The sequence below is a fragment of the Synchiropus splendidus genome, chromosome 12 (assembly GCF_027744825.2).
Source record: "Synchiropus splendidus isolate RoL2022-P1 chromosome 12, RoL_Sspl_1.0, whole genome shotgun sequence".
Taxonomy (NCBI): domain Eukaryota; kingdom Metazoa; phylum Chordata; class Actinopteri; order Syngnathiformes; family Callionymidae; genus Synchiropus; species Synchiropus splendidus.
Genome location: NC_071345.1, coordinates 14,771,538 through 14,831,030, shown reverse-complemented (window position 1 = coordinate 14,831,030; position 59,493 = coordinate 14,771,538). Strand labels below are relative to the sequence as shown.

At 40.8% G+C, this 59,493-nt stretch overlaps 4 protein-coding genes and 1 long non-coding RNA gene across 7 annotated transcripts; 4 read left to right on the top strand and 1 right to left on the bottom strand.

The window, feature by feature from the left end:
- The first annotated feature begins 2,174 nt into the window (after positions 1 to 2,174).
- On the top strand, positions 2,175 to 4,748 carry sult2st3 (sulfotransferase family 2, cytosolic sulfotransferase 3). Its single transcript, XM_053881314.1, has 6 exons — positions 2,175 to 2,323; positions 3,008 to 3,216; positions 3,278 to 3,404; positions 3,521 to 3,615; positions 3,965 to 4,145; positions 4,229 to 4,748. The coding sequence occupies exons 1-6, from the start codon at positions 2,188 to 2,190 to the stop codon at positions 4,342 to 4,344; spliced, it is 864 nt and encodes a 287-aa protein (XP_053737289.1). The 5' UTR covers positions 2,175 to 2,187; the 3' UTR covers positions 4,345 to 4,748.
- Positions 4,749 to 16,492: 11,744 nt separating this feature from the next.
- ncam3 (neural cell adhesion molecule 3) lies at positions 16,493 to 23,612 on the top strand. Its single transcript, XM_053881254.1, has 16 exons — positions 16,493 to 16,645; positions 16,776 to 16,847; positions 16,924 to 17,118; positions 17,182 to 17,319; positions 18,525 to 18,668; positions 18,747 to 18,864; positions 19,199 to 19,353; positions 19,423 to 19,556; positions 19,921 to 20,056; positions 20,135 to 20,302; positions 20,555 to 20,674; positions 20,888 to 21,015; positions 21,187 to 21,355; positions 22,113 to 22,305; positions 22,385 to 22,504; positions 22,604 to 23,612. The coding sequence occupies exons 1-16, from the start codon at positions 16,591 to 16,593 to the stop codon at positions 22,644 to 22,646; spliced, it is 2,088 nt and encodes a 695-aa protein (XP_053737229.1). The 5' UTR covers positions 16,493 to 16,590; the 3' UTR covers positions 22,647 to 23,612.
- A 1,025-nt stretch (positions 23,613 to 24,637) lies between these two features.
- Positions 24,638 to 43,041, top strand: mroh1 (maestro heat-like repeat family member 1). Of its 3 annotated transcripts, XM_053881673.1 has the most exons (46): positions 24,638 to 24,787; positions 25,467 to 25,555; positions 25,660 to 25,805; positions 26,471 to 26,602; positions 26,700 to 26,862; positions 26,931 to 27,029; positions 27,343 to 27,494; positions 28,094 to 28,234; positions 28,581 to 28,673; positions 29,320 to 29,398; positions 29,812 to 29,925; positions 30,020 to 30,093; positions 30,158 to 30,280; positions 30,507 to 30,614; positions 31,055 to 31,199; positions 31,318 to 31,358; positions 31,705 to 31,846; positions 31,996 to 32,048; positions 32,736 to 32,843; positions 33,025 to 33,144; positions 33,538 to 33,660; positions 33,728 to 33,874; positions 34,344 to 34,370; positions 35,090 to 35,212; positions 35,289 to 35,368; positions 35,849 to 35,990; positions 36,065 to 36,160; positions 36,228 to 36,332; positions 36,393 to 36,528; positions 36,608 to 36,720; positions 37,089 to 37,241; positions 37,357 to 37,413; positions 37,528 to 37,625; positions 37,700 to 37,859; positions 38,242 to 38,411; positions 38,508 to 38,645; positions 38,713 to 38,827; positions 39,075 to 39,221; positions 39,297 to 39,363; positions 39,439 to 39,560; positions 39,990 to 40,139; positions 40,210 to 40,344; positions 40,526 to 40,628; positions 40,722 to 40,787; positions 42,563 to 42,640; positions 42,699 to 43,041. In XM_053881673.1, exons 2-46 carry the CDS (start codon positions 25,534 to 25,536, stop codon positions 42,761 to 42,763), a joined length of 4,971 nt encoding a protein of 1,656 aa, XP_053737648.1. In that variant the 5' UTR covers positions 24,638 to 24,787; positions 25,467 to 25,533; the 3' UTR covers positions 42,764 to 43,041. The 3 variants fall into 3 exon arrangements, with proteins under 3 accessions (XP_053737648.1, XP_053737649.1, XP_053737650.1); XM_053881674.1 differs by lacking the exon at positions 34,344 to 34,370; XM_053881675.1 differs by lacking the exons at positions 42,563 to 42,640; positions 42,699 to 43,041 and adding an exon at positions 40,874 to 42,406.
- Positions 43,042 to 46,647: 3,606 nt separating this feature from the next.
- On the bottom strand, positions 46,648 to 49,662 carry LOC128768741 (cholecystokinin-like). The gene is made up of 4 exons (XM_053881825.1): positions 49,608 to 49,662; positions 48,317 to 48,396; positions 48,017 to 48,203; positions 46,648 to 47,656 (listed from the first exon to the last, which is right to left on the bottom strand). The coding sequence occupies exons 2-4, from the start codon at positions 48,392 to 48,394 to the stop codon at positions 47,529 to 47,531; spliced, it is 393 nt and encodes a 130-aa protein (XP_053737800.1). The 5' UTR covers positions 48,395 to 48,396; positions 49,608 to 49,662; the 3' UTR covers positions 46,648 to 47,528.
- Positions 49,663 to 52,131: 2,469 nt separating this feature from the next.
- LOC128768742 (uncharacterized) lies at positions 52,132 to 53,208 on the top strand. The gene is made up of 3 exons (XR_008416271.1): positions 52,132 to 52,336; positions 52,732 to 52,790; positions 52,939 to 53,208. It is a non-coding gene; the product is annotated as an uncharacterized LOC128768742 (long non-coding RNA).
- The last annotated feature ends 6,285 nt before the right edge of the window (positions 53,209 to 59,493 follow it).

Here is a 59,493-nt window from a genome sequence, read left to right as displayed (position 1 = left end):
TAAAAAAAGTTTGTCGACCCGATTTATTGACGCTGTTTAGCAATCTTTCATCCATTTGATTTATTGGTTCATTAGGGTTCACCTTTCTTTCTTGACACCAGATGATCTGATTTATACGGAAGAGGATTAGGGCCAGTGGAAAAAAAAAATATGGAAAATATGTGGTTTGTGTCGAAGAAAGAACCAGTCAGAGATAAAAGTCTTTCATCTTAGATTAAAAGTTAAACTTAAAAACTTAAAATTTTGACTTTAAAAAGAGAATTCTTAAAGAATTCTCTCTTTAAGGTCAGAATTCTGCCTTTTTTCCCCCCTTCACTGGCCCTGATTCTCTTCCGTGGATTTTAGTGTTCACATTAACCTTTAACATCATGGTGGACGAGCTCCAGTGTTGAGTGAAGTCGTTTTTTGTGCTTCAATTTTAACTTAAATTTTCCATCCGTCGCTGCCGGAACATTTAGTCTCCTTCTTTATGGGTGTTGTGGTCATGGCGTCACATTGCAGCTTGAATTGGTGATCTGGTGAAGAAAGAAAGAGTGCAGCTAATGTGTGTGTTATTTGGACCTGTAATTAATGATTTGAAATGAATCTCCTCGATTCTCTGCCCTGGTCTGAATGATGTTTGACTGAGAAATTTGCCTCCATCATTCAGTTCAACTCTTGTTTAATACATGCTATTTACACATGCCCGAGTCCAGTGACAGACTAAGTCCTTCTCTTTTTATCATATCACTTGTTTTGGATCTATTAAAAAGGCATCGCTGGATAAAGCCCAGATGAAATACAGCCTGTGAATGACCTACCATGAACAGCAAGAGAAATCTGAGCCAGGTTTCTGTCTGTGTCGCCACAAGAGGCGAGCCAGTTGAGAGAAGAGCTTCACTGGCTGTTTTGACAGGAGTCACATTGTAGCAAGCGTGCTGGCTGCCAGTGAGAGTCTCATCTGTCCGAGTGACACCACACCTCAGTTCCCCCTGTACCTCATGTCTCTGGGTCAGGACTATAGTAGCAGCATTCTCCTCTCAGCTGGGACGCCGCCACTCAACAAAGCGCCCGTTATTTGACTGCCACTACGGTCATCAAACACATTTCAATGCGTTTCTGTGTGCATTTCTCCACCAAAGCAACAATTCATGGAAACCATTTGTGTGCCAATAATAATAGTATCTGTTACTGAGAGAGCGGAAATAACAACCATGTTAAACATTAGAATAAAAAAATACGTGGTTTGCTTGTCAATGAAATAAGTTTAGAGCATCTTTAGCTGGGATATCAATTGCAGAGGTGGAATCAACAGAATAAAGTGCAATATTTAGTACATTATCTTGAACAAGCCTTGCTTTAAATACAATAATAGTTCCACGGTTACAGTGCATCATGGGATGTGTAGTGTCTGGTTTTTACACCTTGGATTTGAACTGGGGAAAAAAAAAAAAAAAAAAAAAAAAAAAAAAAATATATATATATATATATATATATATATATATATATATATATATATATTTTATATGTTTAGGGATTCCTCCATGTTTGTTGTTATCATCCTGGCTGCCACGTGTCTTGTGCTTCAGTGTGTATATATATATATATATATATATATATATATATATATATATATATATATATATATATAGTGTGTGAGAGGATATTGCAAGTTATTAAGAGGTGCTGAATATTTGCTTGAGCATCAAACCTGGGCTGTTGTTTGTAGCGACGACTGCTTGTTCAAACAAGATGTTTCTAAAAGATAAAAGAATAATATTCGGTGGTCAAGAAAACTCTGTTGGCTCCTCTCTTACTGACTCTTGGATTCCACACAAGCAAAAATAGGTGAAATGTTGTAAGGCTGTTCTGCCTCCAGGGCTGTTTCCTCTGTAGGAATTTTCGGGTCATTGTGAACTACATTTTCTTTTGTTGACCATTCTACGCACACACACTGCTGCCCTGCCCAGAATTAATCTGTTGAAACAAATGTCTGCCACCACAATGATGAGTGTGCCAACCGCACGGAAACTCCTATTGAAACATTAGTACAAGGTAAGATGCTTGAGTTTACACTCTCACCCTCTGTGAGAGAGAGAGAGGGAGGCAGGGACGGTGGGGGCAGGCGGGGAGGGGCATGGGACTGGCAGCAACAGTAGACTTGCTGTCCTCTGCAACACTTCTGAGCTGACCACAGCCTGCGGCAACATGTCTGTCACTAAATACATGGACTACCATGGCGTGCCTCTCTCCCCACACATCCACAAGAAGGAACATCTGGATTACGCCCAGAACTTCTCGGTGCAGGACACAGACGTCTTCGCCGTGACTTACCCCAAATCAGGTACGTGTCTTTAGGTTACCCTGGGATGAATGTCAGTTGTGCCAAAGTTATGAACATCATGGTGAAGAATACAGGTGTGAGGCCACCAAGTTGAACTTCACAGAACCTGAAACTCACCAGTGAAACACAGTTGCTTTTCCTCAGCTTTTTCTTGTGTTTGGAAAGTATGTTTTTAAAATAATGATTTATTCCATGAATGTTTGTGTCCTGTTGTGATGAATCCCATGGCTGTTGTCAGGTCTGTATGCAGTGTGGAAAGAGCAGAGGCTTATGAGGAAGCTACTGGAGTCAGTGGCGGATTGACTCAGTCTTCTGTTAGAAGCTGTTGTTGAGGGGAGGCTCTGTTTTGAATAACCTCATCCTGCTGCGCGACGGGAAGAGTCAAAACATATGGTTTGACCGGCAAGACACAGCAGGTCTGTTCGTGTTGCTGAAGACATCATGCAAGGTGATGTCAGTGGGGGGGGGCCGCGGACACGCAGGCATGCTGACATGGAGTTTCCTCAGCTCATGCTGGAAGTGCTGATTCCTCACGCAAGCCGCAGAAACTGTTGATCAGTTCTTTATGTGTGGTGAGGAGGAGAGGAAGTGTTGCGTGAGTGGCTTGTGTTTCCAGATGATTTACACCCTCTGTATTCTCATCACAAGGGAGACCCATGTTTACTCTGTGCTCTTGGGCCCCAGGGACTGTTTGGATGCAGCAGATCCTCCCACTGGTGCTCAACGGCGGAGACTTGACGCCAATTCAAACAATCCCAAACTGGGACAGAGCTCCCTGGCTGGAGGACGGACGACTGAGGGTGGTGGTGGATCAACTTCCCTGTCCCAGATTGATGGTGACTCATTTCCACTACAAGATGATGCCTCCGTCCTTCTTCACCTCCAAAGCGAAGGTCTGTGCCTTTGAGGGATCAGACAGGGAGGACCTTTCATTTCCTGACATGTCTCCCACAGGTGGTGTATGTGATGAGGAATCCCAAAGACATTGTGGTGTCGTCCTTCCACTTCCATAAGATCGCTGCTTTCTTGGAAGATCCTGGAACCTTTGAGGATTTTTTGGACAAATTCCTGGATGGAAAAGGTCAGAAGGAAAATCCTAAATAAACAAATACATATTAATACATAGATATACATATAAATACATACATATACAAATAAATACAGCTGAATGTGTTCTTAGTTTGTGTTTCATCGCAGTTCTGTTTGGGAAATGGACCGAGCACATTAAGAGCTGGAAACACACTGACCTCGGTGACCGGATCATGTTCATCACTTACGAGGAAATGATTGAGGTAATAGTTAGCGCTGAAAACGATGGATTTCTACTACATTTTCAGGAAATTTTCACATACTGGTCAAAGAAGCGCTGATGATATTTCAGTGGTGTTTTAACTAAAGAAAGTTTATCTCACTGCCACCTGCTGCCCCATTGATGACATTACTGTCAATGAGATTTCACATGATAAAAGTGCGATATGGTTCAAATAAGTGCAGGGAGGCAATATTGGGCGGTTGCTTCCAAGTCCCTCTACACCTGAATGTGCAGTTAGTTTCAAGATTTAACTGACATTTAGTAAGTTATTTTTTCCAATTAAGATGTTGGTTTTTGGATCCCTTTCCATCTGGTTTCGTCTCCTTTAGGATCTTCCTGCAGCCATAAGGAAATTATCCAAGTTCCTGGGTAAGAATCTGAGCGAGGATGTCGTTCAAAAAATTGCGGAAAATTGCTCATTCCAGTCCATGAAGGACAACAACATGTCGAACCTAAGTCTGGTCCCAAAATCCTACATCAACCAAGAGGAGACTTCCTTCCTGAGGAAGGGTGAGATCTGGGGCTGAATATTTTTAAAAGAATAATATAAGGAATTCTGGGGAAATGATCTTCGTGTTCCTATGATTTAACAGGAATCACAGGCGACTGGAAAAACCACTTCAACAGTGAGCAACTGGCTCGGTTCTCTTCGGTCATCAACAAAGAGATGGAAGGGGAGAGCTTCTCTCTTCCATGGAAAATGGGCTGACCACCTGACGGAACCCTGAGTCACCGCCTCAGTCGGATTGTGGTGCTGCTGAGATGGACTCACCTAAAATTATATTTGCTATTGTTTCGTCGCAAAGTTATACAGACAGAAAGCGTATGCATGTTAGCAAGTTGTGGTTAGTTCTTACTGTGGCTTTCAGCATTTTCTATGTATTTTATTATCCTATTCACTGTGATTTATTAAAGAGCCAGTGATGTATCCTCCTCATTCCTCACCCAGACCTCATTATTTCGATGAGCTTTCCCTCCTTTCCTTCCTCCTCGCGCTTCCACGTCAAAGAAAACATTCTGGTCTTGTAATGTTATGATAAGATGGCACAACAGAATACATAAGTGCAATCTCAAAGAATATGAGGAGTGAGGCCACCCAACCATTCTCAAGGTCCCAGTTGGTCAGGATGAGGCTCCGCGTGAACATAGATTTTCTTGTGTCCTGTATAATAGTTTTACTTACATAAATGCAATAAATAAATAAATAAACCTCAGCTGTAATTTAATTGTAGTTTAGTGTTGTTTTAGGGACTTCCATCGAGACACATTGGAAATAGGCAGAGAATAGAAAAAAAAAATAAAGATAATATAAATAGACAAATAAAAAGATAAAATAATAAAAGGTAAAAGATAAATAAAAATAAGATAAAATATAAGTAAAAAAAATATGAATAAAAAATAAAAGAGGTATAAATATTTATAAGATTAAAGGAGAAATACACCAGCAGCCACATTATAAAAAGTCTGTTCTTTAGTTATCGAACAAATTATAATTAAGCAGCTATTAATATTTGTAAAATGAAAATTTTAAGGTAAAACAAAAATGATTTTTGAAGAAAATAAACGATTTAATGACCATCAAATAAAGAACTGACCATGAACTGGAAAGGCTAGAAAAATATATTGTTTTTTTTCCTGGAGCGACCTAAAAATGATCTGCTGAGAAACCCGCGAACGGAGGGTTTATTTTGGCATAGTTTTGTTTATTTGGCCTGTAGAGGGCAGACTCGTACGCCACTGGGATTCCTGGGCCGGTTACATCTCCTTCCTTCATGATGAAGAGTCCAGTGAAAGATGAGAACATTATGAAACAAGACGAAAAATGATTGAGGCAAACAAAACTACAATATCTTAATGCAGTTGGTATCGACCTCTTGGTCTTTCAGGACTGCAGTCGTGAACTTGTGTTAATGTAGGGCCACATAGTTCCGCACCACAGAGGTGTTATGAATACATCCACAAGGTCATCGCTGGAGGAAAACATCTGCTGAAGGCTGCGTCAACTGTCTATTTAATGTGACACAGTTGAATTTACTGCCCTCAACTCACGCAGAGACGTTTGTGAAGTGATCTATCCTATAGAGGGCAGGCGCGAGTCAGGTGCGACCAACACACTATTTTAAGACGCGTACTGAAGAGTGAATTTGAGGCAAAAATCTTTGTGACAAAAACTTTGTGAGTTTTGCAAATGATAATGTCAGAGAGATAGTATAAATATGTAATTGATTTTAAACACAGCAAAATAACATTGTTTATTGTGTGATCTGTGGTTTACAAAGGGAAGAAAAGTCACTCTATTTTACATTTCAAAGCCTTAAATAACACTTGCGTCTTACAATTTAGCCAGTTGAGCAAGGAGAAGTGTATATTTTGTCATTCTGGGATTCAACAGAAGCACCTTAAATGTGTGTATCCCTTGAGTTCTGACACAATTTGGCCTTTTGTGCCGGAGAAAAGGGAAGCGTGCGTGCATGTGCGGGCAGACGCCTTGGCTCCTGCTGGAGGACACCCACCTCGCTGCCGCCTCCAGCCCGCTGGTCCTGCCCTGGGCTGCCCACAGGATGCCAGCCTGCTTTGATGCCCTCTTCTCATCAATTACGAGCACACACACTTGAGATAGCCAGTGACTCCTTAGAAGATCCTGTAAACATGTTTGCCACGTTCACTGAGCCAAGTCTTCTTAAGGCCGCTGACTTCCTCTGTCCTGAGCTGCACTTATATAGAGTTCAGCCAGGGCCAACAGATGGAAATATTCTTTATATAAAGCTTTACGTTCTTTTGCCTTTGATATTTTGCTTCAACACTTTGTTTGGAGCTTGAAGTGCTCTACAAAAATGTATTTAAAGTGATGTTACGATAAAAACATATGTTTAACTCAAGTTCCTTGCCCCTTCTGAGAGCTCCTCAAGGATCCATACCGGCGCTCAGTTGTGTCCCCAGCCTCTCCCTCTCATTCAGCCAGCTAAATCGTCCGTGCCTGATCTCATAGATAGATAGATACACGTCGCTCTCGTGGGTCATATAGCTGCTGTATACACCCCAGACTTGAGCGATAACTTAAATCTCCACATCATCTCCACCCTTTGGTTGTGCTGAATGAGCACACATCACTTAACTTTACCGCTGTGCAGCGTCTCTCATAACTGACGCCACAAAACAGTGATAATTTGTACATGACGTAAGCCGTCCCCGTCTCTTGCCCCAAGTTACTGAGATAGGCTGCGACCTGGCACCACCCCTTTAAAGAAAGATCTCAATCAACTCCCTCCCTGCTCAAAAGCAGCAAAGCATTGAGGGTTTCATTGGTCATATTTAAAATGGACCTTCATTCACCCTCCAACATTTGTTTTATGAAATATTTTTTGGGTTCTTTCCTTGTATTGTGCACTAATGTTGCTCTATTTCTAGTGTGTGGTAGCAGTAACACCAGGTCTCTTTACACAGCAGGTGATGGAGATCAACTGCAGGAACGGAACTATCAACGGAGGAAGATCACAGCTGGACAGGAAACCTTCATCCAACATGAGCTCAGACAGCCTTGAGGCCACTGGGTCTTCCTGTAAAAGCAGTTCTCAGCACCCATTCACAGTGGGCTCCTACTGTGAGCAGCCCTGTCTATGGCACCCCAGTCCTAGTCGGACAGTACCTCACCCACAACCCCTACTCTACCCTCAGTCATCAAGCAGCCTGCTTTTTCTCAGAACTCCTCCTGTTTTCTTAGAATGTAACAAGGGAGTTGTGGGTTCAAATCTCAATGTGGTAAACACTGAAGACTCTTACTCAAGGGCCTTGGTGCAAGTATTTGAAATGTTATGGGTAAACTTCAGTTTCAGTATTAAATACTGTACTTCTATTCCTTACTATTAAAGATTAATTTTCTATTCAGTTTTTTTATATAAATGAAGGTTCAATAAGATGCACAAGATGGGCCTGGTTTGACCACTATGACTAGAGGTGTAAACCTCACTCTCAGACGAGGCTAAAATGAAAAAAATAAAAAAATAAACATTTTAGAACAGAATTAAGGTCTATGAGATGTTCTGACTAACATTTAGAAGAGTGTTGCAGTGCATTCCAACTTGTCTTGTGGATGGCAAAATTGTTCTCTGCGTACATTAGAGGTCGGACATGGAAGCAAGTTAGAAACGCAAGGAATTACTGACCCATATAGAAATGTTTTATTCTCAAAACGTTGCCAGAAATGTTATCAGCAGGAAGCTACATTGTGGTTCCCAGAATGATCTTAGATTACAATGCTCTACAAACATTCTAAAAATGTTTGGCGATGACCTTGGTGGAACATTATGCCCTGCATGTTCTCAAGAAGGCACAGAGCTCTCCCCAGAACGAGCCTGGACAATGTTGTGAGTGAGTACTTTCATCTTCCGCGGCTGCAGTAATTCTCTCACGGTGTCACCAGCTTATCACCGGGCACACAAAGACAAACACCCATTCCCACACAGCGCTTGCTGACCTGAACCATTTTGTAAGGCAAAATAGATAGAACACTTTACCTCACCAAAGGTTGCCTCCTCAATGTCTTCTCTTTTATATCACACAACATTGTGGGGACCTTTCATAAAACTTCATCCCCTCATGTCTAAATCTTTCCATGATCTTCGAGTTAACATCACAGGAACATTTTTCAGTACAGTCCTAAAAGAGGTCCCCAAGGTCTCCACACACTCACAGGGAATGTTGTGGGACTGTTCCTTGCAAGCTAACCTCCTCAGTTCTCGGTGTGCTCCAGTTTGTACCTTTTATTGAAACACTTCCAAAGGTCTCCGCTGGCGACTCCTCTACTGGCTCCGGACCTCGCGAATGACCCACATTGGTCACCTCTGAGGACTTTCAATCTCCATCTTCAGCTTCGAGGTAATTGTTTTGTGATTAATTCCACCAAGGGTGGATAACCTACATTTCTGCCCCACGCACACCGACACATGCGGTCTTCAGTCACGCCCCACCCAGGGTGTCTGCAGAGTTCCGGGCCTTCAGGCAATTAGCCGTAATGGCAGGAAGCTAGTTAGCCTTATCTGCTGCCATGGCGGACTCCGCTGGCACTGATGAACCCAGGACCCGTCACGTAGGAAGACAGTCGGCCAGACAGACGGCTTGGACCGGCGGCGGGGGGCACATGGCCGCGGAGGATATTTAGATTGTGCACTTGCCTGAGAGTGGACGGAAATAAGATCCTTTAGCTTTTCTCTATTTACGTATGCATTTTGAAAATGTGAGAAAGATCTATGTAAAGATCTTGACGCCAGTGTAGCCAGTCCTGAATTCCTACGGCGTGGTAACATGTATTTATTTACAGAATTGTCAAAACATCCTCGCCGTGTGTCTCCGCTTGGTCTGCAGAAAGACTCCTGGCTGCAGGGACGATTCCCCATTGTTCTAGCCTCTGTACGCAAGGCACCTCACGTCTCGCCCGGGTAAAGATCAGGAGGATGTGATCAGGGACACTGAATAAAAAAGAAAACAAACAGAAGAAATCCTGAGTGAGACTGAGACTCAACAGTCACGTAGATATGCCAGTAAAGAGCCACTTAACACCCATGTCCAATTCTAAATCCAAAAGTGTCAAAAAGTTGCTTATCATAGTTGATATAAAATGCAGTCTTGATGTTGACCAGAGTAAATAATTCAAAATAATAAACAAAATAATTCTGCTGGTATATAAAAAAAGAAAAATAATCAATTATTTTCTTTTCTTTTTATATAACGTTTTCACTCTTGCACACTTCATTCATTGAAGTAATGGCGAGGCGCAGCACCAAAGGGACCTCAGGCAAAGCAAAATTGTGCTGTAGAAACTCAGATACGTTGGTTTTGCTGAAACAAATTGCAGAAAATCTATTTGTTTAGAAATGTCTCCAGAAAGTGGTGGGCAATATGCCAAAAATTATTTATTATTGTTTATTCTTTTTTTTTTTTAAAGACTGTTTTGATTGTGTTACAAACTCTTTTGCATGATGTAGAGGAATCTCCACACAAATCTTTAACTTTTTCAACTGCCTCAGCTTCTTAACTACAATGACTCTTCATCTCTTTACACATTGGAGCACATTTATTTGGTTCTGTATTTAGTTTTCATCCAATTTTTTTATACATGGATTCTCCTAATGCATGATGACCATTTTAACAGTTTGTCCCACAAAAATTGTTATTATTTTAGCGTAATTTTAAAAACAGCGCCTTATATCATGTTGTTTTAGTTTGCTAGAGATTCACCATCTTCCAATATCCAACGTATATAATGAGAATCTTTAAACAAAATATATTTCTAGCATGTAACGTCATGCCGTGATTATACTTTCCCATTTCGCAGGACTGAAGTCACACATTTAAGCTACAATGCAATTGAATATTCCTTTCCCTTTCCTTTTCTCTTTTCTGTCTTTTGACTCAGAGTATTCAATCGCCCTGTTGTCTAATACTATATACAGTATATTTGCTTATTTGTTAAATGAAATGCCAAAGATTCAAATAACCCAACAAAAGCCATGACATCTAAATGCAGACTGACAAATACTTTTCGAATATATATATATATATATATATATATATATATATATATATATATATATATATATATATATATATATATATATATATATATATATATATATATATATATATATTTCTGTGAATCTATTTCTGACGGAGCCAATGAATTGCATGCTGCTGTATGCTTCAACAAGCTGTGAAGGGGATTCAGATCCTCAAACTTGACCAGTGACTCAGCGACACCGCGTACGTGTTAGACTAACACAACCGTTCTCCTCTGCCAGTTCGTATGATGTTTGCTAAATGAGAGGTTTCATGTGTTTGGAGGAAAACATCCTCGGAGGAAACAAGTGAAACGCCAACTTCTGGTGAAGCCTGGAGCTTGTTTGGACTTTATTCACTCATGTGAAGGCATCCGAAATAAATGGTTAAACAAACAGCTCCATTCCAGTAAAGACTTTGTTTGTTTTCACATGGCGAAGCCAACCAACCGCGGGCATCCCGTGCTGAAGAGCGGAGCGTGTTTGGCTACACCTTTGCCAAAGGGATTGATCCCCTGCCAACAGAATCCAAACTTTACTACCAACAAATTCAGATGAAGACATCTGAGGTCAGTGACGCAGTAGCGGTCAGACAAGGACAAAAATAAATCCTTCTATTCCTGCCAAGTATCTTTGATGGTCTGATTGGGTTGGAGGAAAAAAAAAGGCCCATTTGTCTTCCTACCATTGTCACTGGTGATTGTGTGTTTTTACTGTCCTATTGACATTGAATCAAAAATAGAACATTTAAATGACGGTGTAATCAGGCTGCATCATTAGAGTAACTCACAGTCTGAGTTCTGAAGTTTAGATGAGTAAAGTAGATGAGGGTGGCAGCGAGAACACAGGTCAAAAACTCAAAATGTATCTGGAAGAGTTAACTATTTGAGTATTTCAAATTACAACTTATTATAAAAACTGAACCTACAAACAGAAAAAAGCAATAAAACAAATAAACAACCTCTGTCGCCACAAAAAATGTGACCTTCCACTTCCAGTTCTTCTGTCTTCATCTTCATCCTCTGGCTGTCCGTGTGACATTATGCCACTTTTTTGTACTGTAAATATTGAGATTTGAGTGTTGAGCTGCAGGAGAGAATGCTAAATATTCATTCACTCACCGTCCTGCCACAAGTTTATTACAAACTACAGCGGTTGGACAAAATAATGGAAACACCTTAAAGCCAAAAAAACTTTAAGCTGTTACCATTATTTTGTCCAACCCTTGTATTTGAACCAGATATTTGAAGACATTTAAAGCAGTTATGTAATATATAAATTTATCCATTCCCCCCCTAGTCAATTACCAAAGATAGTCATCTTGTATGTAACTGTTCTTTAAATAATAGAAATGATTTAAAGGGAGCCTACAGTCCATTTTTTTCTCTTCAAGTATCAAATCTCACACAGTCATGGAGTAATTTCTCATGAAAATAATAACTAAAAACTTTGTATTTGCTAAATTATTATAGTTAAAGTTTATAAAATAACTTCTACTGCAAGTGCAGTAGAAAAGCAGATCCAACAGGTCCACTGATGCAGCGGTGTAGGTGCTTATTCATCAACTATGTGGTAGGAATCCACCAAACATTTGGTGACTGAATACATTCGTCCAAATAGTGCATAAAAGGCAACAATAGTGGCGTGATCAACCATGCACATTTTTGTATATCTCTTCAATGTTTGGCAATAGTTTACACAGACAATAGACTTGACATAAAAAATAAAATCCAAGTCAAAGAGGCCTTTCTGCTAATATTTGTAATGTTGAAAAACTCACATTCATTTATGTCATGATGTGCTATTTCGGGCGTTGTATTCCTTATTGTGGCCTTGTTTTTAAATAGCTCCGTTCAGTCTGTCTACTATTTTACTAGTGGTAATAAACAAAAATACAACCCTCGGTCATGATCTGAATAAAGCTGGTTTTGCTGGCTCCTCAGAACTGCAGCATAAATAATGTGGACCCTTTGGTGCTGTAACTGTGACCCTTGTATAAAGAATGGCTAATGGTAGAGATGGAACCTTGTGCAGGATCTGGATGCGCAAACAAAGATCTGAGAGACCTAATGGCGGCCTGCAGCATTGTTTAGACTGCAGAAGAGTTTGATGAGAGATGTGTTGGCCAGACCAGGTGGTTCTTCATTTGTGGGGGTGAGGAGATGCGGCAGGAGCAGCTCTGGAGCGGTGATGGACCGCAGCTGTGGTGCACTGGCGGCAGTGTTTGGTTGTTGGCTGTTTATACAACGACAATGGCCGACGTAAACAGAAGTTTAGATGACCTCAGGGCGTCGCTCCTACTGCACTCTCTGTGTATAAGATGAATAAATATAGCAAGCAGATGCGTTTCTGTTAATTTAGCACAGGAACAATACAGCCAGCGAGGCAGAGCGGAAGTATTCATTTTGTTTGGATTCCAAAATGGATGCTGGTCGGGTTTCACGGATGATGCCGCCGCCACTGCTGCACACCACAGCCTTGTGCTCACGCCACCCATATATAAACTGTTGGGAGTTTGAGCAGAGCTTCTAGCAGCTTTTCAATGAATGAGTGAATGTTGATAAAGAATGAATTGTTATTTAAATTCTAATCAGTTCAGCACTGACACAAGTAGGCACACATACACGTACCAGATTTGTAGAACAAAACGCATACTACTATGAGCTAGGCCCGAAAACTCATCTATCCCACACTGTCTTTCCACCTTGGATACTACAAACCTCACAATGCACTGCAATAATTGAAGCTATTGTAACAGCCTATGTCACAAGAGCCAGAAGTTTAAATGAAATTTAACAATATTGTATATGTAAATTAGGGCTCCATAAGCAATTGGCTCGATTTGATATTTTACCGATCACAATTCTGGTTTGTATTGCAATTCAATTTATATCGCGGTTGTCATTCATTTATTTGAAAATAAATAATAATAAAAATGCACATCATAGTTTCCCACAGACATTTGGTGAAAATGGTGACCGTGGTTCTTTTTGTGTACACATAATGAGTATTATTCTCCATTTATAAATATACAGAGCACTTCAGCATCTCGCTGCTGCAATAATATGTGAAAAAAATTACTCTGGGCAGAAATATTTTTTTAAAAGATGTGACAAATATGAGGATCGATTTTTTTCCCCTAGCCCCTATATAAATGTTGCCCTGATGATGGGGATATTAAAGTCCTGATATAATAATAACTGAATAATTACACAATGCTGCTATGCTATGCTACAAAAGAAACATTTATATCGACAAAGAGAATAGTCTTGAGAATGAACTTGGCCTGGGATGTATGTCTGGTCGTGCTGGTCGATGCTGTCATGCGATTTAGGTTCATAGCTGTCATTACAGTGCAGTCAAGAAAAATTTACCTGTGCAAGTCGATGCATCATTTATACATCCCTGGACTGATATAAATTTAATTTATTGATACCAAAAGTGTAACCATAGAAAAAGAAGAAAGACAAAAAGTGAGATTTGACACTGCTGGATTCAGCGTCAGATGTCAGATGACTCGTAGATGAAGGTTCAAAGTCGTATTGGTGAACTGCTCGTCAGATATTTCATATTATATAATGTGTTACGTCAATGTAACTGTGATAACTAATTCTTGACCAAAGTGATTCTCCCATTTTAAAAGGACGACAGATCTGTTCTCAAAAGTGACAAACTGAAGTTCTTTACAGTTCAGTACAGCATGGGTGTTGGGTCTTCATGTGTTTTAACGTGATTTTTTTTAAGGTGAAGAGAGGACGTCTCCCTCGGATTATCAGCAGCAACGTTTGATGCGGCGCACTGGGACTTCATCCATCTTATCTTGCTTGAGGACACAAGCGCGTCACTCTGTGGTCACACGCTCGGGGTGTGTCTTGTCCAGGCACGAGAGTCTGTCCCTGTCGCTCCATCCTCTTCCTGTCGTCTCGCCCTCACGTCTTCAGCAGTCCTGTCATTGTTATGGTGTGTCTGTGCCGTAGGAGCAGCTGTGCTCGTATATAGACGCAGGTTGTGTATTTTTACGCATACACAGAGTCATGAAATATCGAACTAATATTTGGATACACAAGTTACACTGCTTATTGTCAGTGGGGCTGAAAATAGAAGTCATCGTGTACGGAATGTAAACGGTTTGCAGGCATCCATCCTGCTGATATTCTGGCTGCTCGCTTACAATGATAAACAGATTTTCGATGAACTGCATTGTTATTGACTGCCACTTGGTTATAAGGCAGACCTTGGAAAATTGCGGCCCACGGGCCATATACGTCCCTTTGCCTGTGTTATTATGGCCCTCATGAGGTCAGACTGAAACTATACAACTGATAAGTAGTCATTTTTGTGACTCTTTTTTTGACTCTTGTTTCTTTCTTTGCATTACTATTTCAACAGTAATTATAACATGTTCAGGAGTAAAATTTCTTTTTGGTGAGTATTTTTTGTTTCTAAAAATCCATATATATATTTTGAAAGTAATTTCCTTTTAATATTTCATAGATATTTGTGCTATAGTTTCATTATTATTTACATTCAAATTAAACTGCATATTAAATGGAATATCTTTATAGGTTTCACGCCATATTTGCACTTCTTAATATCCGTGTTTCCATTGAATCTTTAATGGTTCATTCTGTTCTCGTTTACTTAAGACTTTTTTTCTTAGTTTTTTAGTCCTCGCTGCCTTTCTTTTGGCATGGTGGCCCCTCACAACAGTCACAGTTTATAATGTGTCCCTTGTGGAAGTTTAACAGCCCACCTCTGTTATAAGGGATCCCGCTCGCCTCAGTCTAAACTTTTTTTTAAGTTCCTTAAGAGATCAAGTAAAGGTAAGGGCAGACAGGCCGGTGATAGCGTGGTCTGCGCCCACCCTTGTTCATGGCATGCCCACACTTATTATGAGCACACTCCACTCTAAAGAGCCATAATAGCACCTCCTGATAGCCATGTAACAGATGGCTCCTGGGATTCACTGCTCTGTAATTTGCTTTTCAGATGGTGGCTCGCCAACACCAGCGGGCCACTGGTTGGGAGATGGGAGCGGCCGACTGGCTGCGGGCCAATGAAAGTTGTTGGACCCACAGGACCATGGCAGTAGGCTCTAAGAGATAAACGCGCGTATGATCTTCAAAGGTTATTTAAAACCTGAAAATCTGACTTGCTATCTGCAATAGTTTATTTGGCAAATCCATCTGACTGTTTGAATGTCCTTTATTATGATTATCAAATTTCAAACCACTTTTCAAACCAAAGAATGCGATGTCCTTGGGAATACGAAGCTTCATGATACAGTGTCCTCATCTTCAGAGCCCACTAGATGGCACTCTTTGCTCATAAATCTTTGGATTTGAACAACCATTTCAAAGAAACCTCACTCTATTTACAAACCAAGAGCGCCACCTCCTGAGCACTGAGAATGAGGGCACTGTTTCACAAAGCCTCTTCTGCTCATCACCAGGAATAGTAGCCTGACGTCTTGGGCACCTGTTAACTTATAAGTAGCAACGAACTGTCATTGAAAACAGTGTAGAAAGAAACATGATCTTGAAAGTACTGAAAGTTGAGAAACGCTCAACTGGGAAGTGAAACAAAAAATAAATATTCAGAGCAAACAGAGCAAAAAAAAAATGCTAGATTTGTCGCTACACACTTTTCACAAGAAAAGTTGCCAGGAGAGATTGGAAAGTTGCCAGATTTAGTGACAAAATCGCGAAGTTGGAGACATAGCAAGTGTGAAAATCATTGTCTACAAGTTGCAAGAGTGATACAGAGGACTGGCATGTTTAAAACATATTTTTTCACCTTGACAAACCTTTATGTGGGAGGCCTTCCTAACTTGATGAATGAGAGTCAGGATAACTAGGTGACACAAGTTATTGGGATGGTATCCACATATGTAAAAACAGTTACATTGTGTGTTCACAAATAATTACACTTTCACATTATATATTGCTAATAATGTGGCACAATTTCGCTCACTGGAATGAAAAAATAAAATAAAATTCTACTATACATGGCGTGTGACTTTGTTTTGTTTAAATCAGTTCTTGGTTGTGGCAATTCAGTTGGTTTAGTTAGCTAAATTTATGTTATTTATATATGTGTCCATTCAATATGTCTACATACATATTAAAAAATATTACAGATTTTTTAAAATAACAAAAACAGATCATCATTTGTCTGAGAAGCAGTTAAGAACTGGCAGTTAAAGCGCCCCATGTGCTCCTGTCCCCCGTACACACCCACCTCTGGCTTCCTCTGGTGCCCCTATATAACCTCTGACACAGCTTCTCTGTCAGGCACACACTCAGAAGGGGCCAGTGAGGTCACATTGCCTTCCACCGATTTTCATTAAGCAGTGTTTGAAATTAAATTTGCTCTTCCATAACAATTTGAAGCAGCAGTGTAGAATGATGAGGTCACCATTGATCCTGGCAATGGGCCTGATGCTGCTGAGAAGCTCAGGTAAGTTTGAACTTTCAAGCTGTGTTTAATGGTTTATGATCACGCGATAGGCATTGTAAAAAAACATCATTTTAGCTGAGTGAAGTTGGAGTTTAAAATGATCCTAGAATGTTATATTTTCATTCTGTAGATGCTAAGATGGATATTATTCCCAAAACACAAGATGTCCACCTGGGGGATGAGGTACTGCGTATGTGCAAAGGTGAGCAGTTTCAGCAAAATGGCTTGTTTGCCCACCCTTCATCCTGACTTTTTTTTAATCGACACCTGCTTCTCAGCCAATGGAGAGGGTGTAATAACATGGCAAAAGGATGGAGAAGACGTAGACGAGGAGCTGGTGTTTAAGTTAGACGAAACGTCTTCTAAACTGATCATCACGAAAGCAACCATGCAGGACACGGGCCGGTACACCTGCCTGTGTGAGTATGAGAGCGGCCACAAGGATGAAGTCCAGATGCAACTGTTTGTATATGGTAAGCAGGCATTATTATCAACAGTTTGATTTGGGTAATGAACAGCCTCTTACATTTGGGCAGAGGGTCCATCGTTCGGCAGCACCGCCGTCTACCATGAGTTCCTGGAAGGAACCAATGGTGTGGTGCCATGTCTGGTCTCTGGTCAGCCCGCGGTGGAAGTCTCCTGGTATAAGGATAAAGAGGAAATCCCTTTGAATGGTGAGAACACTGGCCTCAGGCATTCAAGTCATCGTAGCCAATGAACCAAAGAGTATTGCTCAGTATGGAGTGTTTCATGAATATTAATAGCAGTGGTAGGTTGTTATTAATAATAACGACTGTGATTCATTGTATTGATATTGGATGCAAAAAGAATAAGAAGAAGTGCTCCAGTGATGACAGAACCTTTCACTGTACACAGCGCCCAAGACGGCATTTTTGTGTTTCTATTTTTAAATTCAAATTTCAAGTCCAGCAGCACCAGCTTATTTAGTCTCCCTCATGAGTCATGTTAGGGTTATGACATCACATTGTGCGGCATAATGTGGCGCCCTTGGAATTGGTGCAATGAAAAATGTTCCCTGCGGATGAAGGTTTATTTTGCATTGATAGAAACTATTGGGGGAAAGTCTCATCCCTGATGAATAGATAAGATTAAAAACATAATACAAGGGATCTTCTCCAGTCAGACAGCGGGTAGGACCATCCAAAAGCTTGAGACACTTCAGCGTGTTATTTGTCATTATCTTTGTCATTACAGGTTTATTATAGTTCCTATCCTAAATGCAGATTATTTAAAATCTAGACTCGCAGTTATAGCATTTTTGGGAAATGTGGTTCTTAATTACTTGTTAAATTCGAGCTTAATATTGTGCTGTGTTGGCTCGTTTGTGAACAAAACAACGAGAAGACCACACTAACGTTTTGATGGGTTTCACGTTCATCCTTGGCTGTTGCGGTTTACGCTACTGCCACCTGTTGTCTGAGTGAGTTCATTACACGGGGAATGTTTTCTGGCTATGAGCGATGAAGTTACGTAGAATTTTTCAGTGAAGCCATCTGTGTGTGAATGACGGTAAAACTTGATGCTCAAATTAAATTATTTTTAAATAAAAGCAGATTGCTCATACAACGTGTTTAGTTTAAAGTTTGCTTTGATTATTTCCATGAAATGAAAACAATGAAATAATAATAATAATTATAGAATTAAAATAACTATGTGAATTTTACCATTTCCTTTCAACATTGTTAATTCATCACCCAAAATACTCTCATCCATACACTTAGCATTCTGTCATTGCTTTTCCACAGAACATCACTAAAAGCTAGAAATCTTAAATGCTAGAGATGACTTTTTTTCTTACGACAACAGTGTGTCTGTGTCTCCTACACGCACGGTGGTTCTCCTCCCTTCTTGATTCCAGAGAGGAAGCGTGTGCGCCGGATGCCAGATAACACACTCCTGATAGAAAAAGTCAAGCGGGAAGATGCTGGGACGTATCTGTGCGTCGCCCAGATCAAAGGAAGGCCCATCAGTCAGCAACTGCCTATCTCTGTTGTTGTCAATGGTAACTATCTCTCAAAGACAACCATTTGAACGGAAAAAAACACTATATACATTTATCGAAAACCTGGTTTCTCCACAGCTCCACCCACTGCACATCTGCGAGAAGAGGTCAAGAAAGTGATCGCTGGACCAGAAACCAATGTTTCCCTGCGCTGCTTAGTGGACGGTCTCCCCAAACCCAACATTACCTGGAACATGTAAAAACACCTCTACATTTTCACTGCAATCCGCATAAAAGGATATCACTGTTTTGCCTTGTGAATGTTGACATTACAGAAAGTAGCTGAGCATTTTAATGGGGCCTTTGTAATGATTCACAAAAAGTGGAGCAGGACAGTTTACAATGAAAAATTAGGTCATTTCCATGTTGTTATTTAGATGAGACTGTAATTATCCCTAATGTAGCGTGCAATCCTCTGTGTATGCGGGAGGGTGGCCCTCTGTAGGGAAAAGGAAAATCCAGATAACTCGCTCACTGTGCTTCTAATTTTAATCATTCGCACACCACAAGAATACGTTTTTCTCTTTCAGGCCGGTGCCTTTTGACTGGGCACATCATCATTTCAACTCAGATCGCAGTCAGCTGACCATCAAGTCTGTGGTCCGAGCCGATCTTGGGGAGTACGTCTGCACCGCCACCAACAAGATCGGGGAGAACAGCGCTACCTTCATGCTCCATGTCTGGGGTTGGTTCTGGTTCCAACTTCCTCTCGCCCTTTGTAGCTCCAGAGCTGACCTACTTGTTTGTCTCACAGAGACTCCTCAGGTGTCCTTGTCAACATACCAGCTGACTGTTCCCCTGGGTCAGCAAGTGTCTGTGTCCTGCAACGCCTCTGGATATCCAGAGCCTACGCTTCACTGGCTCAGCAAGTCCAACGGACGCACGCTTGTAAGTCCTTTTTTATCCTGATCTAACCCATTTCTCAATTACACAGCGATTACATTAAAGTTACCACTCACCCAAAAGACGGATTTGTACAAGAGAAATCTTCTCTGACTTCTGAAATTAAACACTCCTTGCCAGTCACCAACAGTCATGATGTGATAGAGCCCAAACTCATGTCCTGTTGAAACTTTACTGCACTTGTCAACCAACTACGACTTGAGACACTTGTTCTGGACAGAGAAATTAAAATGTTTCTGGTAAATGCACACATCCAGACAAAAAGTTTCAATCGAAAAAAGTACCTTAATCAGAAACAGACATCATTTCTGACAGAACTGGTTTGTGACCGGACGTTTGTCTCCCTCAGGTCTCCACATCTGGGCGAGTCCGGGTCATTGACAGTGTTTTAGAGATCGATGAAGTGGCGCCCTCTGATGGTGGGTTATATTCCTGCATGGCTGTCAGCACGGCTGGAAATGCATCAAGAGACGTTGCGATCCACAGTAAGATGAAGCATGCAGATAGTAATGTCCTCTCATCTTTCAAAGCTCATCAGAACTTTGAATTCTATTGCCCCCCAGCACAGCCTGGTGCACCGCTGTACCGCTCCATCACAACTGAATCAACATCAGTCTTCATCACCATCAGGGAACAGCCCAACAACGGCGGGACTCCAGTCACAAGCTTTGTGCTTCAATGGAGGCAGAGTGAGGCCGAGCCTTGGATGGAGATTAACGAGCCAGTGTCAAGTGAGTCTTAGGAAAAGGATATGGCTGAGATAATATTAATGTACTAAGCTCAAAGGAAATATTTCATCTTAAAGTAAACTTTTATACAAACATTTTTAAAACTTCACAATCCTTAGACGTGAACAATATTGACCTCAATGCTTGACCTGTTTTCATTGCTGCTAACATAACATGATACCCAACGTAATAATGAATTGATATTCACTTGAACTGAGCTGAATCTGACAACAATATGTGTTTATTGACCTCCAGAGAGCTTCACCATCGCCTCACTGAAGCCCTACGCTGCTTACGATGTGAGGTTAGCTGGCATGAATGCAGCAGGACTCGGGGAATTTTCTGACATCAAAACGGTTCGCACCAAAGGCATACGTAAGTTTCTGACACTTGAGACTTGCACATTCACGTATATTGAAATATGTCTTATTATGTTTGTCTTTATCTTTCATTTACTTGGGTCTGATCTTCTTGCCTTCCACATGACCACATTAATGCCTCTAGAAGGTAATTTGGGAATTTAAGATCTGCCTCTTAGTGTCGTGCATTTTTTTGTGTCACTGAAGTAACACTCTTTATCGTGTCTAGGTGAACCGGATGCTCCTGCTTTGTCCCTCGATGCGATGAAAGTCACAGGCAACTCTTTCGCCGTCCCTTTAAAGCCGAATGACGCCGGTCAGAGTCCTCTTCTCCACTACAACATGCGCTACACAAAAGTAAGGGAGTTGATAAATAGTCATGCAAGTTCATCATCAAATTGTTTTCACTTTGAAGTACATGCTGGGATATTTTCAAAAAAGGCAAATGTCCCATAGTCTCATACTCATCTCACCTCCTCTCTCTCCTCTTCTTTCCTCCTTTGTTTCTTCTGATGGTGTTTTAAACAGGATAAAGAGGGAGCTGAGTGGAAAGAGAATCAATTACCATCAAATTTAGACGCTATCGTTCTGAAAGACCTGACTTTTGGCTCGGAATATCAACTGGAGGTCACGGCCGTCAATTCCAACGGTTCCTCTATTCCGGCCACGCTTAACTTCACCATCGCTCAGCAGCCCGGTAAGCAAAAGTCAGTTTATGTTGATCCAATTTGTCATAGACGTTAGGACATGCTTTACAGTTGGCGGTTAGACCTTTGTTGTATGTAGTATTCAGTATTCAAAGGCTGTGCCACTGATACAAATACAAGATACTTGTAAGACCAAGTGGTTGTTTCACTAATGTCAAATAAATTAACATGTTTTTATGTTCAGTACCTATTAATTTGTGGCATCATTTGCATTATATCAACACTTATCACAAATAGAGAGAAGAAAAATAGATATTCTTTCATGCCCTTGATCCAAATGTTTCTTTTCATTGTTTTGAACACCCAAAAAAGGCCATTGGTTGTTGTACAAATGACATTTCAAAGTACATTTGCTGAATGAAAATCACTTCAGAACTTCTGGCAGTGAAGCTGTGCTAGTCACCCATGTAGCTGCACTTGTCCTTCCTTGCAAAAAAAATGAAGTCACAAGTTTTTCTCTTAAGTCAATGACCTTTTCTTTTTCAAATATTATCTTGGAAATGTTTTTTTTTTACCTCATGTTGCACAGTCATTGTAAATAAAATGTATAAATAATAAAACTATTTTTCTAAAAACTTGCTTTTGATTGAAGGATGTAATTTATTCTTTCATTGGTATGATGCAGTGTTGTGACCAGAATAGAGCACTGAAACATGGTTATTAATTTTAAAAGGCATAATTACAAAATCAGTGCATTTATAGTACACTGTAACCCATCAGGATTTCAATCGTCTCCTTGTCCCACAGCCAGCCAGAGCATGACCAAGGGCAGCATTGTGGGTGTTGTCCTGGTGATCTTCTTGGTGGTGTTCCTGGTGGTTGACGCTACATGCTGCTACACTAACCACTGTGGTCTCCTCATGACCATCGCTGTGAAAATCTTCGGAAAAAAGGTTCCGGGCCTTAAAATGCTGGAAGAAGGAGCTGCGACCACCAATGGGTAAGTACTCGTGACTGGGTGAATTGTTTAATAGAGAAGTTATAGCTGTTACAATCACTTTTGTGTTTGTCTGCCACAGAGAAGTGAAGCTGAACGGGCTGACCACACCCAGAGGCTCCTTGCAGCACACTGCAGTTCAGACCAGCACCAAGGACCTGAATGAGGTCACCTGTGATAGAGCACCTCTCACCAAACATGAGTATGTGCTGTCACTGCTATGACAAGCATTCAAATATAGCGGGCAGAGCCTAACCAGATGGCGCTGCTAGTTGTTCTGATTTCACCATTTTCATTGCAGGAAAACACAACCAGACAGGAACCAGACACCTGCAGAGGCGTGAGAAAAGCACACTAGTACAACTAGTGGTGCCTGACAACACGACACCATGCTCTTAGATGATCTGGAGCATAGCTGTATGTACGTGGCTGGAGAAGCTTTAAGACTGCAGACGTGTGCACCATCATTTCCGACAACACTCTTTACTGCTTTTATGCTGTCATCCTTCAAAGGTGAAGATACATTTATCCTGGTGCTTTTTCTTTTTCCGTCTGGCTGCACATCCAGTTTGGAGAAAACTCAAAACAGGGTCATTTTGATGTGTTCCACAGGGTAAAAATATTTGTGTATGTAATTTATTTTCCACTGTTTTCTTTAAAAAAAAACTCAACTCATATTTGTTTAATGTCTTAGATGCTTTGCTGATTGAAAGGTGGCAGCTGTGCCGATTTTAACTGTACATAAAGATTTTTCCTAATACCTAAAATATGTAGATTGACCTTAAATACATTTAAAATAATGATACTTTACAAAGTGAAATGAAAGCACCATTTTATTTTCACATACACACCTTGTACCTGAAATAATATTGATGGTGTATTGTACATAGCATTTTGCTTTTTGTCTCAAATTTTCGATTATATTCAGTCAAATCAATGCTTCACTATTTGTATTATATCAAAATGAAATCACCGTTGACAACAGAAACATGTAACCCCAACTGAAGCGTTTTAACTTCCTTGTTTTGTGAATAAAATAAACCCTTTGTGTAATATATTACAATGTATAATAAAATCTAACAGTCTAGTGTTTTGATACTAGTTTTCAGACAAGAAAAATGTGTTTTACCCCTTTACCCCTCATTTTTATTTCTTACATAGTTGACTGTTCATGATGTTCAATGACCTGTGAAACCCCGAAATGTTTAAACATCCAAATCCTGAGTTTGGTGAGTTGGGAAAAAAGTTCATACTGAATTCAAGATGCTGCAAGATGCTTTCTGTACATTTAAATGCAAAAATAAAATTACTTGCGATATTAGAAGACATGTGCCAGTGTTTTGTTTCTTCTTCCCAACCCTGTGAAACAAAACACAAAACAATGATTCGCTAAATTATCAAATAAGATGAGTTCCCGTTGACGTTTGAGTTTGTGCAGTATATCAACACCTATCACAAATAGAGAGAAGATAAAGACACATATTCTTTCATGCCCTTGATCCAAATGTTTCTGTTCATCGTTTTGAACACCCAAAAAAATGGCCATTGGTTGTTATACAAATGACAGATCAAAGTAAATTTGCTGAATGGAAATCACTTCAGAACTTCTTGTAATGACCCTACTAGCTGCACTTGTCCTTCCTTGCAAAAAAAATGAAGTCACAATTTAAGTTTTTCTCTGAAGTCAGAGAAATAATTACCTTTTTTTCCCCCAAATATCTTGGAAATGTTTTTTTTAACCTTACGTTGCACGGTAAATAAAATAAATAAAAACTTTTTTTTCTTCTAAAAACAAGCTTTTGATTGAAGGACGTCATTTATTCTTTCATTGGTATGATAGAAAAAACAAAACAAAACAAAAACAGCAGAATGGAGCACTGAAACGCAGTTATTATTTATACTGAATTCAAGATGTCGCAAGATGTTTTCCGTACAATTAAATGCAAAATAAACTCACTTGCAATATTAGAAGACATGTGCCAGTGTTTTTTTTTTTTTTTACTTTTCATGGATGTTGCCTTGGCGTATGTTCCGATTCTTCCCATCCATGTGAAACAAAACACAAAATGATTCGCTAAATTATTAAATAAGATGAGTTCCTGTTGACGTTTGAGTTGGTGCAGTATATCAGGTTTAAAACGTGGAATCAGGACGAAAACCAACGTCACACTGAGCAAGGGAGTACGTACAAAGACCTTCGGTAGTCCGGGAAGATAAATAGATGCGATCAAATCAAATAAAGCGTCAGATTTAGTTCAGTGTTTTCTGCAGTTTGGTTGACGCCCCTCACCCGCAGCGCGCCTCCTCTCTGATACGTTACTGCTGACCAGAAGCACATGACCGGGCGTGTTTACACCTGCGCTGACACAAAAGAGACGCAGCAGCAACACTCCGCTGCGTCTCTGAACACCGCTGCCGTCTCGCTGACATAAGAAGGAATATTGTCAGTGGAGGTCAGTGTGTAAGCGACACTCGCCTGGAGCTGGTGAGTTCTACTAACTATGCTGCTCAATGTCCACGAACACAACCGCTGTCACACGCTCTTCCGTAGCAGCGGTTAGCTTAGCATGCTCGCCAGCGTTATTAGCCTCAGCTAAGTTGCCCGGTATGTGGACTATACATGTTGACACTCTGTGCCAACTCAAGTGCCCTTGCTCCTGAAATGTGATTTTTATGCTGCCGTTTTATTACATTTAATTCGGGCGTGTGTAACAAGGTAACGTTTGTCACCTGGAGCCCATCCTTACCTGTGTTGGCTCGCCTGCGCTTGTCAAGTCGCTTTCCAATGTTGGAGCAACACGCCTGAATACAGTGTATAAATCCTGCCTGTTTACATCTACGACCTGATTATTAATGAAGAGTGTTTCACCAGTTATGGAAAACGGTTTTGGAAAACTGCTAATGGTTATTCTTTTAAATATGAAATGTCATCCTTAATAATAACAGTAATAACAGAAATACGCACGTGACTCGACACCATTCTCATAGACACCGCATCAAAAAAGTAAATACACCACACCCAAAAGGGAATAAACAAACGCTATTTTAAAATGTTGAAAATGTTCTTTTGGAATCTAGCAAGTCCAAATATTGTTTCCAATGTTTGTTGCAACAAATACTCACATGACTGACTGTTTTCTTTTATGTGATTATGCTATATTCAGATATTATCAGCAACCTCTCATAGAGTCCAGCGAAGGTCTGCAAACCCATAGTCCACTACATTCCAGGATGGAGGACTCAGATGTAGAGCGTAAGCCTTTTGGTTCCCTATATGACAATAGCAGCCTGTCACTGCAGGTGTTATCGTTTTGCATTGCTGCATGCCGTTTAGTCGTCTGTTTATTTGCGTTTCAGAGGTTTCGTTGGCTCTCTTGGATGCTGCCAATGATAAAGACCAGCAGGTCCAGGTTCAGGTCAGGAAGTCGATGTTGACGCTGGGAAAACAGCAGCCTGACCGAGTGTTAGCCATGTGCCAGGACTACCTTCTGAAACATCCCAAGGTGCCTCTTCTCATGATCAACAGCCTAACTTTCAAAAACCATGACAGAACGTGACCGTTTTAATTTGACCGTCCACTACTTTAGAAGCAGTCAAACAGTGTAATGTATTATGATTTTAATTTTGTCACACACAGTGACTTCAGCTGATGTTGTCATTCCATTGTTTGAAGGCACACCAAATACATGGCTTCAACAAGTTTCATGTTCCTTAAATGATGGCACATGATTGTCACTGCTCTTCAAAATAGTACTTCAACCACACAGTGGAGCAAGATTAGTCTTTATATTTTGTCCAATTTGGTATGGATTTTGATATTCACCAGTGGAGGTATTGTCTAGTTAATCTCACCTTGCAGTTTTTGAGAGAATCAACTGAAGATTGAAAGTGTAAAATTTTGTCTTTTAACTATTAATGAGATGAAATAAAGTAATGAGTGTTTGGGGTCAGTTTATGTTTGTTTAAATTATGTAATGATAAACTTGTGCTTTCTAGCAAGTGTGACCAAGGGCACACTAAAGTAAAGCAGTGTGTGACGACATTGTGATCAGTTGATGTTGACATTGATGTTGAATGTGAGGAAAGATCAGTGTTGAAATAAGGCACTGTGAGGCACTTTTATCTTTCCCTCCGAAATGATAACTCACATTGGTTTCTTCGTTTCTAGTTGGTTGTCAATCACCGCGTCGTAATCCTACGAACCATTGAATTGATTGTGGAGTGCAGGATAGAGTCTATTAGTTACGCCAGGATAAAGAACATCATCTCCCTGGCGTCAGATGAGATGACACGGTCCAAGGTAAGCAGTCACTTAAGGTGGAAATTTCAACAGCTTTTCATTTTGATTTCACTATGTAAATCACTTTCACTTCTCTGTACCTCTGTTGTTCAAACAGGAAGTGATCCCTGACTGGCAGCAAGCGGCCAGTAACATATTAGTTGCTGTTGGCAACAAGCACATCAATGACATCATGGAGGAGATACTGAGCAAGTTTCAACCTGGCATCTTGCCACACTTCTTTGTGGTCCAGACGCTTGCCAGTCTATCTGATTCAAATGGTACATTTTCATTTAAAAAGTGAATACTTATTTACATTTTGTTGATTTTTTTATTTTTCCCTCCCTAGTTTATGGCATGGTACCTTTCTTGAATGCTATTCTTGGTACCATGCTGCCCATGCTGAACATGGCCAAACAGGACAATCTGAAGTGGGTTTTTTCTTTTGGTAAGAAATAATTTTGCTCTGTGAACAGCTGGCATTTCTTCTTATAGTTTGATCCAAAATGTGGCACTATGTTATAGAGTGATAAAATAATTTAACATGGCAAATTGTGTACTAAATAGTATATTAAATGCATATTAAAGTAGTGTAAACATTTGAGATGTTGAAAGTATGACTCCATGTGCACTGAACACAGTTACCCAAAAACATTCTCCCAATCTTGAATACTGCTGTTACTGCTGCACATTTGACGACAGTAAATGAATGTCCATGTGTCCTGACTGAATGTTGCTGTCCTTTCTTTGCCGACTTGCAGCCTTATGTCGCTTCAGTGAGAGCATATTGGAGTATCTGGCCAACCTGGACAAGGCTCCTGATCCGACCGTCCGCAAAGACACGTTCTCTGGGGAATTCTGTGCAGCATTTGACATCCTTTTCAACAGCTGGTTGCAGAGCCGGGAGTCCAAGGTATGTCATACTTTACTTTAGGTTTGTAATAAACATGGCTTTGTTGTGCAACATTACACTCTCAATATAAACCTCCACAACTTTGCAACCGTAAAGATATCTGTCAGTAGTAGAGAGTTCAGAATATTCACATCAGTGGCTGTAAATTTCACGACTGTACAAAGTGCTGAGACTCACATGTTGCTGACTGCAAGTGGTTTATTATGGTCAAAGAGTGTGACACATTCATATTAGAGTCCTCTGTGCCTAACAGGAAACAAGAAAGCAAAGTGTGGATTTATGCGTTTAAGGAAAAAAAGTAGCAAACTGTATGGATTTTTACATTGTTTAGTATTGACACCCGTAGAGAAGCAGAAATACATACTTAAAGCTCCTTAAAGCATTGAAATGTGATCCTTAAAGTCAACCTATGATGGAGTTTCAAAAGAGATCCAGAATGTCTCCTAGGAAATCTGCAACAGAGAAATGTACAGTCATTTGACCATACATTATACTCTTGCCTGTAGAGTTTATTGTAGTTTGGTGTTTTCCCTGTTTTCTTCTACTCTCTATGTCCATATTTCTGCCCCCTGACTTCCTATCCTGTCTCTGCTGTCCAGTTGAGGCTGACGGTTGCTGAAGCTGTGGCCTCCATGTGCCATCTGATGGCTCATGATAAACTGGAAGAGCACATCCCAAAACTCCTGCCTGCCATCCTCTCTCTTTACAAGAAGAACAATGAGCACTATATCATCAGCAAGGTGTGTAGTGGCTGCAAAGTTCCTAAGATGCTGAAGAAAACTGGCAGAGAAATTGAGTATGGAAATTGTTTTATTGTAACTTTGTAGCTTTCATAATTTTGTGTTATGAAGTATATTGACAACAAAGTTGAGCATTTCATTTCTGCAGTTGACAACATGCCATAAAGATGTGTATGCTGAGCAGGTTATTTTGTCTGTAAAACCGGTTTTCCAGATCTGTAGAACACAATGGTTCCTTCTGCATGACACAATAGTACCTAACAGTTGTAGGCAATTTTTAAATAATATGTCAGTGTTGTGGACAGTGTTGTGCCTGTTTGCTTATAGTCCTCACATCTTTATTCAGAGTCTTTGCCAAGTTCTTGATGCGTCTGTCAACATGGGCAGCAGAGTATTGGAGACGCAACTGGACAGTCTGCTGTTTGTCCTGCACCAACAGGTACACGTGGTGATGTGCTGTCAGGCTGAGAGAGTTAGCTAGGTTTCTCTGTTTAAACTAACAGAATTAAACCAAATCTAATTACTGTAAAAAACCCCCCTTATTGTCGTGTATACATATGTTTTCCGTCATGATTGTCTGGATATATTATTTTTTCAACTTGTCAGCCCGGATTTGTCATGCAACATCACCTCAAACATGCGCTCATTTCTTCGTCACATATGCTTCACTTTTAAGTAAGCTGTCAAGTGATAGTCAGGCAGTTGTCACATGTGAGTCATAAGGCTTGATGCCAGTGGTTGCAAAATCAGCGGCGGAAAATGACTAGAACTAGAAAAAGCAGTTTATGGAAACATTACCCGTGATTATCGGCCAGTCAAGTTGGGTGCGAGTCATTCCAAAAGGCGTCAATTTTGAATGTGTAAATCATACCAAACAAACAAAAAGCAAAACTGGTTAAAGCCATGACATTGTATGCTTCTTTATGCAAAACCCCAAGTTCAGTTAGAAGTCTTGGTTCCTCATTTGAGTGCAGTGATTTATTGAAAAAAATCACTGCAGTGTAGTATTAGCTTGTCAATTAATTCATTAAAAAAATAAGCATACATGTGTATATATCTGTTTATTTTCCCATCATCTCTACCAGGTGTCTGCTACTGTGGACTATAGCAACCCTCCCACCATCAAGAACCACAACGAAGTGCTTCGCTGCTTCAGTCTTTTGGGTAACAAAACATGTTTCAGTTGCACTTTCAATCATCGAATCTTCATCAAAATTATATGAATAAGACCAAATGTTATTTAGTTATAATTTACCAAATAGTAGTTCAGTGATATGGAGAATTGAGTATTTTCTTTGCAAAGAAACAACACAAAATTTTGACTCCTAGTTAGCTACAAGGAAGTGGTAGAGTAAGTTGTTTGTGATATTCTTATGTTGCAACAAACTCTTTTTCACTCATGTCTCTGGGCGCCTGTAGTCACAAGACTGTAATGGAATCACCATTAACAGGTCAGGCTCTGTCGGCAAGGATAATTCAGTTAGCTGTCTACATTCCTCTTCATCTGTTCTTCTGTCCTATTGCATGTGTCTGTTTTAACTTCACGTTTTAATAATGCAGTGTTTATTTGATCGTAGCCAACGTCTTCCCAGACCGAGTGGTCATGTTTGTCCTCCAGAGGCTTGAGAACAGTAATGAACGCAGCAGGATGGGCTCCTTGGCTGTGCTGCGGCATCTCATCAACTCCACTCGTGAGTCCATAATGAAAGCAGGACAGAACGGATTAGATGGAACGATTCAGACAAACAATGAAGTGATTATTTATATTGCTCTTCTTCTGCGTAGCTTCTATGATGGAATGTAAAAAGTTGCTAATCCTTGCAAGCATCCGACAACCGATGGCGGACCATAGCAACAAGGTAAAAGACATTTTCTTCCCCCCAAAAATGAGCGACATTCGGTAATAAGCTGTGGGTCATGCAGGTCAAGAAGCGTCTGATCCAGGTGATCAGTGCAATGGCTCATCATGGTTACCTGGAGTTGGAAGGAGGAGAGCTCCTGGTCCGATTCATCGTTCAAAACTGTGCCCTGCCCGACACAAATCAGGTGTGGTTTTCTTTGATGCTCTGTATCTCCTCTGTGTTCTAAACCTTCTGTTATTGTTGTCTTACAAATAGAATGTAATGTTTCGAATTTGTCAAAGAATCTATTTGGCAACTCACAAATGAACTATGCGAACATCTTAGCTAGTTTTGGAATTGTGAAAATGAAGTGCTGTTCATGTAGTGCAGTGGAGCACAAACGTACATGGATGTTTTTTTTTTCCTCCCAGCGAGGCCAGAAGCCCACAGACCCTGAGGAAGTTACGAACGAGGCACTGAGGACGATGTGTGACAACACTCTTCACTTGCTCACCACAACTGTTGGACGTCTCGCTGATGTATGTTCCGTACACATCGACTGTCTCTCTTAGCAACACTCATCTCTGTCTTTGTGGCAAAGTAAATTTACATTGCTATTTACATTGGTATTTGTAAGTAGAGTCTTATCCTGTGGCTTTGCTTTGTTACTTTTTAAGAGTTTTAGAAACCTTTTAAGAAACTTGTTCCAATGGTTGTTGTTGTATGGTTGAGTTTCCCATGTATGTTGTTGGCTTCTTTTTAGGTTAACCTTGTCCAAGTCCAAGAAATCAGAATCAATCATTACATTCTTAGGTAGCTCCAACATTAGTGAATGTGGTTTAGTTGAATTTTTTTCTAAATGTATTCAATTTATTGTCCTAAAACCTTGTTTACAGTGGAATTGCTTTTTATTATCTTTGCTGACGTTATTTTTGTCAACAACACTATAACACAATAACTAACAAATTGTGTTTTGCAGGTATTATGGCCCAAGCTTCTGTACTATCTGACGCCCGCTCAGTACAGCAATGCCACCACACCTCTGTGCAAGAGCCTCATTGTGTTGGGCAGCAAGAAAAAAGAGAATCAGGATTCAAGTTTCAAAATAGACTTCTCTCAGGAAGGTGAGAGGGCTGAACATGGTTTTTTTTAAATCTGTATTTCTATATTTCAATGACTACAGAAAATCCTATCCATAATGTGACATGATTTTTAACTTGTCAACATTGTGTCTTCATTTAGTAAATCTGCCTTCGCCACAGACGCTCATGATCAGACTACTGGTACGTTTGACTGTAATGCATACAAGAATCAAATAAAACATTTACTGTACTGATCCCAGACTGGGTATCACGGTGTTGCTGCCGCAGGTAATGCAAACAGGAGAAAGAAAATGTCAAGAAGTGGTTATAATTTATAAAAATGAATGTTGTTTACCCAAACGATAACCCGCAGGAGTGTAGTTATATAACTATGACCAAGGATAATGTGTCGGAATGTGGGTGTTACTACTACTACTACTATTTTGTGTCACTGCATGCTATTTATCAGCTCATCATATTTTCTTAGTGTCTGCTTTTGATTTGCATGTTTTTATTGGTGGTTGGAATGAATGTTTTCCGTCTTTAGGTGAATGCAGCATTTCCATTCAACAGCCGATGCCATGGAGCACCATCCCTCTCACTGCTTCGTGTCCTCAGCGTCAATATTCATCACAATACAGAATCTCTCTGGGAAAAAGAAATTCCCACTCTTGTGTCGATGTTGGAAGGTATTTGTTTTTGGTTACGTTTCACAAATTTGTGGGTACGTGGTTGTCTGCCTCTGCCCTTTCATGGCTGGCCACCGTTCGAGGGGATCCCAGCCACTTGTCCCAAGGAATGAATAAATGAATAAACAAGCTTGTATTTTGGTCTCCAGATTCAAATGCAGAGAACTTTGACAAGAGGTGCTGGAATGAAAGTCTATTGAAGGTATGTGTTTGAATTGCTTGCTTTGATTCCTGCCCTGCCAGCTCTTACACTGACATGCATTGACTGTATTCGGTAAATGAAGATTGGTATCAATATCAAAAGTGGTGTGTTCATCCACTTGATCTAAAAAAAAAAAAAATATATATATATATATATATATATATATATATATAGATTCATCAGATGAACTTTACCATCAGGAAAGTTCCTGTCTCTCATCTTGATGTTGAACAGACCAAGCAACTGGCTTTCAGCTCCTTATTTGATGTTGACCGCGACTGTTTCCTGTTTCGGACTCAAAATACAGATACCAGTGTTTGCTCTGACATCACTCCAACTTGAAAACCATTTTCTAATGTGTGAGAATGTAAGGACCTTTGTCACACATGGTCTGTATCATCAACAGAAATACCTGTGAAGTTTCATTTCCTGTCCTGGAATGACATGTTCTCAGGGGAAAAAATGAACAAGAAACTAGATTTGCTTGTATTCTGTGCTGAGTGATGCTAAAATAAGTAACATTTCTCTTTGATAGTACTGGAAAAATACACTACTGGAGAGCTGTTATTCATTGAACATCTTCAATACTGATGCATACATATGTATGCTGACTTACCCGGGCGGCTCAATTCAATCGGGATGCTTCAGGAGTGATTAACTGCCATGTGGTGTGGTGATCTGTTGCAGTTCCTGTCCAAAACGGTGGCTTGTGTTGATGATGACAAATGGTCCTGTCATTTAGCAGCTGAGGCCACAAGATACCTCTCGACTTACAACAATGATTTGGAGGAGAAGGTATGTTTTTTCTAGTAACTCTCATAACCAGCCGCTGAGCAGAGGTGTGGGAATATGATTTCTCACCCAAACATGGAGCCCCAAAGCTGTGTAATAAAGCTTCATCAACATTCAGCCCTTGTGTAAAAACTGTTATTTACAAAACCTCTTTTTCTCCTCTCTGTTCCTCTTTCCATTGCAGAGTTTCCTGTATCAGTGTATAGGTGTGACTCTGCAGCAATGTTTTAATAAGGAGGTGGTGAAGAAACAGCTGCAGGACATTCTTCTTGCAGCTCGACACAATAATGCTGTCGAAAGAGAGGTACGCTGGCTGTGGCGCCTCGCCTTTTGACTTATTTGGGTGTAAAGTTGGATTATTGCTTTGAATATTAAGTTGGGTTATTGCTTTGACATTAACCTACAGCATTCGATTGAACGCTTAAATGGTCATAGTGAAGTTTATTGGTTCAAGATGTCTGTGTTTCAAGCTCAAATGAAATGTTTCTTAGAACCAGAGCATTTTCTATTTTCGTTTGTCATCTCATGTCAACTGATACAAATATGATTATTGGTTTTTCAATGTCTGACAGTTTTATTGTCTGCATTCTGATTTTAGTCAGTCCTCAAAAATCATATTCTTTTTTAGTCGTATACTTGAACAGTACAATGGTTAAACATATGAAAGTTAAAGATTTTGGTGTCCTCACTCGATCAGGGTGTTGCTCTGGGTATCGGACTTTGTGCCAACAGCCACTTGGAAGGCACGTTAGCCAAGCTGGATGAGTTTGGAAAATCTGATGCCTTCAAGAAGTCACAAAGCATCTTCAACCTGCTCAAGGTACATTCTTTGAGACTGAAATGTCATTTTGACCTTGCATTTTAATGCACATGTATTTGCCTTCCAGGATCGTAATGAGGTGGAAGTTGAAAAGGTGAAAAGCACTTTAATCCTTTGCTACGGTCAGGTGGCCCTGAACGCACCACCCGAGAAGATAATTCATCGCATTGATGAAGACATCCTGCGCTGCATTAGCAAACACTTCAACACTAAGGTGAACAAAATATCAAGGTTAATTCACAAATACTTTGTCCTTAATACTTCAGCAACCATTGGATTTTGTGACGAGTGAAACAATTTATGGGTCCAAGTACTTTGATGTAAAATTAGGAAATTTAACAGAATCAGCTGTCTTCACCATAATTCAATCTATTTTAGTGCAATTTAAACACTTCCTGCACTTCCCTGGGAAAAACAGTAGTCACGGATTTTGTCCCAAAGAAAGCCGTTGTTTCTTTCCTTACTCACACATTTATCTTGTAAATTATATTTGTATATTATATTTCTTTTAGTTGCGTGGGATTAAACGTTCTGTTAGACACCTAGTAACCCATATACAGCATTAAATCATGCACAATGAAAAGTTATTTTCAGACTACAAGCACCATATTTATTTCAGTCAAATCACCACCATTGTCTGTCTGTGTCTGAGCTTTTGACTTCATCACCTCTACTTTGCGCAGGTTCTGGGAATTAAAGTAGAGACTAAGGTATTGTCACATGAAGCGGGGTCCTTTTTTTTCCCCACTTCTGTACTGGTTTAAGAACTTTGACTACTTTTATTGTGTCTGCTTAATCGCCTAAATAGGTCTGTGCTGATTCTTCTCTCTTGCTCTTGCACATGTTTAAGCACTGGGGTAATCGGGTGATAAGGTCATGGTTACAGCTGCTTACTAATGATAATAATTTTTGGGGAAATTTCACAACTGAGAAACTGAAACATCCTTTTTGTTATTAAATGCATTAGATTCCTATGATGTGATGTGAAAGCTTTCTCTTCTCCTTTACAAATGAACTTGTGCAATAGAAGCATCTCTTCTGATCTGGATGTAGAAATTCTTTTTCTTTAGAGGCTTCAATCTGCTGTTGTTGGTTTGCTGTGCCATCTAAGCTTATCACTAATTTCAACTGTTTCCATGTGGGATCATGGAGGATCAATCTTAGCTGATAGATTGATTGTCTTCTGATTTTCTGCTCGACCGTTCTCCGGTTAATGGGTTTTGTGCATCAGTTTTGCTTCTGCCGTTTGCAAAATCAACCAAACCAGGCCTGGTGTCGCTTGTTAGTGGTTCTGTTAGTGGACTGTGCAACATTTTTGTCAAAATGATTCTGCTGATGTGTGAAACTCAACTGCTGCTTCTTTTCTCTGCTTTATTTATTTATTTTTTAAGTGGAGCTTCACTTTTTCTCCATGTGTTCTTGCTTGTAGGACCTGACCATGAAGCTCAGCTTGATCCAAAGTATTGGGTTCATTGCCAAAGCCATCAGCGAGTGCGTTAAAAAACAAGGATATATCTTCTCTCGGAAGCAGGAGCTCATCAATGTCATGCTGGTGAGCTGTGTGCACTTTTGGAAACTTGTCTCTTCTCTTAGCTACAACACTGAGATTTTTTTTCTCACCTGTTCAGGACTTCATCAAAGCAGAGCCTACAGATGTCCTGCGGACTCCGGTACGTCATCTTGTGATGGATACCTGTGCCAACCTCATGTATCCTTGTACTTTCTGCAGCCTTTGTGCATCGCTATGAATATGTAAAATCAATTAAGAATTTGTTCTGCCGTCTCTGCCTTATATCAGCTTAATAGCCGTCTCTGGATGAAGGGATCGTGAGTCTTACTAAAACACAAATCCACTTTCATTTGATTGAAACATGCACCGAGGTCCATCCATCTCACTGGTTTTGTGGCCCATCTTTTCTATCTGTTTTTCTATTTTGTTCTCTGTACATTCAATCAGAATTGCCTTTAGGTGGTAGTTTTTTTTTCCATGTTGGTGTGTATTTCTTGGTGAACAATGTCAGTATGATGCGCATAAACTGTCAAAAGAATCATCTGGCCAAATCAATTTCTAAATTTGGTCCTAAATTAATCACCAACACTCTGTTATTTTACTGTAGATGCTGTAAAACACTTAGGCCAGTTTGAGTCAAACTTGTCAGTTGTTTTCACTTGACCATACGAACCATAGGCCTTTGGATCCGGCTTTGAATGAAAGTGAAAGGTTTGATCTGCTAAAGGTGTGTTTGGACAGCGTATACACGTTGCCACCTGACACACACACTCCAGAGAGAACCAAAGATGAGGACATGTTGGACCCCAAGCAGAGAAAAGTAAGGAATCTCTATCAGTCATTTTCTGAATTATTTAAATGCAAATAATGTATATTTCTGTGAACCATGTGCAGGCCTTGTATGGAGACACCATGACGTCACTGCATCGATTACTTAAGAGTGTACTGGCCAGAGATCCCACACCTGACGGCTTGCAGAGCGTCTTCAAGGTAAATTCAAAAGCGGGGTAGTCGTTTTTTTTTTTTTTTTTAATTCTGTGTTTTCTGCTCTGTGCAGCACATCGAGCCATGGCTAAGTTCAGAACAAGAGCATGAGCGAGAGAGAGCCATTACAGCCACCGCTGAGATGCTGACCCACTACCTGGATAGTCTTACTGTTAAGGTACAAACGGGTGGACAATGATGACGAGACGGGCACTAAATGCTTCTTCTTTCTTGACAGAACATGGTGTCTTTCCACAATCTTGGCGCCCTTCTGGGCCGACTGTCTCCCCGCTGTGCCGACCCCAACCCTCTAGTGCGTGCAGCTGCTGTCGACTGTATCTACACTTTGCTTTACATACAGTTGAGATATGAAGGTACTGTGAGTCAGGGTGCAAAGATGTTTTGATCCGGTAAACTTGATATCAGAACTGAATCACTCGCTATGTTGTGAAGGTTTTGCTCTTGACTACAAGGATGAGGCTGTAGACAGTTTGTTGCAACTTAAGGAGCAGTTGGAAAACCCTGATCACTCCATTCTCTTCAAGACCTGCTCGGACCTCACCAAGGTAATAATCCAGATCCGAATCCTGACTTCATTAGAGGAACGACTGAGTTCACACTAGGACCTGTAATGAAAGAGTACCAGACGTACAACCATCCATACACAGAGTATAGAGTGATATTGGACCACCATTGGATCTTTTCCGTCTTTCTCAAATGTATTTTCGGCTTAGCATTTCTGAACACAAGCTGGAAATGCAGGAAGATACAATATATCTATCCAGTATCCTTAAAGATCGAAATGCTATTGCCCTCATGTCTGAGGTCACTATATCACGCAAAGTTCTGATGTTGTCACCACATCTCAAGGTGCAACGCCAGCAGTTGATAACTGTGCGCCAGTTCCGGTTAACGGTTGTGACTTTTGCTGCAGGTGATGAGCAAGCGTCTGCCCCAGATGCAGCTGTCCACGTTGGTGTTCATGTTGTTTGAAGGACTGGTTGACAGCCAGACAAACTGCTGCCGAGCGTCATCCGTCATCCTGAATACACTGCTGAAAAACAGAGGAGGTGGTCTTCAAGAAATGGTAGAATAAATACCCTCATCCACTGTGACATTCTAAAGAAGACAAAGAGTTTGTTGAGACATCAGTTTCATTAGTTGAGCTTTTCCTTGTGAGAAACTCCTCTGTCTTATTTTAGGTGACCGAGATGCTAGAAGTGCTCCATGTGCGCCTGCAGAGCATCACAGATGAGCAGGTATCAAATAACACGTATATGGGAGTAAATTAAAAAATAAATATATATATATATTAACTGTAATTTGTTGCATGTCCACTGAACAATAATGTAATTATTATTATTATACGTCAGGTCAGAGTGGCTGTAGGAAAGACCGTGCTGATTCTGGCGTCTCAACATCTTCAAACTGTTTTTGAGACTCTAGTTAACCAGCCACTTCCCTTCGACAGGTATAGACTTAGATCAGCTATCTATCAATATACGAGTCCCGACTCACTTGTGATGATGTGTTTGGCTCACATAGTTGGATCTGTGAGATGTGGATGGCGTTGGGAGCTGACGCCATCATGGCCAATCAGGTCTTTGAGATGGTGATGGAGAAAATGGTCATCATGGCTCCTTATGTGGACAGAGAGTCGATGATGAGAGGAACGGCCAAGGTGGCCACTAGCCATCCGCTTGCAGTAAGTAAAGACCTTTGGATCTGCTCCTAATGTTCAGCTGCTGCTCCATTGATTCATGCTTTTTGAAATGTGCTGCCCTGGACTTAATGTTCCACGCATTTTAACCGGAAAACACATAATGCTTTCTAATTTCGGTATTTCAAGTTCACTGGTGCTGTTTAAGTTTCTACTCATTTCATTCAGCTCCATTCAACGTCACTAAAATTGCTGCTTTATAAAGCATTTGAGATTTTTGATGTTTAAATGAACAAAATTGCCCATGAATTGTTTTGGTCACACTTTGGTCACACTTAACTCACTTAACTTAAGTGCTCTCTGACCTAGTTATTCTGACATGCTAATTCTGATGCAGACAATTGAGTTGCTCCTTCTTTGTTTGCAGATGACCTGCGGCCTGAAAGAGTTGCTCCTGAATGGACAGTGTCAGGAGCCGGTGATCAGTCAGTTCTCTCGTCTCTTTTCCTGCCTCACTGTCAGACTGGCAGCCAGTGTCGGAGTCGTAGCGCCGAAAGATGCGAGCACGAAACAAATTCTCCCTATTCACATCGCTGGGTGGGAGGATTTTGTCTTCTCACAGTGTTAAATGTTTATAGATTAATATACGGTTGTAGTTATTAATTTATTTCTGTGCCTGCAACGTCTGTTCAGGGTGGCTACTGATGCCCTCAGAATCTTGCTAGCACGAGCCCAGTTGGATGAGGTGATGAAACGACTGGATGAGGAAAACGCATGGGAGGCAATGAAGGAACCAAATACACACATCACCGGAGTTACACAGCTAGCAAGGTGTGTAGACTGTTAAAACAGTGCAGTGTATTTGACAGTGTTTCACTTAGAGGTGCTTGTTTTACAGGGCGATGGCCAAGCATGCAGGTCCCAGGTTGCCGGCTATCGTGGAGTGTTTGTGTCCGTCCCTGAACAACATCTATCAGTGTCAGAGGATCACTGTGACTGCCTTCTTCTCTGAGGTGGTTTCATTTCTTCCTACCGAGAACATGTCCAGCGATTGACAGGAGGATTATTAAATGTCCTTACTAGCTTAACTTTCTTTTTCAATGTTATGTTTTAGTTATCAATGAGTTCAATTCATAGTGAAATAAAAGCGAGGAGATACTTGAAACACAACTTTCTCGGCTCCTCTGCTCGTGATGATATTTCTCCTTGAGACACCGAAGTGATATATAAAACTCACATTTTTGTCTTTTTAAATTCCAGCTTCTGAGCCATCATGTTGTGACCGAGTTGATGCTGATTGACATGCTGATGAACAACATGATGGAGAGGATATCTGATCCATGCTGCACTGTGCGCATGCTAGCCGTGCGGGGGCTGGGAAACATTGCTCTGGGGTCACCTGAAAAGGTGCACACGTGCACTCTAACTGTTGCATTAGGACATCGAACACTGTTTTAAAAATTCTGCTTCTCTCTGCATTAGGTGAATAAATATGCCAAAGAGCTTCTTGCTGCCATGAGCTCGGGGATGGAGGAGAAAGACGACCCTGGTGACTTTCTCCTCTTATTAATTTTTCTTTTGTTGGTCCTGAATGGACGTTTTACATTTGTTTGTTCTTCTGCAGGTAAACTGATCACTCTTGAAGCCATGTCAGGTTTATCTAAAGTTCTCCTCCACCTGGACAAGCAGAACATCCATTTGTTAGTTGTTTACATCTTCATGAAGATTAAGCCTTTTTTGGAAAGTGTAAGTATCAACTCCACAGTTGTTTCCCTCATAAGATTGATCTTTTGAACTTATAGTATCGATGTGAAATTGGATCTGTGTGTCATTCCTTTATTCAAATTTCATGTTGAAACCAAAATCAAGAAGTGTGATTTGTTTTCAAAACAGATTCCATAAGGAAAAACAACAAAATTCAAGCGGTTGATTTTGCCAAGAAAACGAAGAAAAAAATGAGGGTTTTGACCTAAATTGAATATTTTGTTTTCTACAGACTGATTCTAACACATCACTCTGCAACACATGACCAGTCTGTTTTGTATTTTTTCAGTTTAAATATTTGTTTCAAAATGAAAATTGAATGAACAAATGATCAATGAACATACTAGGTCGACTTCTATGGACTGATTTATCTCACGCTTGCTTTTCAAGTCCTACCATTTCTGTTTCCAGGACAACGATGAGATCCGCTGTGCTTCCATTCACCTGATGGGAAACCTCTCCAAGTTCGGTTCTGGTGAGCCAGTCTTCAAAGACCAGATCCACAATGTCCTGGTCAGCCTGTTGCTGCATCTGTGTGACCCAAACCCACAAGTGGTCAAGGTAGGATAAACAAACACTCACTGAGTGAGGTTAATATTTTTCAACATGAGACCTGTGTGTATGTTTCCAGGCCTGTAAGTTTGCCATGCGTGTGTGTGCTCCCGTGGTGGGGTCCGAGCAGATCACAGCTATGTTCCAGAACCACTTGCATGAAGACAAGAGCCTGCACTATGGAGAGTTCATAAATGACCTCACCAAGTACCTGGTATGGCAGAGATGTCAAAACACCTATTAGTCAGCATCGAGCCTGTCATTGTTAAAATCACTATGTCTACACAACAACACACTCCATTATTGCCTTTCATACTCAAATGGCTGGTAAACGTCTGACTGGGAGACTAACATTCACTGTAAGTGCTTGATATTGACTTTATTTTGGTGTTCAGATCCAGGATTTCCCAGGCATGCTCAACTTCTACCACATCTCAGTCATCCAGTTTTTCAAGAGTAACTGGTCTGAGGTCCGAGCAGGAGCTGCCATGTTCATCGGTACGGCTTCATGTAGTATTAAGTGAACTCTGGTTCATGCAATTGGTCTTTCTTCTCCATTGTAACTGTGCCTTTTCAAAATGTTCTGAACAGGGTTTCTGCTCGGGAATCTTTCGCAGGAGCATTTGTCCCACCTCAACATGGCCACCATCACGAAAGGTGATGTTAACAACTTGTTTATTCAGTTCAACAAATAATGATTCGCCTCTCTGAATTCTGTTTCTTGTACTTGAACTCATGCACAGGCTTAGTGATGCTGCTGCAGGATCCTGATCCTGTGGTGAGAGTGAAGGCTGCCGAAGCCATGGGATATTTCCAATGACGGCCTCAGTGTCTACATGTCAGTGGGCCATTGTGATTTAGTTCAACATGTTCATGTGCACTCTTTGTAAATAAGATGATTAAGTGTCAAGAAAACAACCACAGGGCCAGATTCCAAATCTCATGATCAGCCAGTAGATTTGTATACTAAATACTCAAACACAAATAAACACCGTTTTTATTTGCTTGAGCTAAACCTTCATTTAACTTACTAAAACGTGACCTAAAACTGTGTTGCATTTCTCCACAGAGGTTTTTCTGTTGCTAACCATTGTTGTCTGTTAGCAAACCTTAAAAGATAATAGTCAGTGAGAGGTACTTTTTTATGTGTTGGTCTTCAAACAGTGTTTAGAAAATGACGATACACATTTATATATACGCAATGCATTATAGAGATATTTTCGTGACTGGTGATGAAAGTGTCTTTAGGTGTGCATGTTCTAACTGTAAATATTTGTCTTTATCTAAGTCCAGCCTTTTTTTAAGTGAACTAGCTGTCATGTCTTCCATTGAATATGAAATCGAGCTCAGTTTTCGTCCTTGAGATATGAGATGTTTCAGGCCGTGTGCAAACGCCGACCTGGCCTCTTTTCACTACATTTGTGGTACAAAATAAAGTTTATTTGCGTGGAAATTCATGCCAGGGTTTTTCTGGTGCCAAAAAACTCCACCAAAAATAATAAATAAAAAAAAAAATAATAAAAAAACGTGTTACCTGCAACCACTTTTTTGTATGCTTTTTTTTTTTTTTTAAACATTCACACTCATGTTTACGCTGATGTAATGTGCCGTGTCAGCAAGACTTAATAAATATATAAATAAATAATGCTCATAGCGCTCAAGATAAAAATATTTAGCTTTTTTTATTTTCACAAACCGTCCTCTATGTATTTGTCTGTGTTTTCTATTTTTTTTTTTTTCACTGTGAAATAGCCCAGATGGTCTCCGAGCGGTGTTTGTTGAAGGGTGATTGATGTAATGCCACTGCACTGGTACGGGTTCACTTGCTGCCTCGCTGAGGTCTCAATAGTTTTGGTTTGTGGTTTAATATTCCTGTAGCACTTTAATGCTTCACAACGCTGTCCCTGTCTGAAAAACTAGCTATCAAAATAGCTCATTTAACTGGAGAGTCAAATGATGTTCTGTTGTATTCACTTCATATCAACTATATTGACAACACTAAAGCAGTCTTCGACTGTAATATCAGACATAAACAGTTGCTATTGCACTTCATTTCCTGAAACGAAAAGTTTTTACATCTCTGTATTTATTGTACAAAGGACTACATAAGCAGGGTTGCGTTGCTTCTAAGTCTTGGGTTTAAGGGTTAAACATTTGACGTTGTTATCGCAGCATCTGTGTTTTAACATGTTCCTTGTGATGCAGGCAGATTGTAATAGCTCTGAACGGCCTCGAAGAGAAGCAGAAATGAATGAATAAAAAGACCCATTTTTCCAGCTTGTTTTTTCTTCATTTGTCTTTAACATCAGTGTTGTTTTAGCTTGAATGAAAGCTATACTAGTTGACTGTTTTGACATGTCTGTTTGACCTACTAAGTAGCCTGAAAGTGTTTTTTATCATTAAATTGTAACACTTTTCTCCGTGTCCACTAGGGAGCAGTGAAGTGTCGAGTGAGGATAGATGCATAGGTGGCTGTCAGAAGCTCTGCCACTACTACGAGAGAAAAGGAGGTAGCTGTTGCAGAGAAGGTCATTGTCCATTTGAACCTGTTCATGTGTTATTTTGCAGGTGAGTGGCACTTGGAGGTAGCGCTACGGTGGCCTCAAGTGGACAAACCGTACGTCTCACAGTAGACTGATTCATGAGGTCCATCAATCAGTTTGAGGAAAAAAAACAAATAATCTGGATAAAATTATAAAAGTTGCTTCAAGGCATCCGATGTACAGTGTCCTCGACTGTGAAGTGTGACTTCAATATCAAGATGGAGCAGTGTCTGTGCACTTGTACAGGAAGATTCTAGAGTATTTTGAGTATAATATATTATTCAGTTAAACTTGTATATAATCAATCTATACAGTTCATGGCCATTAGAGATGCTTTTATTTTATTTCACATATTTAGATACTGTTTGTAAACTATTACAACAACCACCTAGGGGAAACATTGGAATAGATTTGTTGGATATACCAGAAATCGGATATTCGTATTTCCTTATTTATATTCGCATTTCTATGTGTAAAGTAAATTAGTATATTTAAGTCAATTTTAACGTATTTCAAAATATATTTCCACTTTGTTTCCTGTTCTCCATCCCACCTTTATTATTTAACTGTGGCCCTCCTGACTTTCCATACTGGACGAGCGCCCTGGGTCAAAACTATTGCTAAAAAGAGTTATTTTTACAAGACCATTATTATATGAAATAATGAAGGGCAGATTGAAGCGGATCTTCCTGACTTTTCCCGCGGCTGTTGAAGCGTAGCAGAGCTGGCTGGTGAATTATTGAACACAGTCTGATGTGGGCAGTGAGGCACTGGCTGGAGGTGCGGATCGGTGAGGATCCCTCTTCAGAATGAAACCCCTCACTTTATACTTCTAAATTCAATCTTAGCTCACTAGAAACATGAGATACTGTCACCTCGTACTAAAGATGATAATAATTGATATGGACTCAACGCGCATCTCAACTGAGAAGCAGGTTTCTCACAAATTCGTCAATTTAAACAAGACGTAAAAACTGTTTTAATAATCTAAGACTTAATAACCTCCAATGCCAATTCATTGTTCTGTTTTATTGTTTAATTTTATCAGTTGCTTTTGTACTGTGAAATTAGGGATTTTAAAGTTTGATTATTATTTTGGTCAGCATTGGAACCTCATGGTCTGATGCGGAATTTTGGAAGACTTTGAATTGACCTTATCTATTCGCTGGGTTAATGGCTCATGGAAGGATCCTTTTGTGGGAGATTTACTTCATGTCAACAAGAATACATCTGAGTCTAATATAACGTATAAAACTTTAACTTATAAAACAGCTTCTGCTGAACAGAGTTTTCAGTGGATGTTTTGTTGGAACTTTACTTATTTCACAGAACACATTTGTTGACCATTTTATTAACATTCATATATATATATATATATATATATATATATATATATATATATACTGTAAAGCCTTCAGAGGAGCCCAAGGCTTGTCTTCCACAGTCCAGAAGCTAAACCACAGTTGGACTGAGCGTAAAAAAAAACAAGGAGACCTATTTAAATCTGAGAGAACAACACAGCATCAGACGCCTGCTGAAGGATATTGGTCCATCAGGTGTGTCAGTGTTGAGAGCTTTACTGTGCTGCATCGATTTTAATAATTCAATAAAATAGTTCTATGATATATAGATTAAAACTTTTGGTGTAAAAGAAACAGAAAGGAAAGGCTGAGTGTCTTCTGTGCTTCAGTTGATTTTAAGTAAAGATGGAGTCACTCTTGGCACTCATCTCTATTACCGACTCTGAGAGTGTGAACTGTCAGAGAGATGCTGTTCTGGTCGCGCCTCAGTACTCAGCTCTCTGTCCTCTAGTCTGACAGAACTGGACCTCAGTGACAATGAGCTGCAGGAGTCTGCTGGACTGGTGAGTCACTGTCACACAAAACTCTCAGGTCAGAACACAAAATTCCTTTCTGAATTCTGGTCCAAGTTTAAAGTACTGAGGAGTCTTTTTTTCCCTCCTAATGTTGCCTGACAGGGTGTCTGATCTGAGTTTCTCTTGCCTGGACTGAAGGTCTCTTCTGAGAGACTTGAACCTGAGGACCGGGACTGGTCATGTATGGATGGAGTTGCTACAAATAGTGTTTTTCTGTGGTAAACCAAGGCGAGGTAACGTTTCCCACAAGTCTGTTCCGTCCTCCAGGGTGGATTTCAGTGGATAGCGGAGGTTGTGACCCTGGCTGAGCAAGTGTAAGTCTATTGTTGGTCATCTACCTTAAGACATCCAATTTAGTTTGAGGCAAAGCGAAGGTGCTAATCAAACATAAAACCTTTCAGGTGATGCAGGAAGGTCAAGGTCATGGTGCGGCCAGCATGAAGTACAGTGGAACTTCAGTTTTTGACGTCCGGACTTCGAACAAATCGGAGTTCGAACAAAAATTTCGAAATTTGTTTGCTTCTGATTTCGAACGAAAATCCAGAACTCGAACGCCCCCGAAAAAAAGCCGGAAAAACCTAACGTGCGTGAACCGATCAGCTGACCCACGACACGCTTTGTTATTGTGTATAACGCAGCCTCTGTATGCAGACGTGTCCCGTTAGCTACATTTACTGGCTGTTTTTTCTTCATATTGAGGTGTAAAACCTTTCCTGTCTCCGCACTGGACCGTGGTAGAGTGTCACAGGGGAGGTGCTCGCTCTCCACACCTCCGAGGCTGGAGCGCACACTCCAGGGTTTGATGTCCTGTTGTGGGCTGGAGCTGGGACAGGGATGAGGCGAGTCTGGGACAGAGCGTTACTTGGTTCATGACTTTGTCACAGCCAAACTGCACAGAAGTGCACATTCAGAGCTGGACACGCACCGGGCACCTCTTCACTTCTGGAGAGACGTCACTCACTGGGCAACCCCTCCCACATGCAGCGGCCACACACATAGAGGAACAGCGCACCTGCAGCAGACACTCTACATTCACTCCTACAAAAGACTATTTTAAGGCTTGGAACACATTATTTCTTTTTCCATTCATTGTAATGGGAAAAATCTATTCAGATTTCCAACAAATCGCTTCCCAAACGGCCGTCTGGAAGGGATTGAGGTCAAGAACCCAGGTATCACTGTAATAGCATAGCAAAATATAAGTTTGCAAAAATAGCTTTGCATCGCCCGCCCTTCAAAAAAAAAACCTCCATAATGCACTGCAACAGTAACTAAGATAAAGATGAGTTTCATACTTCCTCCTATCAGTCTGGGATAATGGTAGTTGTCAGTCTTATTCTTTTTATTTTTTTATTTTGTTGTACACAACTTTGAATTCACATGTGAAAACTGCGTGTTTTGGTTACGAGTCCCTAAGTCCAGTGATGAGCGTCTGCGTCGGAGAGTGGATCACATACGTTACTTGTGTTTAAGTGAGCTGTGGTTAAGTCATACACCACAGAAAATAGATGCTTGGAGCACAACAACTGTGCTGCTGTCTGTACCTGGCATGAACTCAGAGACAGGTCAAATCACTATGACTCATCTGACAGCTCGGACGCAGCCGTGCACTCCACCACTCATGTTCCCGTCAGCCACTCCAACTCCACACACCTTTGCATGTCACCTCCTGCTCAGCGCCACCAAACACTCCACTGCTTTGGGATTCTTTGTCTCTGATGGTATATTTTTAAGTCTGGGACAGATAGAACAACTTCTAGTAGAACACTTTCCCTCCCTTTCATAAGACGAAAGGAGACACAGTATCTGTTCCCATCAGTCTGTTGAGAGTTTCTTTGCTGATGGTTGTCATTGCACCTCCATCATGGATACGCTGTCATCCAGAGTGAACCACACATTGTTTAAAAAAAAAACGGACCACGATATTATTGCTCCACTTTTCCTTCTCAACTGTCAGATTGCTCCAACAAACCACCAGCCCACGCCGCTCCAGACTGTCTTCAGACTGACAGCAGCCGCAGCAAACGCCGAGGATCAAAACGCCAACTGTGCCCTGAAAACAAGCTAATCTCAAACAAACGACAGACGAATCCATCTTCACTGGAACTTTATTGGTCCTCGGCATTTTTAGAAACATTTTATCTCATAGAATTTGTACATACAGAATCATTCAACAAAAGAAGGAGAGTATTTGATTCGTATCGATGTGGAATTCACTGCTATGTTCTATCGATTCTGCTAGTCCGTTATGACAGAGTAAGTATGAGTTTCCTGGCTGTGTGAGTAAGACTTTCCACTAACATGTATTTCATCCCACTGTTTTCAATGTTGCCTCAGTATGTACACTGCATACAAATATATAGATTTTTAAGCTAGATAATATTCAGTCTATCAGTTGTATATATGGCTTTCTTGAACAAAATCTCAAAACTTTATTTTATATTGATTGATTACATATACATTTCTGTGACCCTATTTTCTCACTCTTGCGTTTGCAATATACTCATACTAACACTTTGAAAAAGCATAATTCAATTTAAACAAAATTTTAAATGAAGCAATAGAGAGCAGATATTCAATTTCTAAAGTCGATATGCTTTTCTCATTATATTAATATATATTTTACTGAAAGGTATCTTGCAGCTTCTGCTTTGCCTGTAGGACACCCCTCCTCCTGTGGTATTGATTGTGGAGGAAGACGCGTTTTGGGGCCACAAACTTGATGAGAAGTTATTGAAAGCAATGATTTTTATTTTAGTTTTATCACAAAAACAGTAATGTTCTACTTGGAGCTGATTAGGTTAGTGGACAGTGCTCCCCCTAGAGGTCTCCACAGCTCTTTTTTTATGAAGCCAAAATGACTTTTGGCTCCTCTCTGGCCGGCTTACAGTAAGTGCAGTGTTACAGTCCTATGTGACGGTGTTGGGGATTATAGTTTTGCAGTCATAGGAAACACTTGGTTGGCCTTTAAGAGGAGTACTAGTACTCTTCTGCGCTACGTCTTCCAAAGTCCATCCAGCCCGTGTAGTCCCTGTCCATTATTCTGTGGGCGGGGGAAAGACCACTGGCTCTGCTGGTGATGGAGGTTCTGGTCTGGGCGGGAGATCCTGCAGGGAGAGAGAAACTTGTAAATGTGCATTCTGGACGTCAGAACTCAAGGTAACTCATGCGGATTTGTTTCTATTCTTGTCCTTGTCCTGTACATCCAGCGAGCTCAGCAGGTCTGACTGTCTGACTCAGTGTTGATGGAAGTGTAGTGACAGAGAAAGCGAGACAGGTCAGGATCCAAGATGGCGGAGTCTGGGTTGTGAGTCAATAGTGAGGGAAGGATGTGGTGAATGGGGAGGCCGGAGGGAGGTGGGAATAGCAGATGGCCTGGCTGAAGCGCAGCGTGCGCGACGGAGGATTAGAGGGAGATCTTCAGGAGGGACGCGAGAACATGCTCTTCTTCCATCTCCTCCTCTCACCTTTTCTGGAGATCAGTCTGGCCAGGAGCTGGCTGAGTTTGTTGCGGGTGTCTGCCTCTTCCTGGGCTTGGTTGTAGCTGAGGCGCTCTGAGGGGGGAGCTCGAGCCGAGCGCACCTGGCGGGTCTGGTTGAAGGTGGGCATGGGAAGGTTGTCCGACACCAGAGCCTCGCCCTGCACCTGCTGTGACTGAAGAGGCCAGACCAGAGTCAGCATGAGCAGCATATTTGCAGGAACAACAGTGAGACAGATGCATAGAGAAGTGTGTGTGTGTGTGTAGGGTTTGAGTGTGAGCCACTTGCCATGGATTGTGAGGGGAGACTCAGGGAGCCGCTGGACAGAGCCACCAGGAACACACACACATAGATAACTACATTCATGGCTGTGAGGGAGAAGGAAATAAGGCACACTTAGTCGATGCATCGCTCCGGTTTGATAACTTTGAAGGCTGCTAAGTAAGAAATAATCATTTTAAGAGAGGGGCTCATTTTTAAACCCGCGACTTGGTGGTTATTACACACACAAGAGGAGCGGTGTGCAGGACCGAGTCGAAGACACCGCGTCAGCATTTGCAATATCCTCAAAGGAAGCAACCAATTATCTCTATTTAGATCCTTCTGCTCCCTTTTTGACCGCCGCTCACTTGGGAGCAGCAATTAACATGACACTGCTGACAGAGAATACATTACACGACTTGGGCTTTTTCTCACCGGACGGCTGAGATGGATGGGGATTCTCTTCAACTTGCTCCCTAATTGGTACCGATTTTTTTTTTTTTTAATTTCCCTGGATGCTGTTATACAAATGACTGGATGGGTGAAGACGCGTGTATTGTCTTTGGATATTTGTGGTTGGCTTGTTAGACTCACAGGAGGGAAGATTTTTCCCCTTTGTGAAAACCATTTGTCAGCGGAGAATCTTACTTCCTGTAATTCAGTCCTTGTTCTCCATATCAATTGATACTTTCTCTCCTCTCACTTCTCCCCTGCCCAGTTTCTTTTTGCAGTTTGCTCTTCAAAAAAATATTAAATTCAGGTGTAAAAAAATTTGAGTCACCATCACCATCATTTAGGATTCATTTTAAAGCCACACGCGCTTTATTTAAAAAGTTAAAATCGCTGACCTCTCAAAGTATTTTATGATCGCTGAACTCATTTATGAACAGGTACAATATTTTATTATGCAGCTTTATGGTGACACTTTAAAATGATGTCTGTTTTATATGTACAAAACTGAGAGCTACTTGAGTTTAAATTGAGAATAAATAGCTATTCTCTCCATGCTAATGTAATTCCTGTTGACAACATCTGCTTCATTCTCTATTCAATAGGCCACAGATGATGCCAATGTTCTCCTCTTGTATCTTTATCAAAATATATATTTGCAATTCTTCTCCTGATCACACATTTTTTATCTTAAATAAATTCAGAATTTCAACCATAATTTATACATTCATGCTCTTCACTATTGTTGACCCCTATTTTAGATTGATATTGAATGAATGTGTTAAATAAAAACTATTAATTTAATATTTACATAAAGGTGAAATAAATCAAGTCTTGAAATTAAAATGAGAAAATTGTCTGGTCCTACCTGTGGATGTTTGTGCTCTGCAGACAAGCGTGGTCGGGTGAGTAGCGTTGCTCCAATCTTCAGCCTGGGTGTGTGAGAGAGACCACTCAGTGTTTTATACAGACACACAGGAAGGGGGCGGGGCCTGAGTGAGTGGGAGGAGCTCTTCACTGGCGCAGAAAGCGGCAGCACTGACGCATACGTGCACGCACACACCGTGACGCAACAGTGCTACTTATTCCTCAACCCACCTTAGAGAGAAGCGGCCGGAGAGGAGGTCAGGGTTTATCTCACTCACACGTAAATGCAGAGCACGACTCCGTTTGAAATTCTTGTGGAGCCTTTTGTTTGCGATTGTCTTTCTTCTGCCAGAAATATTTGTCTGGAGCGGAACAAGCGTTTGTTCAGACCATCCAGTTAAGCCGCCTGGATTTAAAGTCTTAAGTGAGACACTGAATGCCTGCCATCAAAAGCAGAAATGCATTTGGTCCAAAAATGATCAGAATAATTATGCAAAAATGATTATTGGCATCGTACGAACCACTAGAAAATGTAAGTAACATTCCAGCCTCTCTTTCCTGATAGCCGCTAAGGTTCAACCACAATATTACGACTGTTAAAATACTGACATAGTTATGTTGTTATGTAGTTATAATGTTTTTCCCAACAAAAATATCAAAAAGTACAACAGAAAATCATCACCAATAAAAATTCATTATAAATATATATATATATTTGTCATTTTTGCATGTATTTGCGCATGAATGATGAAAACTGAATGACCATCATCTATGACATGGTTAGATTGTTATGAATATTTTCCATTGATTTTTATGACAAGAGAAAATGTGATGAGTCAGAGTGAGTTAACAATTGACAGAGGCTGCCCAGTCACAGCTAAAGTAAGTCGAGTTCAACATGTTAGTCTAAAAAGCTGTTGCTTAAAGTGGTATTCTCAGCTTTGCTTTTGCTTTTTGGTTGTTTTTCAAAAGCAAACAATAACCAAACTTAGCAGCAATATTACTAATGAATGCAGTAACATAATAATAACATATAATAACATAATAATAAGGGGGTTAAATGCATCAAGGACCAGAACAAGTTTGGTACTTTAAAACACATCTGCAAAATCAAAAATATGAAAGTTTTTTTTGCTCTAATATTTTAAATATATGCACTCTTAAAAATCCTCCCCGTTTCTGTGAGCAAGCCAAAGATGATGCCAGGCATCTGTTGACGCAGTGTTCTCTCAAAAGAAATAAATGAATGTTCTGCTGAATCAAGGTCAGTTACAAGGAACATCCAAGTGTTTGGACGGAGAGTGAATAGCAGATGATGAAAGCCAGATGCTGAAGGTTAAAATGTTTCAGTGAAAAAAAAAAAAAAAAAGAAGATCCATACATGTTTTAAATATTTAATTGGTCTGTGTAATTCAATTTGCTCAGGCGTCCGTGCTCCTCAGTTTTCAGTGAGAACCTTGACTCTTTCCTGGAGAGGCTTCGGAACGCCAGGCTTTGTCGTCGCTCATTAGAGTCTGTGAAACCCAATTTCGCTGGCAATGTTATCAGATTATGAATTTGAAGGCCGTAACTGCATCAGCAGACAATAATGCACAATATTAATGTCACATCGCTCGGCGGAATGATGGATTGTGTGCATCTGATATATAATTTTTTGTAATATATATTTTTGTTTTCTTACTCTGAAACTCCTTTCCACATGCTGGAAACAAAAACACAATGACTGTCACTCTTGTGCTTAAGTGCTTGTCGTTTCAATGCAGAGTCACTTCACGGTCCGTGGGTTAACCACAGCGGGCAGGACCATGTTTCAGAGGCTCCCGCATGCTGTGGATCTCCTGAACTCTGAGGACAAGTGATGAATGGTGAGGCTTCATGAAACAAAAGAAAATGAAAAAAACTGCAATTGGTTTGAAAACAGCGTGAGGTTTCATTGAAAGGGTTGTTCCAATCCAAATATTTATGAGCAGAGAGTGCCACCTAGTGGACTCTGATAATGATGACACTGTTTCATGAAGCTTCAATCGCCCATCACTACTGAACTACTGTTGTTCAAGTGGACCTCTTTTGGAGCACATATACAGTGCACAACACTTCAGGACATTGAGAGTGGGAGCATACGCAGATGTATTTCGCATCCCTGCTCCTTCAACATAACAAATATGGAGTCTCCTTCCTGTGATATGCCACTGTCATAATTACCACTTTTGTTTCCTTTTACCGTACTGCCACTTTATCCAACGTAACGATCTTAAAATAATAATAATAACAATGATAAAAGTACATTATTTGTCCAGAACACGACCAAGTCTGTCCCAGCCACACCCAGGTAGTGATGGGTTAATGAGGTTTCAGGAAACAGTGACCTGATTTTCAGAGGCCACTAGATGGCACTGTCTGCTGTATAATGTTTTCTGTTGATCTAAAATTTCAATGAAACCTCACGTCGGTTTAAAACATGAGCGACACCTACTGAGCGTTGAAATTTACCACGCTGTTTCATCTCACCATCTAGGTATGGGACACCCTGGACAGGTGGCCAGTCGGGACCACAACTGTCGTGTGCCACTGGATAAAAGACGGCTACAGCCCAGCGCCACTCTCCACTCTAATTTTAGCTCTGTCTTGGGCAGCTGGTGAAGAAGTCTACAGTGATGTCAGTGGCACCTGACAGGGGCCTGTCCCTCCATTTCTTGAAGTTGCCTGACTTCGCTTCGAACTTCTGTGAAGGTACTTTGCCTCATAACAGTGATTCATAGTATCCGCTGCCCAGCTAATTCACTCTATTGTGCGGTTAAAGTGAGGGAAAGCTAACATGTTGGCAAAGCTGTTGGGAAACGGACAACAAGTGACAGAAAGCAAACTAATACACTCTCCTCAGGATTTCATTACGGGGCTCAGATGGGGCGCGAGACGGAGCTACAAAATTCAGTCTCACTTTCAGTCAAGGCAATGAAAGTGCGAGGAAGAGTTGGTGGGCACTCTGGCTTGTTGGATCGTGCATCACTTCCTCTGACTTGTCACAAAATTATCCTCATGTTTAAGAGGAAATAATCTGTTGTTGCTACTTATGATTCAGTGACATACTTTATTTTTAATTGTGTGTGAAATCACATGTGTTTCAGCCACTGATTTATGACTGGGAGTTGCCAATTCCTGGGGATTCCAAAGAGCCAGCTGCCGGGTGAGTTTGCAGGGCCATAGCCACAGACCTTTTCCACTGCAGGAGAAAACTCCCTTTTTTCTTTCTCTACTTGAGAAACACGTCACTTACTGTTTCTCATATCCAGCGACAAGTATTTTGGCATCTGACTTCACATTTCCTGTGGCAGAGCGGCTCGTCCAACTCTGCCTCATTCTGTCCTGAGCGCCAGCCAAGCGGCTCCTCTGACCCACAGCACCAGGTAAAAACAGTGTTTGTGCAATCCCCTGAAGTTCAAACAACCACATTAGCGTCCCGAAAATGAGATGCAGAGTGAGTTTTGAGCCAAGTGTTATGTTGGGATTTTTATGAATTTTGTTTTCCTCAATATATTTTTTTGGCTTTTAATTTTTTTTCGGTTGACAACTTTAATTTGTATTCATTTTGTTTGTATGGTAGAACGTGTTATATTTAAACTCACTCGTGTGTAGCTACACTGAATGACTGTGAGCAACACTTTTTGTCACTGGAGACACAGTCACAATGTCACAATGCTAATAATGATTTAATTAATCATTTTCACAACAGGTGGCCCCTTTTTTCCCAGCATCACCTGACACCAGACTTTAGCTGAACTTCCTTTACAAAATAAAATACGATTGCTTCTTGACACACCTAGGCACTTGTATCCACAGCTTTACTTCCCTGAAGAATTTCAGTTGAATGATGAAAGAGGTAACGTACTGAAATAAATATCTTCCCGCTCCCTTCTACACATCCTATTTTCAGTTGAATTGCCTCTGAAATATGTCTGGAGTGCTGGAAATGCTGTTGCAATGTCTGCAACAGATCATAGTCTTCCTGAGTAACTGAGTCTCAAAAGATGCGGTTCAACATGCAGTTGACGGAAAATTTCTCTCTTCTCGTGTGTGTGTGTGTGTGTGTGTGTGTGTGTGTGTGTGTGTGTGTGTGTGTTCCCTCTCCTCCCACCAATGAATTGCGGTGCTTGAGTTAATTGCAGTGCGGTGAAAGACCACCAGCCTCTTCAGTAGATGGACAATATCTGCTCTGCTACCAGAATCAAATCATTCATAAATGGAGAGGTTTTTCCATCATTACAAGACGAACTAGTGATTTCATTTATGAATTCCTTCCATTACTGCTCACATTATTAATCCACCTTATCAACTCCAGCCTTGGTCCAGTGACCCATGTGGCCAGCAGGGAAGAATGAAGTGGTTCCTGCTGGTATACGTGTGTTGTTCAAGTGGTCCAGAATGACGAACAGAAAATATTGTGTAACCATTTTGTCTGAATTATACCAGTGTTTCAACACCCGCATTAGCATCCAGTGAAATGTCGCATGGCCAGTTACTCCATGTCTCCTCAACATGAATTGTCTCCACAATGTCTCATACATGAACTATGCTAATTCGAAGTAATTCTTTGCTAAGATACCAGTATTTGAGTGCTAAACAGGGTGCAGTTGACCCACAGGTTGCGTACATGTAACACCTGTTTAACTTAAAGTTTGTGGTTTGGAGAGATGAGCTGAAGAAGGCCGCATAATGAACCACCCTCCCAGCACGGAACAGCATTTAAGCACCTTGGAGAGCGCCAGAGAGGGATGACTGACCAGTGGAGGGGAGACATGAGCCTTGAATGAAGTACTCTGTCAATGGAAAATCTTGTGAACTACACATGGAAGATGGAGTCACACTGCAATATTTGCCTGTACCTCCAGAGGGAGCTAATTTTTTGGGTGGTAAATATAACAATTTGCACATTGTGTTGTGGCAGAAAAGGCGCTAATGGCAGCGCATATATTATGTAAACCGCTAATCTTCATGCCTGTTTATGGTAGCTTTATAAGTTTAACATTACAAATCTTTTTATGCACCTTTCAGTACGGACAGACCAGTGCTAAATAACCTCTCTATTGTAGACAGAGAGTCACCGTATTCATCAAGCTAGCACAAGTTGGCAATTATGTTCCTCTCATTCCCAGCACTCCAGGGTCCAGAAGCATTAAAAACAAACCAAATTTTTGCCTTTTTACGAGCCAGAATATTCAATTCTCATCCTCTATCTTATGCGAATACTCTAAAAAATCATGAGCTAATATTTAAGAAGACATCCGTGTCTACTGAGCTCATAAATTATGTAATATTCCGAGGATGAAAAATATCAGTAAAATCTCTTGTGAATAGACCACATTATTAGTAAATTTTTTTTTTCCTTTTCAGTCTATGGTGACCCTTGAATAAAGACGCTTGAACTCTGACCTAAAAAGCAACATGTGATAGTTCATTTTTAAACGCACTTCATATCTGTACTCTCCTGCAACACTTTTGCTCCTGCTGCTTAAAAAAAACCAAACAAAAAAACGTGTGTCTTCTTGGTGCATTTGTGAGAGTGAGCTGAAGTTACATTGCGTTTCTTGTTATTTGGTCTAAACTAGCAGCTCAGCATTCTGGCTCTTGCGTCGCCCACTGACATGAATTTCAATGTCTGTCGAGTGTGTCAGCCAGAACCCTGCTCATGCAAAATCACCATTATCAGCGCACGTAAATCTGAATCATCATCACCGTCATCGGCAGTAGCTCCGCAGTTCTCACTGGTCCTCCTGAGTCCGAAACACTTCAGACCTGATCTTCCACTCCGTCCTGTCTCTCCTCTCACGTTCTTTGTTTTGACAGTTAGTTTGGAGAGTTGTATTGGCAGCCGCGGGCAGTCTGTCTCTGCCAGGAAAAGGGCTTGTTTTGCAGCTTGGATGGAGAAAAGTTGTTTGAGGCAGAGCGGAGACAGTATTTTACCATTTTTAGTTGAAACTACAAGACTGAAGTCGACGTCTAAAATTCCTCCTGTGCGGATAATTTGCTAAAAAGCTGCTCCGTTGGCGATATTCTCACAAACCATGAATAATACAATACTTCTGTTCTTTCCTCTGGTCAGCTCAGCAACACAGAAAGAGCAGTTCCCTCCTGAATTGCAAGCTAACCACCTGTACTGACTCCACTCTGTGGTGCACACAATATGTGATTTGATGCTGCGAAGGATTTGTACCTCTTTATTCTCTCTTGTTTCTCAGTGGCCATTGAGAACTTTGGCCACAATTTTGGTTCAGATCAATATCGGTAACTGAACTAGCTTGAATTCCAGTGCTGATATCTAAGTTTACACAGACGCTGAACAGTCTGCAGGTTACCTCTCCATGAGTGGCTTTTAAGAACACTATTCAAAAGTTTCCATGTGCCTTTTTCCCCAATATGTATCCATCTAAGTGTAATGAAAACACACTGAAGTGACCCATGTAAACAGGGGGGATTTGTCTCCTACCACCAGGGCCACTTCTCCAGACAACTTTCTATGCCTGAAGACGCAGCTCTGGGTGACTGATCTCCGAGTGCATTTCTGACAGTAAAAACCATTGTATCTCCTTCACCCACAATTCTGGTCCTTTATCATGACCAAGCCTGCTGGTTTGACTGGCTGAATGTAGGGATGCACCGATGATTGATTTGTGGCCGAAGCTGAATACAATTTTGCATGCTTGGCCGAATACCGAATAATACAGAATAATACAGAATAATACAGAATATCCAATGTGGCTACGCTTTTTACTCTTTTTAAAAGAATGTTGCATTAACAGTCAATAACATATTTACGTACATATTTGTCAAAGAAAGGCAATGTTTAGACAATCGATTAGTTTTCCATTTTTTTATGGTATGCTTTGTTTTTCAAATATTAATAATAATTTATAAAACACAACACAATTTCCCATTATATAGGCTGATTATGTCAACAATGGTTGCACATTGCAAACCACAATTCTATTCTCGTTCTCCATCAAATAAAGAGGAAACGTGATACTTGACCTACTCCTGACCGGGCAGTGGGTTGCAGAGTCAGTGCTGTCACCACTGAATATGGAAAATGAATTGTGTTGCCAGATTTTTCCCATTTTTATCCTTCAAAAACACATTCTATATGTTGTGTTGTCGGTTAGATTGTTGTTGTCTTGATTGCGTCACATGTCATTTCGAGGTCGAATGTTGCCTTTTTTTTCACTATTTGTCCGAACATATTTGGCCACCGAATGTTCATTGTATCCCTAGTTGAATTACAACTGAGGAAAAAAAGTCATAGTCAAATATAAAATTCAGTTGGTGTGTGTTTGACGTTGACGGTAAAAAGAACATACAGATCCTGGAGATATCAGTCTTTTTATTCAATGTCTTGACAAATGTCTTGGTAACTGAATGTTGTGTGGAGAAAAAAAAGTTGCAGTTGGATACCACACGGTGATGAAGAAAGTGATTTACAACTTTGTAGAAAGATGGAATTTCCTCAGCATTCAAAATGTCTGTTTGGAAAATAACTCAAAATATTATGAAAATATTTCATATAGATTTCCCCAAATCTTGAAATGATGAAAATGGGAATGAATAAGGAATAGATAGTTCCAAACATCCACCCGCTGACTTGCTCTCACTCTGAACTTTTCTCCTGGGTTAAAACATATTCTCCCACCTAGTGGTGACTTTTGTCTTCAGCGTTGCATATTGACGCATCAATGGAGTCAAATGTTGTCAAATATTCACTTGGAAATAATCGATACTTGATGCCTTTGGAGTGAGAATCTGTTGGAGAATCACCACACAAGTGCTTGGCAGAGATCTGTGTCTCTGAACTGAACTGAATCTGACACCAGTTTCATTTAAATATTCGACTTCACCTACTGACTCATTCGCTCTTCGCTCATCGAAATGTGATGACCAAGCTATAGGACGGTGGCAGATGTGTAGTTGACCATCGCCAGAAAACTCAATTCACTAAATGGAAGTGGCGACACTTTGAGGTGAGGGTCATTACATTGATGTCCCTGCTGATAACAGCCAGAGACAGATCTGGCGTCGTGACAGTAAGCATTAAAAAGCTGTGTTAGCAATATTGCTAGTCTGGTGACGTGGTCATTGTGTGATCCATCAGACAGGGATTGTAAAATAATCGTAAGAATACGCTGTGAACATCTTTCTATACGTCTTTGTGGCTATGAAATCAATAAGTGGAGGAGAGACACGAAAGCCGCGCTGTGCTTTGATTAACCAGCAGGGACCGATGTTATTGCTCATGTCCCACCGAGTGTGTGAGATGACAGTGTGAGTGGGATTGCACCTGTGTGCTTCTTCCCCGCGGCAATGTGGCACCAATAAAGAGCTGACAAAGAAACACCATTCCGACTGTGGACGGGAAAGAACAAATGGAAGCATGACGGCCGCGGGAGCCGCCGCGGGGGGAAGAAGTGATGCATGTAATATAGCACAGAGAGCCGGAGGAGAAAACAGAGCTGTGTTATTGCTGCACTTTGTTTGATACGGAAGGTGGTGACCCGTGTGAGCCAAAATATGTTTGGTAGAGGAAAGTTCGGGTTCAGAAGAATGCCTTCTTTCTTTCATTCCCTTTAATATTGGCGTCAGATCTGAACTTTGGTGGCGGCATTACTTTATAGCCTCCGTCATCCATCCGTCCATCCATCCATCCATAGGTCATAGGGGTAACTGCCTCAGACAGGAAGCCCCGGGAATCTTCTCCCACAGGTTGGATTCAGACATTCCATAGCCAGTTGGAAGATATAATCTCTCCAACATGTCCAGGGTTTCGCCTGTGGCCTCCTTACCTGATGCCCAAACCACCTCATCTGGCTGCTCACAATGCGGAAGAGCAGCGGTTCTACTTTGAGCCTCTCCCAGATGCCTGTTCTCCTCACTCTGTCGATGAGGCTGAGCTCAGACACCCTACAGGATCGATGAACCAAGGCGTGGAGTGAGGAAACACGAGCAGGAGCAGGGAAAAACCTGAAACAGAAAACAGGCGAATAAGATTAAGCCTGACTAAGGGGGACAACCGAAAACGCACTTGAAGTTTGCTAACAAAAACGCTCGGTGGTGGATCTACTCACACACACTCAAGGAATAACTATAATGCGGAGAAACAGAAAAGGTGAGTCATAACAAAAAGACTCACACCCAAGCAGCAAGAAGCGATAAACAGAAAACAGAGGAATGAGAGTAAACTAAGGAGGCGGCTGAGAGAAAACGCCAAACATGCACAGAATTTAGAAATACAGGAGGACGAGAGAAGCGAGGGTCAAGAGAGAGTTTATCGTGAGGACGCGAAGCAACCATCTGGCAGCGCAGACTGGAACCCAGGTGTAGAAATCAAATGGGATCCAGCTGCGAGAAAGGAAAAGGAAACGACACACCAGAACACAGGAAATAACGAAATAAAAGTTGTCTTTTTTGTCTTCATGTTGTATTTTGGAGCAATGTACGACCACATTTGGAAGCCAGATTTTTCTTTTTTTGGTGGTGGATTCCACAGACGTTAATACATAATAAACTACACCATAATATACCAAAAGAGTATTATGAAAATGAGTTGCTTTCAACATGAGTTAATGGTCATTTTTCATTCGTCTTTCAGTCACATTGACATTGCGAACTCGTGCACACCTCATCAACCTTGTTCCTGGAGAGCTGCACACACGCAGCTCCACCTCCGTTACACAGATTATGCCGCTGGTTATTGCTCCCTTTTCTCTTATATCTTTCTTAAGTAACTCTGTAGTCAGTGAGTGAAAGGACACTTTATTTATCTATTCATACAGACACAGAGCAATCACACAGCTCTGCTGTTTTGTGGCTCACGGAGTGTCGCATGCTACTCGACAGGCTATTGT

Coding starts and splice junctions, on each gene's coding strand:
- mroh1 (XM_053881673.1), top strand. CDS start 25,534: ATGGAGGACTCAGATGTAGAGC. Junction 38,412..38,507: donor CTCCCTATTCACATCGCTGG/GTGGGAGGATTT, acceptor ACGTCTGTTCAG/GGTGGCTACTGATGCCCTCA. Junction 42,641..42,698: donor CTACTACGAGAGAAAAGGAG/GTAGCTGTTGCA, acceptor GTTATTTTGCAG/GTGAGTGGCACTTGGAGGTA.
- LOC128768741 (XM_053881825.1), bottom strand. CDS start 48,394: ATGAATGTAGTTATCTATGTGTGTGTGTTCCTGGTGGCTCTGTCCAGC. Junction 48,204..48,316: donor GTCTCCCCTCACAATCCATG/GCAAGTGGCTCA, acceptor TGGCCTCTTCAG/TCACAGCAGGTGCAGGGCGA. Junction 47,657..48,016: donor CAGACTGATCTCCAGAAAAG/GTGAGAGGAGGA, acceptor CTCTCCCTGCAG/GATCTCCCGCCCAGACCAGA.
- sult2st3 (XM_053881314.1), top strand. CDS start 2,188: ATGTCTGTCACTAAATACATGGACTACCATGGCGTGCCTCTCTCCCCA. Junction 3,217..3,277: donor TCTTCACCTCCAAAGCGAAG/GTCTGTGCCTTT, acceptor TGTCTCCCACAG/GTGGTGTATGTGATGAGGAA. Junction 4,146..4,228: donor GACTTCCTTCCTGAGGAAGG/GTGAGATCTGGG, acceptor ATGATTTAACAG/GAATCACAGGCGACTGGAAA.
- ncam3 (XM_053881254.1), top strand. CDS start 16,591: ATGATGAGGTCACCATTGATCCTGGCAATGGGCCTGATGCTGCTGAGA. Junction 20,303..20,554: donor GATTAACGAGCCAGTGTCAA/GTGAGTCTTAGG, acceptor ATTGACCTCCAG/AGAGCTTCACCATCGCCTCA. Junction 21,016..21,186: donor ACAACATGCGCTACACAAAA/GTAAGGGAGTTG, acceptor TGTTTTAAACAG/GATAAAGAGGGAGCTGAGTG.